The sequence below is a fragment of the Benincasa hispida genome, chromosome 10 (assembly GCF_027475165.1).
Source record: "Benincasa hispida cultivar pf3 chromosome 10, pf3_genome.v1.1, whole genome shotgun sequence".
In the NCBI taxonomy this organism is placed as follows: domain Eukaryota; kingdom Viridiplantae; phylum Streptophyta; class Magnoliopsida; order Cucurbitales; family Cucurbitaceae; genus Benincasa; species Benincasa hispida.
In genome coordinates, this window is record NC_143487.1 from 37,864,420 (window position 1) to 37,936,508 (window position 72,089).

The 72,089-nt window shown below is 34.0% G+C and overlaps 2 protein-coding genes, 2 long non-coding RNA genes and 1 pseudogene across 4 annotated transcripts; 4 read left to right on the top strand and 1 right to left on the bottom strand.

Annotated features, from left to right (window-relative positions):
- The first annotated feature begins 22,170 nt into the window (after positions 1-22,170).
- On the top strand, positions 22,171-27,777 carry LOC120088825 (uncharacterized). Its single transcript, XR_005485044.2, has 2 exons — positions 22,171-22,352; positions 27,375-27,777. It is a non-coding gene; the product is annotated as an uncharacterized LOC120088825 (long non-coding RNA).
- Positions 27,778-32,299: 4,522 nt separating this feature from the next.
- On the bottom strand, positions 32,300-33,927 carry LOC120089052 (benzyl alcohol O-benzoyltransferase-like). Its single transcript, XM_039046482.2, has 2 exons — positions 33,458-33,927; positions 32,300-33,242 (listed from the first exon to the last, which is right to left on the bottom strand). Exons 1-2 carry the CDS (start codon positions 33,908-33,910, stop codon positions 32,304-32,306), a joined length of 1,392 nt encoding a protein of 463 aa, XP_038902410.2. The 5' UTR covers positions 33,911-33,927; the 3' UTR covers positions 32,300-32,303.
- Positions 33,928-57,432: 23,505 nt separating this feature from the next.
- Positions 57,433-59,420, top strand: LOC150033329 (uncharacterized). Its single transcript, XR_016523981.1, has 6 exons — positions 57,433-57,652; positions 57,741-58,052; positions 58,754-58,921; positions 58,999-59,098; positions 59,174-59,243; positions 59,329-59,420. It is a non-coding gene; the product is annotated as an uncharacterized LOC150033329 (long non-coding RNA).
- Positions 59,421-65,875: 6,455 nt separating this feature from the next.
- Positions 65,876-67,457, top strand: LOC120089279 (benzyl alcohol O-benzoyltransferase-like). Its single transcript, XM_039046701.2, has 2 exons — positions 65,876-66,328; positions 66,513-67,457. Exons 1-2 carry the CDS (start codon positions 65,876-65,878, stop codon positions 67,455-67,457), a joined length of 1,398 nt encoding a protein of 465 aa, XP_038902629.1.
- A 4,466-nt stretch (positions 67,458-71,923) lies between these two features.
- LOC120089053 (benzyl alcohol O-benzoyltransferase-like) overlaps positions 71,924-72,089 on the top strand; it is a 4,419-nt pseudogene continuing 4,253 nt past the window's right edge.

A 72,089-nucleotide genomic window follows, 5' to 3' on the forward strand; every position in this document is an offset into this window, starting at 1 on the left:
AATAAATCGCTTACCTACGATTCTGAACGATGCGATGATGTTCTATACGATGGAGCTATGCGATCGTTTAGCTACGGTGGATACTAAACAATTTCATGAAGTGCTAGACGATGGTGATAAGCAATCGTTTGGTTCTATACGATAGAACTAAGCGATGCGATGAAGAGCTTTATGATAGCCTTGAGCGATCGCTTACTACGATCGTTTATCTTTGATCCGGAGCTAAACGATGCATGGAGTTGCTATGCGATAGCACTACATGATCGTTTACCTCTATGCGGCGGCTAAGCGATGCGTCGAGTTGCTATGCGATAGCACTATGCGATCGTTTACCTCTGTGTGGTGGCTGGGTAATGTGTTGAATGCTATGCGATGGCATTAAATGATCGTTTGCCTTCTGTGCTTGCTAAACGATCAGCTTCATGCATTAGATGATGGAGCTAAGCGATTATGTAGTAAACTGTCTATGCTAAACAATGGACCTACGTGATAGCGTGAGACATTAAGCGATTGTGTAGCTTCCTTCAGCATTAGACGATGACACTATGCGATAGAAGGAAAATACTACACGATCGTGTAGCTTTGCTAAACGATCAAGCATTTACTAAACAGTTAGGCAAAATGCAAGATGATGGTCGTCATTGTTAAACGATGAGACTTAGCGAGATGTTGAACATGTGCAAGGTCTACCGGTTCGACCAGTTCTCTTGTGGTCTGGTCTGGTTCAGCTTCGAATGGTTCTTGACTGGTTCGGTTCAGACTTGGTTGGTTTGGTTCAGACGGTTCGGGTTCGGTTCAAGCTACTTGAGTTCGTTTTGGAGCGGTTCGAGCGATTCGAGAGTAATTGGGAAGTTGTTTAGTAAAAGTTAGGCTTCTGTTTGCTTGTTTTTGCCAAAACTAAAACCATATCAGTCTGTGTTTACTTATTTATACATTTGATGTATGTTATAATTAAATAAATCTTGTTTGTGCATATAGTATGCCATTTAGATTTAAAATCCCACCATAGAAAGCATGTAACATGCATTGAAAGTATGTTATAATTGTTATAATATATAGTATGCATGTTAGGGTTTCTCGTATTTAATATAAATGTTATATTAAATGTTGAATGCCTCATGTTATGGATGTTTAGCATGTATAAAGTTTTATAAGTTGTTATAAAATTGGGTTAGACATTTAAACTCCATAAACAACCACTGCATGCTGACGTAGGTTGACCACCTGTTTTAATTGTTAAAACTTATAAAACCTAGGTTACAAACTCAACCGGTATATCATCCTGTCTAAGGCTAGGGGTACTTAAGTTGATGGGTTACAGAACCTCCTACTTGGGGATTATGATCGAATAATTGACCATTGGTATCCAGCTTTATGAGCATACGTGAGTGATGTGAGGTAATAAAATGGTTTATCACCTAGACATCGTAGGTTAAAATCCAATTATAAGAGTTATACTTGGATAAAACACATAGACTTAGTGTTGTTTTATTAGCCGAAAAAACCTAAGTATAAATATACCCAAATAGAACACTTCAGTGGCAGTTTAATAACTTCTATATGATAGAGTTATTAGAAAACTTCAGTGGGAGATTTATAACATATACGATACGTTATTTTTAGCTCTCATGTCTCTAAGAGTTCACAATCCAGATTTAAACGCTACTTCGTGTCACCTTCAGAGTAACCTCCCTTCGGATTTTTTTTTTTTTTTTTTAGCTTAAATCTAAATTTCGGTGAATAAGAGGAAGTTGTTCAATTATAAGTCTATTATACGATAAATAGATTTCAACTACCACGTCTCCATATAGTTTACACCGTAAGATTCATATGACGCTTCGTGTCACCCTGGTGACCTCCCTTTGAATAGTGTTTTGTATGAGTCAATATCAAGGTAAGCGGAGGAAGTAATTCATAGTAAGTGGGTGAAGGATATGTGTCAATATATCCTACGGTCTCCTTCATTAGTCTGAACCGTGAGATTCCTATATTGCGCCTACTGGTTTACTTTAGGCGGCCCTTTGCTAGACGTTTAGCGACGGCTATCCCCTCGGAGGGTTGTAACATAGGATTCTGAACAACACAGGCTTCAGTAAAATGAATAGGGTCTTATAGTTCCGTCTTGGATATTGTCTTCTATTTCGGAGGCAAATTCATACCGTTCTATAGGATCTGAAAATGGCGGGTTACACTTACAAGAATTACTAAGTTGTTAGTAAAGATCTTGGCCGAAAACGATAACCAAACGATTATAGGAATAAGAGTTATTTCGAAGACAATAAGAATAAGAGTTATTCTGGAGATAGTATTTAGTCAAAATTGTTTGTTTTAGTAAAGGAGTATCTGATTGCCCCTCGGTTGCACATATTTTGACTCACTAAAATATCTTTGCAAATAAATAATAGTTTTGGGTACATTATTACTTTTTGCTAAAACTTGACTTTGGATTTAGTTACATTTTTCTAATTAGAATTTGTTTGAATTTTATCAGCATGTCGAATTCTAGTATACTCACTTCCAATGTACATAACAGTAAAATCAAATCGCCAAACAAATTACTAGCAGTTGATTATACCGATAGAGTTTTAACAAAGGATTGTCCCCTATCTCCCAACTCATTTGAAATTATGAATTATGTAGATGAGAATGTTGAATTCGAACAACAAGATAAATATGATTTACTTATTATCGAAGCAGTTTAGTGGAAAACAATAAAATCTGGATAATTGATTCAGGTGCCGTTAATCATGTATGTACTATCTCACAGTAAACAAGTTCCTAGAGACAGTTGACAGAAGGTGAAACAATCTTTAAAGTAAGGAACGGGGATATTGTTTCAGCTAAAGCAGTGAGAGATATGAAGTATTAATAGGAGAAAAAAATATTTATTTGAAAAATGTATATTATATTCTTTCTATGAAAAGGAATCTAATATCTGTCTCCTGTTTGCTAGAACAAATCTATAAAGTTTATTTTGAAAATGGTGAACTGTTCATCAAAATGGGAAATAAAAAGATTTGCTCTGAAAATTAGAAAATAACTTGTACATGTTAAAACCAACTGAGGTCAAAACTGTTTTGAACATGGAGATTTTTAAAACTACTGGGACTCATAAGAAAAAGAAGATTTCTCCAAATGCCTATCTTGGCACTTGAGACTGGGTCACATAAATCTCAACAGGATTGAGAGATTGGTTAAGAACGGTCATCTAAATAAGTTGGAAGACAGTTCATTACCAACATGTGAGTCATGTCTTGAGGGTAAAATAACAAAGAGATCTTTTTAGGAAAAGGTCTTAGAGCCAAAGAACCCCTAGAGTTGATTCACTCAGAACTTTGTGGGCCTCTAAATGTTAGAGCAAGAGAGGGTATGAATATTTCATCAGTTTTATATATGATTATTCATGGTATGGGCATGTTTACCTAATGCACCTAAAGTCTGAAACTTTTGAAAAGTTCAAAGAGTATAAGGCTGAGGTTGAATTCCAATTAGGTAAAAAAATTAAAATGCTTCGATCGGATCGAGGTGATGAGTATATGGACATAGAATTTCAGAAATATTTGATAGAAAATGGAATTCAGTCTCAACTCACAGCCCCTGCCATACCTCAGCAGAACGGTGTGGCAGAGAGGAGAAACAGAACCTTGTTGGACATGGTTTGTTCCATGATGAGTTACGCTCAGTTAACAAATTCTTTTTGGGACACGTAGTTGGGGCAGCGGTGTATATTTTAAACATGGTTCCCTCGAAAAGTGTTTTTGAAACACCTTAAGAGCACTAGAGAGGACGTAAAGAAAATTTATATCACTTCAGAATTTGGGGCTGTCCAACACATGTGTTGGTGCAAAATCCTAAAAGGCTGGAACACCGTTCAAAAGTGTGCCTATTTGTAGGCTACCCAAAAGAAACAAAAGGTGGTCTCTTTTATGATCCTTAAGAAGATAATGTGTTTGTATCGACAAATGCAACCTTTCTAGAGGAAGATTATATAAAGAACCATCAACCTCGCAGTAAGCTACTAATAGAAGAAATGTCCAGAGAAACGACAAACGTATCTACAAGAGTTGTTAATCGAGCAGGTCCTTCAATAAGAGTTGTTAATAGAGCAGGTATATCAACAAGAGTTGTTGATGAAACTGATACTTCACATCCTTCTGAAGAGTTGAGAATGTCTCGTCGTAGTGGGAGGGTTGTGCAACAACTAGACCGGAACATGAGTTTAACTGAAACTCAAGTCATCATATCAGATGATAGTTTAGAGAATCCATTGTCTTTTAATCAAGCAATGAACGATGTGGACAAAGACCAATGGATTAAAGCCATGAACCTTGAAATGGAATCTATGTATTTCAATTATGTCTGGAATCTTGTAGATCAATCGGAAGGGGTAAAATCTATCGGTTGTAAATGGATCTACAAGAGAAAACGAGAGCAAGCTAGTAAGGTACAGACCTACAAAGCTAGACTTGTGGCAAAAGGGTTTACCCAAAGAGAGGGGTTAGATTTTGAAGAAACCTTCTCTCTAGTTGCCATGATAAAGTCTATTAGAATACTCTTATCCATAGCCACATTTTATGATTATGAAATATGGCAAATGGATGTCAAGACAGCTTTTCTAAATGGCTATCTTGAAGAGAATATCTACATGTCTCAACCAGAAGGGTTTATACAGCAGGGTTAAGAGCAAAAAGTTTGCAAGCTTAATCGATCCATTTATGGATTAAAACAAGCTTCTAGATCCTGGAATATGAGATTTGACGCTGCGATTAAATCTATGGCCTTGAACAAAATGTTGATAACCCTATGTATACAAGAATTTTGTCAACAAAACTGTCGCTTTTTTGGTATTGTATGTTAATGATATTCTACTCATTGGGAATGAGGTAGAATATCTAGCTGATGTTAAGAGATGGCTGGCTTCACAATTCCAAATGAAAGATTTTGGAGAAGCACAGTATGTTCGGAATCGCAAGAATAGAACATTAGCATTATCTCAAGCATCTTACATAGACAAGATGTTGTCTAGGTATAAAATGCAAAATTCCAAGAAAGGATCTTTACCTTTCAGGCATGGAATTCACTTGTCTAAGGAACAAAGTCCTAAGACACCTCAAGAAGTTGAGGAGATGAATTGAATTCCATATGCATTGTTAGCAAATTTCAGTCCAATCCTGGTGATGACCATTGGACTACTGTTAAAAAAATTCTCAAGTATCTTTCGAGAATGGGAGATTATATACTCGTGTATGGTCCTAAGGATTTGATCCTTACTGGATACATTGATTCTGACTTTCAGACTGATATTGATTCGAGATAATCAACTTCAGGGTCAGTATTCACTGTGAATAGAGGAGCATCAAGCAGAGTTGTATTGCAATGGAAGCTGAGTATGTAGCTGCAAGCGAATGAACAAAAGAAACATAACTGATCCATTTACAAAGGTCCTCTCGGCTAAAGTATTCGAGGGTCACCTAGTAGGACTAGGTCTACGAGTTTTGTATCACCAGGGCAAGTGGGAGAATTGATGGGTATTGTGATGCCCTAGTTTATTGTATTTCTACATTTTATTCTTTTCATGTAAACGCAACATTATATATATTGGTATATATTGATCCATTGGAGTTTTAGTCGAAGTGGGAGTATTGTTGGGTTTTATGTCCTAAAAACTCGCAGTTTGTAAAATAATAAACATTTTTTATTATCAATATACTTGTTATTGATCTCATAAATTGTATGAAAGTCTAAATCCAATAAACTAAGTCCCATGACTATTGAATGAGTACTTGAACTTTATGTGGAGACATAAAAGTGGATTGGGTTTGTGTGAATAGTCAAAATGATCTATGGTACATGAATAAGGTTGGGTTCTTTATTCTCGTAACACCATTAAATGCAGCCTACTCTGTAGTTGTTACAAAGAGTTGTAAAGTGCTACATACGATGTGATCCTAATTCGTACATGTTATGACATGAGGATTGGGGGCGTTCTATGCAATGAGTTTGCATAAGATCAGGACCAAGAAATAAGTCACTCTTACTTTATAATGTTGTTTACTATTTAAGACTGACTATTTAACCTACATGGCCTAGGTAACTCGATCTTAAAGCCTGATTCTGGGGCTTGAACATAGTGGCCACATCTTGAAGAGAGGGCTCAGTCATAGTAGGACTATGAATTATGTTTAGAGAGATCAGTGGTACTTAAAGAGTTAGATGTAACTACATAGGCATAACGGTTATTGGACGAGCTGTACTTAGAGCGATTGTGAAGGGTTGTCGCACTTCTGATTGGTTAAGATGGACACATAATATATATATGGTAAGGAGTTTTCAGCTATCTGTCTTTAGTGGAGTGCTTGGAAGTTAACATATGGTGGATCCCGTGACTAAGGTCCCCTTGGTAGCTCAATGGATTCAAGTTAAGGATCAGTTCTTGGTGTTGATTTGAAATGTTCAAATTGACAAGACATAATTCGATTATATATGATATAATCGGTGTGGTGTATGGGATACATCTAATGGGGGATTAATGTAAATGAGATTTATTAATTCCCCTGGAATAAAAAAAGAGCTATAGTTTATATGTTTCATGAGATGAAATATTAAAACTATAGGTTATAAATATATTATGGTAAGTTAGTTATCATTTATATTTATAATAATAATAATTATTAGATAATTATCTCTTTTTCTTTAATAATCAATTGAGTGGGAGGTTATTTGGTGGTTTCATGGTAACTATGAGATAAAACGAAATTTTTTTTCCTAATTTTAGTAAGATTTGCGAAGATGTTGATTTGAGATTTCCAATCTCGGAAAATACTCACGGATAGTTGTCATGTAAATTAGATTTACCAAGCGATAGCTTGGAGTTAGCTAAACGACCGCATAGCTTTTGCTAGACAATCACTTAACTTTTCCTAAACGATTGGGCATCGACCTATACGATGGTTGTTCTATCTTCTACTTGCTTAATCGTTTACACGATTATGATTCCTCTTATTTTCTACCTCAAACCAAGTCCACACAGAGCCCAGCCTCTGGATTCTCACACCGAGAATACCAAAGTAACCTTCTTGGTGGTGTCATACTCAACTAAAAAATGTCGAGGTTCGATGGAGGCCGTCTGCAGTGTTTGGGGTGTTCGTGATTTTGTCGATCGCTTAGTTCGAGTGCGCGGTGTTCATGCAGTGTAACGATCATGTTGGACGAACGTTCGTGTGGTTCTGTATTGCTGTGATCGAGCGTTCGTGATCAAGAAACTCGAAGATGAGTCTACAAAGGTTTGTTGATTCATCCTTTCATCTATAAAAAACCATTCTGTAATTTCTATTTTAGCATAATCGTATGTTTCCATTTGTGATTGTAATTGTAAAGTTCATATACCATTGTAATTTGAAAAGATCTTTCCATTGCTCATGGAAATCTTCGTGTTCGATTTCCTTCAACTATCTACTATGTTAACCAAACAGAAAAGAAATATATAAAGAAAACCACATACCCTTGAAGGCCAATTCTTTGTGTTCCTCTCCAATTCGCGTCATCTTCTCCCAATCTCACGAACATCACAACCGAACACCACAATAGGTTCTTCCCCGTTATTCTTAGGGACGAGAATCATGTAGAGGTGTGGGCTTGCACTTAAAATTGGCATAAAGGAAGAAGAAGAGAATTCAGAGAAATTTTCTTCTCTGTAAAAACTCATCTGCATAACGCAGAGAGCTAGAGAACCCAGAGAGAGAACGAGAGAGAATCGTTCTCTCCCTATCATCCTGTTTTTTACATGAGATCTTGAGAGAAAAAAAATGGGTGAGGGAGTTACAACTCCCTCTCCTTTAATTTTATTAAATTCAAATAAAAAAAAAATTGATTTTAATATATATATATATATAAACCATTTAATATATATACAAACTATAGGGTTGTTTGGCGGTCCAATATAAGATTATATGACAAGGGTTGATATATCATCTTAGTGATTGGGGGCCCAATATCCCATCTCACCGACTTCAGTTGTTTGGGGGGCTATTTTCCTTCACGCATTTCGTATCTATCTATTTCATTTTTCTCATGTGTTTCATAGTCATCGTTTCATCTTCCTTCTTTGTTCACGCATATCGTATATCACCATTTCATTTTCCTTCGACTTTATGTGTATCGTACAGTCCTCTCTTTCACGTCTCTCTCAACCGTCCTTCTGGAACCCTAGCTTCTTCCTCTTAGGTTCGACAACCCGCTTCTCTCTCAATGAATCTCATAATCGATTTTCATTTACGTTCTTCAAATCTGTTGTTTACTTCACAAATCTATTGTTTTCTTCACAGATCTGTTGTTTTCTCACAGATTTGGTGTTTTTCCTTTCCCCCTTGCCGCTTCAATCTTGTCTTCGACCATGTCATTGCCGCTTTGATGGTCCTCTGTGCACCTATAACCCGCTGTACAGTTTTTTTTTTTGTCTTTGGTGTTGCTTCAGTCGTCGATCATTGAATGCATGGCAGGGACTGGTTCAAGAAATTGCAGCATGGTGGGGGAGAATATTGTCCACTTAAGGTTCATTTTCTAAACCCTAGTTCAGCCAATGATGAATCTTTTTCTTGAAATATTCAATTTCATGTTTTGATTTTTCCATGCCATGATTAATTTTTCTAAACATGCAACTTATTGATTCTTTGTTCTATGTCTTGTTTTGATTTTCACTTTGTGTTTTAGTTTTATGTTTTTCTCTTAAAAATTTCAATGTCATTCCTTATTTTGATTTTTCATACCGTAATTAATATGTCTAAACATGCAACCTATTGATTCTTTGTTCTACGTCTTGTTTTCATTTTCAATCTGTGTTCTATGTCTTTCTCTTGAAATTTTCAATTCCATGCCTTGTTTTGATTTTCCATACCATGATTAAATTTTCTAATCAACTGATTCATTATTCCATGTCTTGTTTTGATTTTCAATCCGTATCTAGTTCTGTGTCTTTCTCTTGAAATTTTAAATTTAATGCCTTGTCTTGATTTTCCATGCCATGTTTAATTTTTCTAAACATACAACCTATTGATTCATTGTTTTGTGTCTTGTTTTTGTTGGGGTTGATGCCCTAAAGTCTCGTGTGCTGTAGTTTGTAAACAATATATACGAACACTTATGATTGTTAATATATGATATTTACTTTACATCTTGTTGTTTTGCTCGGTTATTTTTTTTATCTACTTTACCACAAACCAATAAACATAAAATCTCTGGTTATCTGTATGTGACTCAAGCATGTATATGGTGACATACAAGTGGATCATGTCTTGAGTGATAACCAAAATGGTCTGTAGTAAATGGATAAAGGAGGGAAACCTTATCCTGGTAACGCTACGAATGCGGCCCGTTTTTTGGAATGGTCACAAGTGTTGTGACTTACCACAGAAAGTCTGATCCTGATCATTCATGTTAGGGACATGCGAGCAGGGGCATCCTATACAAAGAGTTTGTATAAGACTTGACCACGAAGTGTTAATGTCTCGTTATATAACACCGTTCATGATAGAGATTTCACTTCACTAGGATGACCATAGGTAACATGACCTCAGTCCTGAGTGAGTTGGGAACTCCTCCCATTGAAGGTGGTCTTTTGATTTGTATGGGTGTGAGTGGCCAGGTCGCCGATTTAAACCTACCATTTTGGGGATTCGTTTGATTTGGGAGCTGAGAACTCAGCTACACAAGAAGGAATTCACTCCTTCCCCGAGGGAGGGGTAAGTAGATAGATGGCTCCCTTAAGGACTGATTCTGGGGCTTGAACAATGTGGCGCTACACACCTTCTCTTGGCTCGAGTGGTGTTCACACATAGTTGGACTATGTTGTATTGTTCATTAGAGGAATCAGTGGTTCTTAAGCAGTGAGATATAACTACAGGGGCAAAACGGTAAATTGGCCCAACTGTATTTACGAGCATATATGAAGGGTCATCGTACTCATGTTTGGTTATATCCGATGGACACAGAAATATAACTGTGGTAAGAAGAGTTCAGCTGTTTATCTTTAGTAGAATCACCGACAGTTAACGGATGGTGGATCTCGTGGCTAAAGAGTTTAGTCAGCTATTCACGTACCGTTAGAGCTTCGAGCGACAGGTCCATTAGGTCACCTGGGTAGCTTTGATAAAGTCGAGAACTAGTGTTTGGGTTAATTTGAAATGTCCAAATTGACAAGAGGAAGTTCAATTATATATGATATAATTGGCTAAATGTATGAGATACATTGTTTTGGAGGAAATTAGATATAAATATGATTTATATCATGTAGACGAGAAAATACTATAGTAGATATGTGATATCAAACTATAGAGTATAAATATAATATGATTATATTTATTAATTAATTAATTGATTAATTATATGATAATTAATCCTAATATCACGTTTGGATGTGGGTTAGTGGGCAGCGTTGGTTATGGTAACCGATGGGTTAAAATGAAAAATGTTTTCATTTTTTAGTAGTAGTTCAATCGCCCAAAAGAATTTTTGCACCGCACGTGGTGTTTCAAAACAATCGCTCGAGAGACTATACGATAGATCTTCTCCGCCTAAACGATCGTCCATCTCGCACTAAATGATTGCACACTTTCGGTTACACGATCAGGTAGCTTTTCTAAATGATCGTATAGTGTGCCGATTTAGCTAAACGATCGTATACCTATTCCTAAACGATCGTTCAGCTTTTCATACACGATTATGTAACTCCTCTAGACGTTAAGCACTTCTGTTATACGATAGCACTTTTTTATCTCCCACTTGCTTATCGCCTACATGACTTGTTTGTCCTCTGTCCTCTACCAAACTCACTAAACAACACTCTTTGGGTTTTTGACGCCGAGGATACTTGGGTGTCTATTGTGGTGGTGTCGTCCTTGCTGCATTGTTCGCGTACATTCGGATCATGCTGTTGTAGTTGACATACTCGCCGGGTGCTGGTAGATTGGTAGGAGGTTTTCCGCTTCTGAGGGTTCAGACATACGTAGACAGTCTTCATTTGGTATGAAACTTTTTCCTTGTGTTTTATTGTATACTGAGCATGCTGATAATGAGTTTTATATGCATAACTGTATGTGTTGAATGTATGTCGTTTATATTTCGGTCACTATGAAATCGGAGCGATCTAAACCCACTCATGGAACTCTCGGTATGAGATCCTTCAATTGGTATCATAGCCAGGTTTCTAATACTCCGATTTCATTTGTTGCAATGAAATAGCGTATACATTCATGGTGGGTGCATTTCTACGTTGTTTTAAATGTTAATTTTGTTGTGGATGTGCTGGATTAATGGATGTTTTCGGGATGAATTGCCTCAGCTTGTTTAATTCCTTTTACATTTGCGGTTGTTTGTAAAGCCCCCTGCGTTTTTTGGGCATAAATAATCGTGATCGAGTCTATTTTCAAAATGTTTGAAGTCTTAAGCCGTTCGTCGAAGTTCTCGACAAAGGTTGCGGCTGTTCGAGGTAGGAAATGATCTAGGGTTGATCGCATCGTGTAGAAGATGTTCTATGCGATCGCTGTCCATCGCATCATGAAGATGAAGGACTATGCGATCGCGGTTGAACTCATCGGTTGAACGATGGGGTATGCAATCAAGAGTTGGTCGTATCGGGTTGACGATTGAGCACACGATTGGTGATATCATTTAATGCGCGCTTGAGCTAGACGATTATTTAGGTTAGCAAGCTTCATCGCTTAGTAACTGACTAAATGATCGCTTAGCATCGCAAGGTAAATCGTTTACCTAGTTGCACGCATCGTGTAGACGATGAGACGCTCACGTATCGTTTAAAGCACACACGCTAGACGATCGTTTAGGTCAACAAGCTTCATCGTTTAGTAATTGATTAAACGATTGCTTAGCATCGCAAGATAAATCGTTTACTTGTCGTCGTCTACGCGATCGTTTGCTAGTTTCTATCATCTAGTGTATGCTGAACAATCGTCTACCTACTGGAGTTTGCTACACGATGAAGACCTCCTGGTGGTTCAAGACCCGATTCACTTGTGAACCGGTATACTCAATGAAAAATGTAATAGATAGGGATTTTCATTTCATTTTTTGGTTTAAAGGCTCATCCCGATTCATTAATCTCTTTGTTTAATACATGCGATGTATGTTTTATATGTCATTTGGTATGCACATATAGTAAATCCCATCTTAGATTATGCAATGATCATGCATCATATCTTTATTTTAATTGTTATAATTTAGAGAAGTATGATTTTTAATTATCTAAGTGCATGCTCATGCATGATATAATCTAAGAGTTATATTTATGCATGCATAAAAAACATTGACATGCATCATCTTTATATTATAATTGTTATAGTATAAGGGTGAATGATAACATGTTTGCTTGGTTATTATGCGTAATATAAAAGTTATATAGTAATAACCGGACATTGCATGAAGCATGACACATAGGTTACTTTATAAATGTTATAAACGCCTAGTTGTGCGCAATAGTTTTAGTTGTTTATTTTTAAAAGTTAAAGAGAACTTAGAACTAAAAGAAATAAGAAATACATGCATGCTCACTTAGGTTTAATTCATGGTTTTAAAATGTTTAAAACTTGGATCAGATAGACCTAAGATCACGGTTCTAATATGATTAGCAACCCTAAGACTTTAATCTTTTAATCAGTTTAATAGGATTAAATTGGCTAATAAAAGGTTAAAGTGTAGCAAATCTATCTATAAGGGACCTTTTGTCTAAGGCGGGTTCTATCTAGGCTGGGGTATTTAAGTTCACGGAAACATAACACCCCTACTTGGGAACTTGTCTGGAAAGGTGAATTAGATAGATTTGATGCATGCATGCAAGTTAAGGACAATCCATTAAAGTGTTTAAATGTGACTACTTGAACTTATTCATATTTCATAAACAAACGTTGTTTATGAGTAGAGTTTAAAAATACCACTTAGACTAAAATCAGTAGCCGGATTGTCTAGGTTAATGAATCCCTAGGTAGAACATTCAGTGGGAGGTACTTGGGGCATAAGATGCTTCACTTAATTCTTTCACTTTTCTCCTAAATAGTCCACACCGTGAGATCTATCCTCGGCCTCACGGCACCTTTGGCGTGTCCCCCTAACGGATGGTGTTTAGGTAGATCAATATCAAGGTGGATGGAGAGAATGTTCATAGTAAATGGGAGCAGAAAGTGCAACAGCATATCCCTCGGTCTCCCTCGTTAGGTTGAATAAAGTTACTGTGCATCGCCTCGAGGCACCCTGGGAGTGTCCCCCTAAGGGATGGCAGTTTTGCGCATTTCTTTATTTGATCTCCTGTAAAAGGATAAGGTAACTTAGTCTCTTGTCCTAATCTATCATTTCCCTACAGTAAGCGCATTAGGGCGGGACTCTAGCACCGAAAATAAGGGGTTACACTTACACGAAATAGTTAAAGGTTAATGATTCTGGACCGAAAAATAGTGGCTGTTAGGTTTAGTTCCAAGAGTTGGTTCTGCCTAATGGTTGAGAATGTCTTATCCCAGTGAAGGGGCAACTGATCACCCCACCGATGGCGTTTGTCTTGACTCACTAGGGCATCATTACAAAATAGAAGTCTATAACTTAAGGTACTTGAAATTGTTTTGCAAAACTAATTGGTTTAAAAGTGGTTTAGTAAAATCTAATCAAGATTTGTTTGTATTTTCAGCAACATTTTCAAATGGCTACAGCCACCTTATCGTTGTTAAGCGCCGAAAAATTAACTGGCAACAATTTTTCAACATGGAAACACATGATCACGACGATCCTAATCATCGAGGATCTCATGTTCGCTCTCACAGAGGCTTGTCCTCCTATTTCAACTCCAAATGTCGCTTGAAATGTTCGGGAGGCATACGAGCGATGAACAAGGGCGAATGAAAAGGCCCGAGCCAATAACTTGGTAAGTCTTTCTGAAGTCTTGGCCAAGAAGTATGAGCCTATGGTCTTAGCCCGTGAGATCATGGAGTCCTTGCGAGGGATGTTTGGAAAACCGTCTGAATAGCTTATGTATGAGGCTCTTAAATACATATTCAACTCCAAAATGCAAGAACGCACCTCTGTTCGTGAACAGGTACTAAACATGATGTCCACTTCAATGTGGCGGAGTTGAATGGGTCTACCATCGATGAGGGCAGCCAGGTTAGCATAATCCTGCATTTTTTGCCAGATACCTTCTTGCACTTTGTTAGCAATGTGATTCTGAACAAAGTGAAGTATAACTTTACAACTCTCCTCAACGAGTTGCAGACATACCAATCTTTAATGAAAAGTAAAGAGAGGCAGAAGGGTGAGGAAAATGTTGCTTCATCCTCAAGGACGTTCCATAGAGGTTCGACCTCAAAAACGAAGTTTGCACCTTCTACTTCTAATTCTCCAAAGGGGAAGAAGAAGAAGGGTGGTAAGGGAAAAGGGAAGGCACCTGTTAACCCACCACCTGTCGCCCCGAGGAGATGTCCACTAGTTGTTAAGGGAAAGTGTTTCCATTGCAATCAAGATGGACATTGGAAGAGGAACTGTCCACGGTATCTAAAGGAGAAGAAAGCAGCCAAGGCTAAGGCCAAAGCGGATAAAGGTAAATATGATTTACTAGTGCTTGAAACTTGTTTAGTGGAGAATGATGATTCTTCCTGGATAATTGATTCAGGCACCACTAACTATGTTTGTTCTTTTTTTCAGGGGATTAGATCTTGGCGACAGCTGGAGGCTGGTGAGATGACGATGCGAGTAGGCACCGGGCACGTCGTCTCAGCCGTGGCAGTGGGAGGACTACAGTTAACTTTACAGAATAGGTTTCTAATTTTAAATGATGTATATATTGTTCCTAAACTAAAAAGGTACCTTATTTCTGTAAAGTGTTTATTGTAATGTAAATACACAGTTTCTTTCAATTTGAGTTAAGCGTTTATTCATAAAGATTGTATCTTTATTTGCACAACAAATCCGGAATCAAGTTTATATGTGTTAAGGCCGTTAGCCATTAATTACCTCCATAATACTGAAATGTTCAGAACTTCCGTAACTCAATCAAAACGTCAACAAATTTCTCCAAAAGAAAATGCCAAACTTTGGCATCTACGTTTAGGGCACGTCAATCTTAATAGGATTGAGAGATTGGTGAAGAATGGACTTCTAAGTGAGTTAGAAGAAAATTCTTTGCCAGTGTGCGAATCTTGCCTTGAGGGTAAGATAACTAAACGACCTTTTACTGGAAAATGTTCTAGAGCCAAAGAACCTCTTGAGTTAATACATTCTGACCTTTGTGGTCCTATGAATGTGCGAGCCCGAGGTGGCTATGAGTATTTTATCAGTTTTACTGATGATTACTCCAGGTATGGGTATGTTTATCTTCTGCAACAGAAGTCTGAATCCTTTGAAAAGTTCAAAGAGTTCAAGGCCGAAGTTGAAAATGCATTAGATAGACGGATTAAAATACTTTGAACGGATCGAGGTGGAGAGTTTTTGTGGAGAGTTTTTGGACTCCGTATTCCAGGACTATTTGATAGAACATGGAATCGTTTATCAACTCTCAACGCCGGGTACACCTCAGTAGAATGGTGTAGCAGAGAGGAGAAATAGAACCTTGTTAGACATGGTTCGCTTGATCATGAGTTTTGCTTCCTTACCGGACTCTTTTGGGGTTTCGCAGTGGAGACTGCGGTGCATATACCCAACTGTGTTCCCTCCAAGAGTGTTGCAAGAACACCTCTGGAGTTGTGGAATGGGCGTAAAGCTAGTTTACGTCATTTCCACATTTGAGGTTGTCCTACACATGTGCTTGAGGCTAATCCCAAGAAGTTGGAACCACGGTCGAGGTTATGCCTCTTTGTAGGCTACCCCAAAGGTACACGAGGGGGTTATTTTTATGATCCAACGGAAAATAGGGTGTTATTTCAACAAACGCTACTTTCCTAGAAGGATCATGTAAGGGAGCACAGTCCATGAAGCAAAGTCGTGATACGTGAGCTTTCCAATGAAATTACTGAAACTTGAACAAGAGTTTTTGAAGAGCCTACTACATCAACAAGAGTTTTTGATGGGAGTTAATCCAGTAGGTTGGTTCTACCTCAAGAGTTGAGGGAACCTCGACGTAGTGGGAGGGTTGCGAACCCACCCGTTCACTATCTGGGTTTCACCGAAATCCTAGATCTGGTAGCAGATGGCGACGTTGAGGATCCATTGTCTTATAAAAAGGCAATGGAGGATGTTGACCGGGATGAATGGGTTAAGGCCATGGATCTCGAGATGGAGTCGATGTACTTCAACTCAGTATGGGATCTTTTAGATCAGCCTGATGGGGTTTGCCCTATAGATTGTAAATGGATTTACAAGCACAAACTGGGTATTGATGGGAAGGTACAAACCTTCAAGGCTCGACTTGTGGCAAAGGGTTATACCCAGGTAGAGGAAGTCGACTATGAGGAGACTTTCTCGTCTGTTGCCATGTTAAAGTTGATCCGCATCCTCTTGTCCATTGCAGCTTATTATAATTATGAGAAGTGGCAAATGGACGTCAAGACGGCCTTTCTAAATGGCAATCTTGAGGAGACCATTTATATGATGCAGCCCGAGGGATTCATAGCCCAAGGTCAAGAGCAAAAGGTTTGCAAACTGAATCAGTCCATTTATGGACTGAAACAGGTGTCTCGATCTTGGAACATACGATTTGATGCTGCGATCAAGTCATATGGCTTTGACCAAAATGTTGATGAACCTTGTGTCTACAAGAAGATCATTAACGCTTCAGTAGTCTTCTTCATGTTGTATGTAGACGATATCCTACTCATGAGAATGATGTAGGTCTACTGACTGCAGTTAAGAACTGGCTAGCGACCCAATTCCAAATGAAAGATTTGGGAGAGTCTCAGTTTGTTCTAGGTATACAGATCTTTCAGGATCGCAAGAACAAAGTGTTAGCACTGTCTTAGGTATCATACATTGAAAAGATATTGCTCAAGTACTCGATGCAGGACTCCAAGAGGGGCCTACTTTCGTTCAAGTATGGAGTCACTTTGTCTAAGGAAATGTGTCCTAAGACGCCACAAGAGGTTGAGGAGATGAGACGGTCCCATATGCGTCTGCCGTTGGCAGTTTTATATACACGATACTCTGTACTCATCCAGACATCTGCTACGCTATGGGCATAGTCAGTAGGTATTAGTCTAACCCAGGCCAGGGTCACTGGACCGCAGTGAAGAACATCCTCAAGTATCTTCAGAGATCGAGGGACTATATGCTCATGTATGGTTCAAGTGATTTGATCCTTACAGGATACACGGATTCTGACTTTCAGACTGATAAAGACTCTCACAAGTCCACATCAGGGTCAGTCTTTACTCTTAACGGAGGAGCTGTAGTGTGGCGAAGCACTAAGAAGGGGTGCATCGCCGACTCCACTATGGAGGCAGAGTACGTAGTGGCTTGTGAAGCTGCTAAGGAGGCAGTCTGGCTCAAGAAGTTCTAGACAAACCTGGAAGTTGTTCGAGATATGTCTAGGCCCATTACCTTCTATTGTGATAATAGTGAGGCAGTGGCGAACTCACAGGAGCCAAGGATTCACTGGCGCAGAAAACACATAGAGCGGAAGTATCATCTGATCCGCGAGATAGTGCATCGAGGGGATGTGATCGTCATGCAGATCGCTTCGGAGCACAATGTTACTGACCCGTTTACGAAGGCTCTCAAGGCTACAGTGTTTGAGGGTCACCTACGGAGCATGGGTCTACAGGATTGCCCGTGGCTGAACTATGGCAAGTGGGAGATTTTATTGTACTGGGCTTTTATGCCCTAGTTTATTGTTTTGTACTTAGTTTTTTTTGTACATCCCACTTTGCTTTAGGATAAGTGGAAGATTGTTGGGGTTGATGCCCTAAAGTCTTGTGTCCTGTAGTTTGTAAACAGTATATAAGAACACCTATGATTGTTAATATATGATATTTACTTCACATCTTGTTGTTTTGCTCGATTATTTGTTTTATTTGCTTTGCCACAAATCAATAAACATAAAATCCCTGGTATGTGTGGCACAAGCATGTATGTGGTGAAATACAAGCAGATCATGTCTTGAGTGATAACCAAAATGGTCTGTAGTAAATGGATAAAGGAGGGAAATCTTATCCTGGTAACGCTACAGACGTGGCCCGCTTTGTGGAATGGTCACAAGTGTTGTGACTTGTCACAGATGATCTGATCCTGATCATTCGTGTTAGGGACATGCGAGCGGGGGCGTCCTATACAAAGAGTTTGTATAAGACCTGACCACGAAGTGTTAATGTCTCCTTATATAACACCGTTCATGATAGAGACTTCACTTCACTAGGATGACCATAGGTAACATGACCTCATGAGTTGGGAACTCCTGCCATTGAGGACGGTCCTTTGATTTGTATGGGTGCGAGTGGCCAGGTCGTCGATTCAAAGCTATCATTTTGGGGATTCGTCTGATTTGGGAGCTGGGAACTCATCTACACAAGAAGGAATTCACTCCTTCCCCGAGGCAGGGGGAAGTAGATAGATGGCTCCCTTAAGGACTAATTCTGGGGCTTGAACAATGTGGCGCTACACACCTTCTCTTTGCTCGAGTGGTGTTCACACAAAGTTGGACTATGTTGTATTGTTCATTAAAGGAATCAGTGGTTCTTAAGCAGTGAGATATAACTACAGGGGCAAAACGGTAAATTGGCCTAGTTGTATTTACGAGAATATATGAAGGGTCATCGTACTCATGTTTGGTTATATCCGATGAACACAGAAATATATCTGTGGTAAGAAAAGTTTAGCTGTTTGTCTTTAGTAGAATCACCGACAGTTAACGGATGGTGGATCTCGTGGCTAAAGAGTTTAGTCAGCTATTCACGTACCGTTGGAGCTTCGAACCACAGGTCCATTAGGTCACCTGGGTAGCTTTGATAAAGTCGAGAACTAGTGTTTGGGTTAATTTGAAATGTCCAAATTGACAAGAGGAAGTTCAATTATATATGATATAATTATACTGGTTAATTATATATGATATAATTGGCTAAATGTATGAGATACATTGTTTTGGAGGAAATTAGATATAAATATGATTTATATCAAGTAGAGGAGAAAATACTATAGTAGATATGTGATATCAAACTATAGGATATAAATATAATATGATTATATTTATTAATTAATAAATTGATTAATTATATGATAATTAATCCTAATATCACATTCGAATGTAGGTTAGTGGGCAGTGTTGGTTATGGTAACCGATGGGTTAAAATGAAAAATGTTTTCATTTTTTAGTAGTAGTTCCATCGCCCAAAAGAATTTGTGAAGCGTGCGTTGGTGTTTCAAAACGATCGCTCGAGAGACTATATGATAGATCTTTTCCGCCTAAATGATCGTCCATCTCGCACTAAACGATCGCACACTTTCGCTTACACGATCGTATAATGTGTCGATTTAGCTAAACAAACGTATACCTTTTCCTAAACGATCATTCAGCTTTTCATACATGATCGTATAGCTCCTCTAGACGATAAGCACTTCTTCTATATGATAACACTCTTTTATCTCCCACTTGCTTATCGCTTACACGACTCGTTTGTCCTCTGTTCTCTACTAAACTCACCAAAGCCCACTCTTTGGGTTTTTTACGCCGAGGATACCCGAGTTTCTCTTGTGGTGATGCGTCCCCGTTGCATTGTTCATGTATATTCAGATCGTGCTGTTGCAGTCGACATACTCGCCGGGTGCTGGTAGATCGGTGGGAGGTTTTCCACTGCTGAGGGTTCAGACATACGAAGACAGTCTTCATTTGGTATGAACATTTTTCCTTGTGTTTTATTGTATGTTGAGCATGCCAATAATGTGTTTTATATGCATAACTGTATGTGTTGAATGTATGTCGTTTATGTTTCGGTCACTGTGAAATCGGAGCGATCTAAACCCACTCATTGAACTCTCGGTATGAGATCCTTCAGTTTTGATTTTCAATCTTTCTCATGAAATTTTTATTTTCATGCCTTGTTTTGATTTTTAATCTTGTCCTCAACCTATTGTTTTGTGTTGGTCTAATTCTAATGCCCTGGTGAATTTTCAATTGTGTTAGTCCTATTAAATATTTTTTTGCACGTTTTCAATATTTTGCATTATTGATTATTTCGTTTATTAAATTACCCACAAACTTTATTAATGACTATTTTGATTGTTTGTTGATTTTATTTGGCTTGCATATTTCCACTTCCTATTCAACCACTTCATTAATGACTCAACTAATTTATTAATTGGATTTAAGTTCATTATTCCATGATGTAAATTTAATATTCTGAGGCCGGTTACACTCCGTTTTACGTATTTTGATTTATCTGGGGCTGTTATTAATGTTCAACCACCACCACTCTCTCTTCATTTTTCCTATATAAAAACATTGGTCCACTATCCATTTGCTGAGAGTCCCCATTGTCCAATAATTATTTTGTCAATCTGGTGATTGGTTTAACTTTGGTTTCTCCTTCTCTCCTTTCCAACTTTTGGTTATGTTATTTTCATATTATGAAGTTTCTAACTTTTGGTTATTAGGTGGATAGTAGGGTGCCTCATTGTGTTTTGATATGGTAACCCGTAGATTCTCCATCCATATCGTACTTCATAGAGGTAACATAGGTGCTTCTCATTCGAACAAGTTCTCTTCCTACATTTTAATTATTTCTAGATTTTTTCTAACTTCTTTTTATTTTTTTGTTATGGTGCCCAAACTAATATGAAATATTCAATTAGTTTGAGGTTGGTGTGTTACTTTTTTTTTTTTTTTTTTTTTGTATTTTCCTATATTCCATTTCAGTTGTATTTTTTTGGTGTTTCCTCATTCTACAATGGATATATTGTACAATTGAAATGTATAATATATCCATTGTAGAAGGAGGAAACACCAAAAAAATACAACTGAAATGGAATATAGGGAAATACAAAAAAAAGTAACACATCAACTCAAACTAATTAAATATTCCGTATTAGTTTGGGCTACATAATACAACAATAAAAAAAAAGTTAGAAATAATCTAGAAATAATTAAAATGTAGGAAGAGAACTTGTTCGAATAGAGAAGTACCTATTTACTTCTATGAAGTACGATATGGATGCAGAGTCCACGGGTTGCCGGATCAAAACACAATGAGGCACCTTATCACCCACCAAACAACCAAAAGTTAGAAGCTCCAGAATATGAAAATAACATAACCAAAATTTAGAAAGGAAAGAAGGAGAAACCAAAGTTAAACCACTCACAGGATTGACAAAATAATTCTTGGACAATGGGGACTTTCAACAAATAGATAGTGGACCAATGTTGTTATATAGGAAAAATGAAGGAGAGGGGTAATTGTTGAACATTAATAACAACCCCAAATAAATTAGAACATATAAAACGGAGTGTGACCGGCCTCCAAAAATTAAATTTACATCATGGTTAAGTGAACTCAAATCCAATTAATAAATTGTTTGAGTCATTAATGAATTAGTTGAATAGGAACTGGAAACACACAAGTGGAATAAAATCAGCAAACAATCACAACAGTCATTAATAAAGTTGGTGGGTAGTTTAATAAATGAAATAATTAATAACGCAAAATATTGAAAACATGCAAAACAAATTATTTAATAGGACTAACCCAATTGAAATTCACTGGGGCATTAGAATTGGAACAACACAGAACAACAGTTTAAGGACAAGATCGAAAATCAAAACAAGGCATGAAAATGAAAATTTCATGAGAAAGATTGAAAATAAAAACAAGACATAGAACAAAGAATCAATAGGTTGGATGTTTATAACATGGCATGGAAAACCAAAACATGGCATGAAATTGAAAATTTCAAGAGAAAGACACAGAACAAGACACAAATTGGAAATCAAAACAAGACACAAAAACAGAGAATCAATTATTTAGAAAAATTAATCATGGCATGGAAAATCAAAACAAGACATGAACACTACAAGAATTTTGGCTTTAATATCTGTTGGAAAAAGTGAAACTGGATGTATAATGTCAGTTTTATTTTTTAAAAAAAAAACGGATCTTTAATGTTGGTTTTAAACCGACATTGTAGGTATACCTTTAATGTCTCGGTTTAAAACCGACATTAAAGATCCGCTTTTTTTAAAAAAAAAAAAGACAAAACCTATTTTCTCCTCCCTCCACCCCCCCTCCCAATTTTCTTTTTCCTTTCATTCACTCACAACCCACGCGAAACCCTTCCAAAATGCAAACCATCCGATTTGTCTTCTTCTTCTTCTTCGTCTCTCTGTTTTTTCAATTCGAGAAAAAGGAAATTGGGTGGATCCACTTTTCTCTTTCCTCTTCCTAAAGGTGAATTTATGCAACTCATTTTCTAGGTTCCCTTTTCCCTTCCCATTTCTGCAGTTTATTCTTCCATTCAATGCCTCTATTACAGTTTTACCCTCATTTTCTTTCTCTTCTTTCATTTTCAGTTGGGGGTCTTTGTTGTTTTCAATCTTTGTTCCTTGGAGGTTTCTGGGGAATTAACTGAAATGGGTTCTGTTTGGATCTTTGTTGGGTGTCTTTGATTGGTTTTTGTGGCCTATTTGGAGTGCAAATATTGAGTTGGATTGTGCCTTTTCGTTGTGTGTAGCAAGAAATTTGATGTTGTGTTATTGTATGCTTGTATGGACTATGGAATATAGTTTCAATTTTCCTTTTCTTGCTCTGTATTTGGTGAAATGAGTCTTAACTTAGCGGAGAAATTAATACCCTTAACTAAGTTGAGACCTCTTTTTCTTTTTCTTTTTTTTTTTTTTTTTGAAGAATTTTGCTAATTATATGGTGATTGTTGTGGCTGGAGTAGAAAGTTTTTGTGACTGTTGGAGTGTTTTTTAGTTTTGTGGGATTTGGACATTTATGTGTTTAACTTTTCTGGTGTTCTATTAGATGAATTTGGTATGATTCATGAATTATTTTTTAATATAGTTTTTAGAAGGTATAAGTTGTAGCACTTTTTCGGCATTGCAATTTGTCAACCCGAGTATAGTTCAAATGAAAGTTCGAATCTCCAACTTTTGATGATGTATGCATGGCTCAGGCTTAAAGGTTGTTTATTTGCTTCGTACTCTTTATGTTTTCCTTTTTTATTGATTTCACAAATAGGTTTTTAACACGTAACGACGTCAAACAGGTTATCACAATTTAAAGTTTGAGGTTGAAGAAGGCTCTATTATTCTAATCTTGCTTATGTTGCTCGTTTCATGTTATAAATATTATTTTGAGTCATGTTTCTGGGCCTAATCGAGCAAACCTCGTAACATTTTTTTTTGTTTCAATTCTTTACTAGTGTTTTTTTTCGAGATTACAATTACAATCATCTCTTGGAAGTTCTCTTTCCATAAAATTTTTATATGGGATACTTTTTTCTTTTAATGGGAGGAATTAATGTATCTCCATAGAAACCATAAATACAAACACCATTCATTTTTTTAAAACCATTTCTTAGGCTTCCATATTTTCAGTAGTTCCCCCCGTGTTCGGATTGATGCTTTATCACTCTCTTTACATTTTAAAGTATTATTAATATTGTGCGCAGTTTCCTATTAAATGAAAAGAAGATGTTGAGATCATAATTGATTTGTTTGTTGGTGATTCTATCTTGTGTTTGAATGCTGAACAAAAATAAATTTATTTTGTACAAAGAAGGAAGAGAAAGGTTGAGGGCTCTCAATGCTTAGCAATACTGGTGATTTTTTTTAAGATCAAAAGACTTATAATGCAGGTTTACACATGCAACACTATAAGAAATCTGACTTCTCCCGACGTCACATTTCATCGAAAAAGTGTGGAAAATTCGTCAAGAGAGCCTCTCCCGACGAATAAACGGTTGTCGAGAGTTTGGTCGGGAGAAATCCGTAGGGAGAGGATCTCCCGACGCATTTTAAAATGGCGTCAGGAGTTATGGGGGAACTCCCGACGCACATATAGGGTGTCGGGAGTTCCAAGAACTCCCGACTCTAATATACGGCGTCGACAGTTCTCAAAACTCCCGATGCCCTACATGTGTATCGGGAGTTCCCCTATAACTCCCGACGCCGTTTTAAAGTGCGTCGGGAGATCCTATATGCGTGGGGAGTATGAAAATTTAATATATAGTTTGTAATTTTTTTAAAATTTGATCTGAAAACCTGTAAAACATATTAAATCAAATAAAGATTCATATAATTAAAAAAACAAAAATGAAGTCCATATTATAACAAGTAAATAAAAAATTACAATATCCAAACAAAGTCGATACTAGAATTTCATAAACATTAATATCAAAAATACATAAAAGAAATAAAATCAAAACAACATCTAAAACATGTCTCGAACACAATATCTTCAATAATTGTCCCAGCTCATCTCCGAATAGCATTCTACAATAAAACAAAAACATTGAAATGTTATATCGATAAACATCCACAACACGTTCAAACTTCAATACGGGTGGTGATGAAACTCTACCCACCCCCTACGACAAACATGTAACATCTCGAACATCAAAAACACAAAAAACGCCTCAAGAATGACCAACACACATAAAACTCAAATTTGTCCCCAAAATGGTTTATCTCAACCCTCCCCCCCTCCCAGAACCACAACACATTAAACTTCGTAAACATTCATAAATACACAAAATAGCCAAGTTCAAGGACAAGACGGGTGTAATGAAACTCTACCCATGCCCCACGATAAACATGGAACCTCACGAATATAAAAAACACACAAAACAAGTAAACAATGACCAACAAACATAAAACTCAAATTCGTCCCCAAAATGGTTTATCTCCACCACAAAAAAGAGAAAACAATATTAAATTAACATTAAATACGTGTAAGCCAGAGAAAAAGAAAATTGAGTAGATACATCATTACTCATCATCGTAATCTAATTCAAATTATTCATCAGCACTTGAACTATTATTGGGAGATAATTGTTCTTCATCATCATCGTTTATGAAGTCATGATCGCCATGTACAATAATTGGTCTTTCCACAACTATAGGATCAACGTCAACTCTGCATAAATTAACCTCCTTAATGGTTTCATCCACTCGGACGCCACCAACAATTTCTAGTAAATCTAGTTGTGCGTTTTCAACATCATCCACTTCCGATACATCCCATATTCATTTATTTTGGACTACTTGAACAACTTTTCAATTGCTACCATGTTTGATGTCATCAATGTAAAAGACTTGTTGTGCTTGGATAGTAAAGATGAAAGGCTCATTGACATACCAAAAGTGTGATGTATTGATCGATTTGTATCCTTAATCAATTTGTGTCCTATTACTTTTGTTGTTATCTGTGTCAAACCATCTACACTTCAACAAGAAAACGCGTCTTCTATTCGCATATTGGAAATCCAATACTTCGTCTACAATACCGTAGAAATTGTTACCCACACTTGTGTTCTCACAATCTCCCCGGCCACTAGGACTCCACTATTTTGTGTAGCTCGACGATCATCACGCTCTACAGTGTGAAATCGTACCCCATTAACAATGCATCCATTGTAAGAGCGCACCTCAGACGAAGGTCCCATTGCAAGTGAAAAGAAATCATCGGAGATATCTTCTCTCTTGCGCGGTTGTAGAATCTGATAATTAATTATACATTAAAAATGACTACGAAAAATGAATCATCCCTCAACTATTGCCTACAAAATGACTATGTATACCTGATATTTGAACCAATCAGGAAATTTGCGTTGATGTTTTATATATAAATCAGAGGCGCTTTGAGCTTCACGACGAATTAACCTCAAATGTTGCCTACAAAATTGATCATTTAAATGTTATATCAAAGGAGATACCCTAGAATTTAGAAAAGGAAAAAGTTTGAAACGTACTTGTGATAGTCTTTCTTTACAATTGTTGAGAATGTACCAATGAGCAATACGCTTTTCCTCCGCTGATAGCGTCCGTAAAGTTGACGCCCCTAATGGTCGTACCCATTGCCTAAATAATTCAAATTCACCAAATATCTCGTGATCGGGAATGTTATCATCATTTCGTTCATCTCTATTGAATCTCATTTCAATCCCATTTAGATATCACGAGCAGAAATTCCATGATTCATTCATTGCATATGCTTCCGCTATAGACCCCTCGGGACATGCTTTGTTCCGTACAAATTGTTTGAATGTTCGTAAACTTCTTTCAATAGGATACATCCAACTATAACTAACTGGGTCCACTACTTTGGTTTCATATAGTAGATGAACTGCAAGGTGTACCATTACATCGAAAAAGGCAGGTGGGAATATTCTTTCCACTTTACAAAGTATGACTATGATGTCTACTTGTAGTCTGCTCAAATCACTTACACATATTGTCTTTGCACATAAGTCGCGAAAGAATGTACACAACTCAACAATAGCAGTGGATACGTTCTTCGGTAGGTATGCTCAAATACCAATAGGGAGTAGTCTGTGAAGCAATACATGACAATCGTGTGTTTTCAGCCCCGATATTTTTCCATCTTTGTCATTCACACATCGTGATATATTAGATACGAATCCATTAGGAAATTTCACTGATTTCAAATACTTACAAAACGAAATCCGTTCACCATTTGTTAATGTGTATGCTGCGTATGGTTTTACAAATCTGTTATCGTTGGATTAGATTCAGTGTTGGAATGATATGACTATCCTGCAGTTATGGTAGTCATAGCTTAGTTGTTTATGACTTCCATTGAGTGGTTTATGGTAGTGGAACTTATTAGGCATCCTTTGGTAGTTTATATTTATGCATTATTTGTCTAAATGAATCCGGTTGCACTATGGTAGTTTGTGGGTTATTCATGAATTGTGGGTTAGGTTAATTCTTCATTATCATCGTCGAATCTATTGTTATCTCTTGTTTAACCATTTATTGTGCTTCTTCGTCAATTTGAATCTAATTTGTCTTGGAATCTTGTTTGGATAATCTAGGATTGACCCTCGATAACATCTTTTAGTTGGAGATCTTTTTTGTGGTTTCATTTGATTGAAGTATTGTATTGTATCCGTTTGGTGTTGCTTTGGGGGCTTTTTACTTTTTAGTTATATGGATAATGTAAAACTTTTTAGTTGGAGATACTAATTTCCTCCTTTCGCCTTTCGTATGCTTATGCTTAGGTTTTGGCATATTTTGAATTTTTATTATGTGATTCAAGCTTCTGTGTGGTTGTTTATAATAGAACATGATATCTTGGCCTTCTTTACAAATTTCCATGAAGACTCGAAATCATAAATTCCCTTGTTATTTTCCCATAGCTCCGTAGCTTGAATATCATAAATTCTTTGTGTGGGGTAATTGAATTCTTATTATATGTTTGCCTATTTTTCTCTGCTTGCAGGAAGTCATGCCTTTGATTTTGATCAAATCTGTGGTGGATGGTGGAGAGAACATAACGAAGGAGCAATTGAAAGACAATTTGAAAAATACTATATAATGGCAACAAGTGTGTGTGCACTTTTCTTTTGTTTTGTTTTGTTTTTTTTTTGGGGGGGGGGGGGGGGGGGGGGGGAATTTGCAAGTTTTGGTTTGTATTTTATAGTTTAAAAGTAAGTTCTCACTCTTTTTTGATATACCAATAAAAGTTGTTTGGGTCTAACAAAATTTTAATTTTGCTATGTAACCCTTATGAGTTTTGGTAATTTGTTGATTACCTTGGTTTTAGAGTTAAATTATCATCCAATTCCTCTTTTGTGACTTATTATTATGGATTTGTGAAAGCAATTAAGAATTTATTTTGTGCATGGACAGGTTGATTACCTTGGTTTTAGGGACATATCGTTTTTAACTTTTTGACCGACATTAAAAATGGATTGGACAATAATTATATTGAATACACAGACAATAATTAAAAAAAAGTGGACATAGTATTTACAAAAAACAAATAATAATTGAAAAAAAAGTTGGACAATAATTATGGGTTTTAAACCCGACATTAAAGAGCTTTAATGTCGGTTGACAAACGACATTAAAGATAGTGTTATTAAAGCCCTTTAATGTTGGTTATCTTTAAAGTCGGTTAAATTCTCAAAGACTATTTATCTCAAAGAGGTCTACGTAAAATTCTTGGAAAATGCCAACGATCACTATCTTTAATGTCGGTTATCAATCGACATTAAAGCCTAGAATTCTTGTAGTGGAAATTGAAAATTTCAAAAGAAAGACATAGAACACAGATTGAAAATCAAAACAAGACAAAGAACAAAGAATCAATAGGTTGCATGTTTAGAAAAGTTAATAATGACATGAAAAATCAAAACAAAGCATGAAATTGAAAATTTCAAGACAAAGACACAAAACACAGAGTGAAAATCAAAACAAGACATAGAACAAAGAATTAATAGGTTGCATGTTTAAAAAAAGTAAATATGGCATGGAAAATCAAAACAAGGCATGAAATTTAAAATTTCAAGAGAAAGACACAAAATAAGTCACAGAGTGAAGATCAAAACAAGACACAGAATAGATAATCAATAGGTTGCATGTTTAGAAAAATTAATCATGGCATGAAAAATCAAAACATGAAATTGAAAATTTCAAGAGAAAGACTCATCATTGGCCGATCTATTGTTTACAAAATGAACCCTAAATCATTGGATAATAGTTTTAGATTTCGCTACTCATATCTGTATTTTCTCTCAGGAAACAAGTTCATGGAGACAACTTACAGAAGATGAAGAAACCTTTAAGGTAGTGACCAGAGAGGTCTTTTCAGCTAAAGCAGTGGGAGATATGAAGTTATTTATAGGAGATAGATACATTTTACTTGAGAATGTTTATAGTTGTTATCGCTGATTGCTGCAATTGGTGATACTGCTATCAATGGTAACTTTCAATTTCAAAAGTGTGCTATAAGTTGCAATGACTAATAGTTGCTATCAGTGATGTTGTTATATGTGAATATAACTGATAGTTGCTAGTAGTAATAAAAAATGATAACTACAATTAGTGATAGCTTTTAATTCGAGAAATGTGCTATCAGTTGCTATCATTGAAAACTGTTATTAGTGATTTTTTTGCTATTAATTGTAGCTTTCAATTTGAGAAATGGGCTATCAGTTGCTATCACTAATATGTTTCTATCAATGATTGCCAAATAATGGCTATTGTTGATATATTTCTATCAATGGTAATGTTTTGATGCTTTTTGTTATTTCAATTTGAAATCATGTTATACTTGTTTGTAAATAATCGGAGTCCTTTTATTAATTTGTTGATACATGTAGTGTGTTTGTATGCATATAGGTATAGAATGGTATCCTTCTATATTGATAATCATAAAGGATATAATTGATAGCTACTATCATTGACATTTTCTATTGCTATCAATGTAAATGATATCATTTATAGTATTTATATATTACATAATGTTTGGAGAGATGCAGAGATTGAGGAGATGGAAGCAGAAACTGGAGAAAGGAAAGAAAATTAAATTTTTTTAAAAAATCGAAGAAAGGAAATAAAATTAAAAAAGAAAAGAGAAAAGGAAAGAATATATATATATATATAAAAAAAGGAAGAAAGGAAAGAAAAAAACTGGAGAAAAAGAAAAAAGATAAAAAATAAAATTAAACAAAAAATATTAATATTTAAATTTTAAAAATTATTTAACTTTTTATAAACTAAGGATGTGTTTTGATTAACTTTTGAAGTATTTAATTTTGAAAATATGTCATTTTGAAAAAAGCAATTGATGTATTTGACAACCACTCAAAATAGCTTTTAAAAATCATTCAAAGTTCATTTTGAACTCTTTTTATCAAAAGAGTTCAAATAGAAATAATTTTTTTGGAAATGACTTTTTCCTCTAGTTAATTCGAAGGGGCTCTAAGATTTGTTTGTAAAATATTCCATATAAAATATACTCATCACTTATTCTATTACAGAGTAAATTTGATATTTGTAATTTAGTTTATGATTTCAACTCCAATTATATTGGTTGTTTAACCTTCAAGATGGCATCAAGTTCAATCACAAATCTTTCCATGGGTAGAATAGGCAAGCAAATAGGCACCAATATTCCTTTCTCTCCTACTCTATTATTGAATGGTATGAAGAAGCTTATTAAATAGGGGACCATTCCAACTCCTCCAATTGCAGGTCCACCATAAATGGCCTTCCCCCATCCGAAGTTCATCTCTCCAAACCCAGTTTTTTTTTTCCAAGTCTGACACAAGAAACGACCCATTGCAGTCCAATGGGGTCGTCCTTTGATCGCCATAAGTTCTGCTACAGACAAAATATTCCTCTACAAATTCTATAGCATAATCTAGGGGATTCTGGCAAAGTTTTCCAGCTGTGGTAAGTGCTGCAGGAAAGGCAAATGCATTGCCATAATATCCAGATGGCAAAGGGTTGAGCTTCAAACGTAGATTCACGAGACAAAGAAAACGCACTTCCTGATTTGGGCTAAGTTGGCTATCAAAATGATATTGGGTATCCGACATTACGACAGTCTGTAGTAAAACAAGGATATTGGCTATTAAAATACTTCCGATCCTCAGCATCGGCAGGATGTCGAAGTATTCCTTCAACGTCAAACCTTTTCTCCTTTTGTCACCTCATATCCCCAGCAGTATGTTTTGAAAGAAATAATCTTTGCAACCTTGTCTTTAGTGAAAAATATCTTAACACTTTATGTAGAATTTTTTTCCCCTTTCTATCATTCAATCTATATATTGACTCTTCACGATGTGGACAATTATCAAGCTATGCATACTCTTTCCAAAATAAAGCACAATCAAACTTGCACACGTGGATTGATTTGTATCTCATCGGGGTTATGTAGTCTTTTCTTAGCCTCATAGTATGTGGTAGGTAGCTTTACACCATCTAGAAAGGCTTCATTTAATAATTCAAGTAACATATCAAATGATTTATCGCTCCAACGATTAAGGACCTTAATGTGCATAAGTTTCACTAAGAAATTAAATGAAGTAAACTTTAGACACAGTAGATATTACTCCTACTTCATGAAAAAATTCCACTTGTTCCATCTTCCGCATTCGATTCTCTTCTAGTTTCTTCAAAATTTGGACCATACAAATCATGAATCATTTCTAGCATCTCATCTTCTACATTATCTCTATGATCTCTATTGTTTGCTCTAAGAGGAGGACAGAATGTTAGGGGGGTTGGGGGGAGGTTTGGGGTTTGGGGTTTGGGGCTGACGGGGAGTGTGATTAAGAGGAAGGACTGACCGGAATGTTGGGGGGAATATAGAGATGAGAGAAAACTCACCTAATAATTTGGAGGTGACGTTGACAGAGATGCCAGAGGTTCGATTTCGGGAGAGGAAATGAAGAAGGGAAGGAGATTGGGGAAATAAAAAATGGGGTTTAGGGAAATCAAAGAAAGAAAAAAAAAAGAGAGAAAGGGGGAGGGAAAAAATGTGGATGAAAGTTTGGAAAGGACAGAGAAGGGAGGGAAAAATGAAAAGAATTGATTTTTTTTTCAATTATATTTTTTGAATAACCCTTTAATGACAATGTATTATATTGCTAAAGAATTTTAATGTTTAGTTCTGTTGGTTTGTGCGTCACAAATTGTTTCAATGGCACTGATATAAATTTTGTCGCTAAAAATAATATTCAACATGTTTTCTATTATGTCACTGTAAATTACCATTTAGCAACAATTTTTTCTTGCGTCACTAAAAATTTATCATTGAAAATGAATTTTCTTGTAGTGATAGTGTCCCTAAGTTAAGGTACCCAACCTTATTATTATACTTATAGACCGTTTTGGCAATATACTCAAACCTGATCCACTTTTATGTCTTTACATAAAATCAAGTATTCATGCTATAGCAAAGGGTTCGTTAGTTTATTGAATTTAGGTTGTTACAAGTATAATTTACATGTTCAATAACAACTTTTCTTGGATAAACCTCAATAACAACTATATTGCAAATAGAATATATTTGAAGATTACAAATTGCGAGTTTAATGATATACAACCCAATACTTTTGATACTCAATACTTAAAGTACTCTGCATTTTATTTACTTGGTAGACAGTATGGTAGTTGCACTTGGGTGTGAAGATTTTATATTTATAAACAAAACTTTAAAGCTTACATGTGAAAATTTGAACATATAGTAAAAATTTATAGAAGAAACACAAAAGAAAGTTAATACAATATATATCACAATATCTTATTTATAAGTTATTTCAAATATTATCATTTATGTTTCAAACATAAATACTTTTTATAAACCAAGACTTGCTTGTAAAATATTCAATACAAAATATACTCATCTTTTGTTCTATTAAAGTGCAGATTTGATATTTTTAAGTAGTTTATGATTTTCAAATCCAATTGGTTGTTTAACCTTCGAGATGGTATTAAGTTCTATCACAAATCTTTCCATGGCTAGAGTTGGTAAGCAAATAGGCACCAATATTCCGTTCTCTCCTACTCTATTATTGAATGGTACAAAGAAGCTTATCAAACCAGGGACCATTCCAACTCCTTCCATTGCAGGTCCACCATAAATGGCCTTTCCCCATCCAAAGTCCACCTCTCCAAACCCAATTTTTTTCAAGTCTGACACAAGAAACGACCCAATAGCAGTGCAATGGGGTCGTCCTTTGATAACCATAAGATCTGCCACAGACTTAATGTACTCCTCTGTCATTTCTGCCTTAGCTTTCTTAACCAATTCTATAGCATAACCTAGGGGATTCTGGCAAAGTTTTCCAGCTGTGGTAAATGCTGCAGGGAAAGCAAACGCATTGCCATAGTATCCAGATGGCAAAGAGTTGAACTTGAAGCGTAGATTCACAAGACAAAGAAAACGCACTTCCTCATTTGGGCTAAATTGAAGGGATATGGTACGGAGGCGCCAAATGTAGGCTGAGAGGAGCTCAAAGGAGGAACAATGGCGAAGGTGAATAGGTAAGGTTTCTCGAATGGTGGATATTTCAGTTGGGCCAAAGAAGAAGGAGCGCTGAACAATGTCATTGACGGAAATTTTGGTAGCATTTGTGTCTCCAACTTGATCATATTCATGGGGTAGGTAAGTGATTATTGGAATATCCCTCGAATTTAAGAGAGTCCTTTCCCATACCGGAAGAACAGATGGAGTGTGAGCCCCATGAGCCATTTCGGCTACGGCTGTCATGAATTGGACAATACCATAGCCATCACACATTGTATGATTAAAACGCATCGCAAAGATAAAACCACCGCATTTGAGTCGGGTCACCTACACATTCCATAATTATTGAAATCGATCATAATTTAGTTAATTTAACTACGTACTAAACTATCATAATTTAGTTAATTTAACTACGTACTAAACTAATTCTATACTTCAACGATAATTGACATATATACTACTTTATTTAGGTCGAGCATGAATCCCCTCTACCCCCATTTCTTATACTAAATTAATTTATGGAATAAAGGGATGAAGCATACCTGGATGAGCAATAAAGGGGAATCAAGAATCCCATCAGAATTTGGAACATGATAAAGAAGTTGATCCATGCATGGAAATGGAGGTTGAAGAGAAGAAGAATCTTGAAACTGGTCTAGACTCACATCTGCATTTGCCTCAATGAACAAGATTCCTTCACCTGTGCACTCTACATACAGCTTCCTACCCAACCCTTCTCGAACTCTGCCTGCAAAAGGATAGTAAAAAACTAATGACTTTGAAACTGCCTCTTTTATCACCTTCACTGGGTCTCTCCCTTCCATGCTTTGATTATATTCATAGAATTGTATTATTGGTTGTTGAAATCTTAAGCTTTCTTGATCATCAATATCAGAAAGTTGTTTATACTCATGGGGTGTTGGTTTAGCCGGGAAAACGAATTGTGGTTCACATCTTTCTACTTTGAACACAAGACATGTTCTGCTCGACCACATTTCTCTATTACACAAAAAAAATTCCTTAAATGCATAGATATAATGTACAGATATTGAAGGAAGAGTGTGTTATTTATATAAGAATGGAAATTAATTATCTTCCAACATTTGGTTTTGTTTCTTTTTTGCATTTTTCTAACATTCTAGTCCCTTTATGTCACAAATTTGAATGGGTATCTTTTAATTATTTAAGAGACCTAATATTTCTTTTTTTTAGTCGATATTTCCACATGTCCAGGGTTTCAACATTGAAATAATAATTGAGAGTAAAACCTAGATAGGAAGTAACAAAATGTCATTATATAAATACAATATAAATAAAATTATTTAAATTTATTTAAATGATGTAAAATGTTTATTAATTTGAACTTTCTTGTCTAATTTTTTTCTATAAATATTTATAGACGTCAATATTTTATAGATATTTCTATCAACATTTTCACTAAATTGATATCTCAACATTTTGAATCTAGCACATTTAAAAGAATAATAATCAATTGCAATAACTAGCTCTCTATATCTATGTGTAATTATTAAAAATTTGTCTCTTCCTTTAAATATTCTATTATTGAGAACATAATAGGAATTATTTTTCATTAACACTTTTTTTGCTTTTAATTAATATTCTGTCCATTAATTAACTCAAGCAATAAATTAATGGGAATATTTGGTTAACGATTTGGATTTTGTTTTATGTTATCAGATTTATTAAATTCAACAAATATGTATTTGATAGACAATCTAAATTCTATATTTGATAACTATTTTTTAGATTTTATGATCCAAATACTGTAAACTCGAAAATTAACATTTTATGTTTTCAATGTAATAAATTTAAAATTTAAAATTTTTAAATGCATAATTAGATTAAATAAATAGTAAAACGGTTAAAATATAGTATGTCTTGTTTTTTAACTCAGTTGTTTATTTCTAATAAAAATATGAATTATGTGATGTATTATCAAACATATAATATTAAAAAAAAAAATCTACAAATTTTTTAACATAAAAATGTTCATAAATTAATTAACATAACATTTAGTTGAGAACTAAAACTAGTTTTATGCTTTATAAATATAATAACAAACATATTTAAAATAATTGTTTAAATGAGAATTCTAATCGGTGTCGAAAGGGCGTGGTAAACACCTTTTGGCCCAAATCAAATAAAATTTCAAGTCTTGCTCTCTAATAAGTAGTAAAATGAAGTACGAAGTCAAACCATAGAGAGCCACGAAGTTTTTTTAATCGAAAAGCTTATAGTATAGCAACCGAAGGGCGGGTTTGTTGTTTGAAATCCTTGCAATGGAAAAAAAATTTGGATGAAAATAAATTTAGAATAAGAGAAAGAGATTTGTAAATCTAAAGTTTTAAGTCATGGTTGATTAAAGCAATACCCATTGATGGTCGACTCATGTTAATCTTACTCTTTGCTTCTAATTGATTTATTACCTTAATCAATGATAAATCTAAAGCACAGAAAAGCAACATTCAAGCATTGATTGTCAACTATTCATAACAGTACAATCAGATTAAAACCCATAAACAAGAGAATATGAACAATAATGTTGGATGAAGAACAAGTCTCACAATTAAATTAACAATGGGAAAACAATCAAATCCAAGCTAGAAGAGTTACGTTTTCTCTAATCATCCTCAAAATACTAGAAATTAAGATTCAAGATGATAAGAATGGAAAAGAATAAATTGTTCATGGCGGAAGGAGAAGAATATAGGGCTGGAAAAGGAAAAACGGCGTGATCCCCCGTTAAATCCGGCTAACTTTGCTTTTATAAACTCGAGCAAGTGTCGTGACACTAGGGTGCAGCGCCACAACGTTGAGGGGTTGGGAAACCCCTTGTCAAAGAACAATGTTGTGCAACTTCGATGTGGACACACGCGCACCAACAGAGTTCGAAGGGTCGTGGCACCATAGGACAATATCGCCACCCTTCCTCAATTTCACAATTTTGAAGCTCTCGGGAAAACGCATCGAGCATGGTGCCGCTACACTATGACACTCCTCAAGGACATTTTCATAATTTTCATGCTTTCTTCCTCCCTTGATGCAATTGAGAATTTGGTTCGTTTTAGCACTGCTTTGCTCCTAACACTTCATTCTACCTTTTAGATACCCGATATTTATAAAATCATCAATTAAGAATATTTGATAAAGCAACGACCCCAAATTAAGAATAGAGCAATAATACATTTTAGACGCTACCAAATTACCTACAACTTGATTCTATCATCCTCAAGTAACGTAAAACATACAATCACATAAAGATTAACTTGCTAAGTTTCCAAATTCTCTACTCCAGCCTTAACAGTCAACTAAAATCATGCTCACAATCAATCAAGCCATTGAAAAGCATTTAATCAATTCTAAGATAAAATTGGAATTTCATTTAACATCTTCTAATGCATGAATAAGTTCAAAGTCATCTATTTTAAGCACAAGTATCATGGAATAGATTTATAAAGTCTCAGATCGTTTTTCCCTACTCTTGCTTGAGCACAAACCATCAAACATTAAAATACACCAAGCAGTATTATATCAATTACAGTGCGGAAAAACACATACAAGAGTCCTAAACTTGCATTTCTTTTACATAGGGACACTAGTTTTCACACTTCCACTGTAGGGAACTGTACCCACTCTTTTCTCCTAGGTGTTCTAACTGGTCACAACAAAAACAGAAGGCAACTCCTTTTACTTCTAGTCATGCATACATATTACAAGTTTATTTTCTTATCTTATTTCTTTTGATATTCTTTTTAGCACGTATAGTTTTTTTTTTTTCTTGTCAATTGACTCTTTCTCTTCTTTTCTTTTTAGCAGGAATATATCTCGCATATTTCACTCTTAGTATCACATTATCATCTTTTATGCAAGACATTCTCTAACTAGTGGACCCTTTCAGAGTGACAACAAACCTATAGCCTCGTAATGTAATTCTAAGCAAGCAAGAGGTAATTTAGATGGATAAAGAACTAAAGATGCATGAGAGAAGGGATTCAAAATTTTCAAAATTAGCCTAAAAATCATATATGCTTTCTTTCAAACTAAGATACCTTTTATCATTCCAAGAGGTCCAACTAAGTAACAATCTGCCAACTGAACTAAAATACCAGTATGATACAGGAAATGTGATCAAAGTTCAGAGTACATAGATGCAGGCATGATATTAATAGTCGATCCTAAGTCTAGCATTACATGCTCAAATTTTATCTACTTATTAGATAGGGCAAAGAAAATGTATCGGGATCATAAAATTTAGGTGGTAAGTTACCTGAGCAGATACTTTCTTCACTTTTGGGCTTGTCTTCAACCTTAACCCACGACCTCTTGCACTTTCCGATAGGCCTTTTGTTGCTCTCAGAAGACTTGGCCACTTACACCTTATCCTTATTTGAAACTCCTTTAACAATAGCTAACCTACCAAGGAAGGGTACAACAGGAACATAAGTGTTAAGATTCAATGAATGATCAAAATGTACCTCTCATGTAGCAGTCTAATTGGCAATTATTTTTTCGTTTTTTTCTTCATGCTCAAGCTCTTCTGGCTCATCCATTAGTTCAAAGGCAAAAGCATAGGAGACTTTACTATAGCACACTGTCATAATTATGCTGACATTGCACACATTGGGCTCAAGTTCGGAAGAAAGCCTCCCTGTATGCCTGTGTAATCTACTTACCAATGTAGCAAACTAAGAAATCTAATTAGTCATGCTCTACATATGCATGGCGATCGTCTGCTTAAATAGCTTGAAGCTACGCTTAAGCTGCATAGTTGATTCTGCCAAGCTCTTCATCATGTCTTTTAATGGTGCTCTTTAGCTGCTCTATTGAGGTGGTCCTTGATTTCCCCATCTATTGTAATTGTAATGTTGTCTCTTTGGTTGGTTACCAGCACAGTTTACCTCCCCTAACGTCTATTGCTTGACGTGTGGACAAACATGGAATGTATGGAAAGTCATTGAGCACACTTGGCATACCAAGGTGGATTTGTTCCTATCCAGGGCCATATGTTTTACAACAACAAACAAATAAAATATTTCATTCTTAAGATCACCTACCTCAAATGAAAATTTCACACTGACTAATGAATGGGTTCCAAATTGTTGGGAGTTAGTCGTCGTGGTCGTTATGAGTTTCTTTGCTTCTATTGGAGTTTTATTGACTAGAGCTCCCTCTACGACAATATTGACTTATTCTTATCATTTTGAAATAGTCCCTCATAAAAGTATTGGATCATTAACTGATCCAAAATTAGATGATGTGGAAATTTGGCGCATATCCACTTGAAGCGCTCTTAGTACTTATGAACTGTCTCTGCGACATATTACAAGATGCTATAAATTTATTTCTAGTGTCTCTTAGTATGTGAGGTGGGAAAGAACTTCTCCATAAACTTTTATTGCATCTTTTACCATTAGATGATACTCCTAGACAGTAGAATATATAGCCAATCTTTGGCATCTCTCTTCAAAGAAAAGAGAAATTTCCTCACGTTTATCTGCTCTTGGGTCGCTCCATTTGGCCTCATACTTCAATACACGAGATGAAACTCTTTAAGGTCTTTATGCGAGTCTTTACCTACAAATCCAGAAATAAAGGAAGTATGTAAACTAAACTAGATTCTAGTTCAAATGTACCTGTCGTCTAGAGGTACTTCATGCATACCGGTTGTCGTGTGGTGTTAGGGGCGACGATATTTCTAAGGGTCTTCTCTTGCTCGGCCATTGGTTGCACTTCTTCTTAAGACTTTTCTTCTTTAGATTCTTCTTCTGATGTGTCTTTGATGCATTATTTTATGCGATGAAATAATGGAAGGATTACGTTGGTGGAAAATGTGTTATGCAAATAAGTTTTCTCCGCAGGACCCAAGTATAAATCCTACTGAGTTTCCTGGTAAGCCCATGGGTTGAACTCAGGGACTAAGGAAAATAATATGCGATGATAATTTCGAGCTCACTTTGCGGTAACCAACAAATCAAAGAGTTTGTTGGTTTCGTGTTTACAGTATAAAATGTATGCGGCAGAATTGAGAAAATAGTTAATAATATGGAAGATGCAATGAATATGCAGGGGAAGGGGTTGAGAACGGGTTTAGCTAACACTTCCTAGGATTGCGTTCATGTTATGCGATCATGCTACACACATACAATAGCAAATCATCTCTCAATACAAATGCTACACCTTCTAGTTCTATAATGCATGAGATATATGCGATGATGTCTATAGGACCTACACATAAGCCTCTATTCTTGTCTATGTGATGACAATTGACACACACACATACAAGGCGACCACATAATACCATAACCTATCTCTAGGGTACATGCGATACATGTTGGCAAATAGAGCTTATCTCCAAGTCTCTATCTCTTGCTTATACAGATATAATCTTGCTCTCTTGAGTCTAAATTCTAACCTAGCTCTCTCAATACTTAGGTTCTTTCTTTAGACTCTCTCTCGAGTAGCTCTAAAGGGTGTTGGACACAACATAAGACAAGATGATCGCATGCAATGAAGATTCTAGGTCATATTAGCTATGTTCTTCTCAACTCATTCGATAGATTTAACTACTCATGCATCCTTTATAGAAAGTGAACAAATGTAGATAAGCAAGTTCCATTTTATAGATATATAATCGAAATACAAAATAACAATGCAGAATAAGAATAAAGAGCATGGTAGCAATTTCTTGCTTCCCACGGCTTTTACATTGTTCTTCTCTACTCTACTCGAAAGATAATCTTACTCTCGCAAGAGTCGGCCATCTCTCTATTTTTCCACGCCTCTTGGGTTCTCTCTCGAGCTTACCAGGGCGATCTTCCGGTGTCTCTTCCCTTATCTCGCTCCATCTTCTAAGTATAAGAAAACTATGAATAAGGCTACTTCTATCTATGGAGAGAATTATCGAACTGACCGAATTGATTGAACTCCTTCACTGAATATAGTCTTTGGTACTTATAGAGCTTTGGGGTGAAAGACTTCTTCTCTCTTATGATTGCACTGATGGGATGACATTACTTCTCTATCTGATGCACCGAATATTTGTCATCGAAAAGTTGAGTGTACTTGCTACAATAGGTTGTTAACGGCTAGTCAACTTAATTCAGAATCGATCGTCATCAGCTTTCTGTCCCATTGTGATTTATTACGCTTTTCACCCAGATGCGCCCACCATGATGCGCCAGCTCTATGCGGCAACCTTTTTGAGTAGATATTCGCGAGCGCAAATGATCGTAAAATCTTGCGTCAACACAATCTCTTAATGCATTCGATCATTGATTTCTTTGAATCGCATTTTCCACCTTGCATCAATGCATATTCTGCACAAAAATACATAAGTTAACTGTTTTAATGCAATGGACGCATGTGATTGCAATATTGTGAACTTAATGCTTTTTGACGCAATATTATATATTTTTATCATCGCAATCTTGCATTGTTTTATAACTTAGCACTGTAATAACGTGCATTTCTGCCCGTTATCAGTCTTCAATACGGATGTGCTCATTTTGCGTTGTTTGCTGAAGGGATTGGAATTCCCCACAACAGAAGCAATTGAACGCATCAATCTTTATATTTTGTTTTACAGAATAGAAAAATATAGAGAGACGGAAATGATAAACAATATTAAATTAAGCATGCTATCTACTGTATTAATCAAACAGAGAAGAAAGATTTAAATGGAACCACATACCTTTGAAGACCAATTCTTTGTATTCCTTTCCAATTCATGTCATCTTCTCCCGATCTCACGAACACCACAACTGAGCACCACCATGGGGTCTTTCCCATTATTCTCAGGGACGAGAATCATGTAGAGTTGTGAGCTTGCACTTAAAATTGGCATGAGGGAAGGAAAAGAGAATTGAGAGAAATTTTCTTCTCTGTAAAAACTTATTTACATAACACATAGAACCAGAGAACCCAGAGAGAGAACGAGAGAGAACCATTCTCTCCCTTCATCCAGTTTGTTACATGAGATTTTGAGAGAGAGAAAAAATGGGTGATAGAGTTACAACTCCCTCTCCTTAATTTTATTAAATTCAAATTCAAATATTTGAGTTTAATATATATATATATATATATTATCCACTTAATATATATACAAACTATATGTTATATCACATATAACATAAACCATAGTTTATTATTCTCTCAAATAACCTAAGGTACTAATATGAATCACATTCGTATTAATTTTAACCTACAGTTTTATGAATCACATTCATATAATTAATATTTGAATCATATTCAATTATTTATTTCTCTCATGAAAATGTATCAACATACATTATATTACATAATGTATCAATATACATTATTTAACTATATCTTTTACAATTAATTCCCTTAAATTAATTTGAACAATTCAAATCAAACCAAATTTTTTTGATTCAAATCCGTCCTCATTGAGCTAACGAAGAGACCTTATGACCTATAGACTGAAGCTTCAATGATACTGTTCAGAGTTAATTAGATATCGTTAGTTCTACCTAACTCGAAACAAACCATATTTATAAAACTTGAACAACAACCTAAACTACTCGTAGTTAAAATGGAAGTAAGAGGTCAATCCACATGGAAATATTATTTAATCTTTTCCTTAACCAAGCTTAACTATGAAAGCTATAAAACAAGATTTTTTATTAAGACAAGAAATATGCTAAAAATCAAAAGATAAAGGATAATTGTAAACAAATTTACAACAATCTTGCTTCTAATCCAAGTTAGACATTCAATGCAATTCTTATCATTGAATTTTACAAATTTAATTCACAATCGGATTAAGCTCGCAACTACTTAATTATGTTAAACTAGTCTCTAAAAAGGCGGACAACTAGCATTTACCTAGTCAAGAAAGCGTCTGAATCAACAATTAAGGTAGGATAGCCCTAACCCTAATCAATCTATATGCTTCTACCTCTATTGGGTTCGATAGCGGCCATATAGAAGAGAAAACATGCACAATAAGTTCTAAGATTCAATTGTGCCGATTAATTGTTAAGATATCTTACTCAATTAACCGAATTTTCTTCAAATTTAGTACTTAGTACATCCTAGGATAGCCATTAAACAGACAATTACTAATGCCTCTCTTAGATCTTTGTTAGACATTCTATGAACACGTTAAAAGCAACACATTCAATCATGAGTGTGACAAAACCAAGCATCTAAATTAAACATGTTCATGATATAGATCATTCAACATGCTTCAAGAATTAAAAATGGATTCAAGAGTGTTCAAATTAGATTGCTAATGATAAAGACAAGTAGAAAACTCAGAAGAATTGCAAGAACTCTTGAAATAGAAACAAGATTCAATACTTCACAAATTCATAGACAAATTCATGAAGAATTACAAATTATTGATTATAATCCAAAAAGAACTCAAAATCTAAACTAAGTAGGAAATAAAATTACCATAGAGATTAATTGATATAGAGAGAAATTCCAACTTCGATCAAAATCGTTCTCCCTCCTTTTTCAACTATTGGAATAGATTCGAACAATCGCTTGATATCAACTACACTATCTATCATTTAGTTCACAAGAGCCTATACGACAGCTTTAAGTGTTTTTCTAAACGATCGTGTACACGCGCTATTGACTAAACAATCGTATAGTTTTATTACATGAAAGATCGTATCAAATAGTAACTATACGAACAATGGACTAGATCAAAATTCGTGGAGTTGTTGGGGTGCAGAGTTGGTTATTATAGTTTGTACACTATAACACTATGAATTATAATAGTGTTGTGGGTAGCGTCATGATACTGGGGTCAACATTGCAATCCCAAATCACAAAAAAGCAAAGAACTTTGCGCTTGAGACGTGACACTGATCCTTGACTCTACGTTGCGTGAGGCGTGCACGCGGGATGAATCACGTCAAATTTCGGAGCACTACAACGTTGTGAGGAGCATTTCAACGTTGCCCTGTTTTGCAGCAAAAGCGAGCTTTCTGTCTTCAAGCATTGCTTGACGACTTAAAATAACTGACGGGGGTTGTTGTTTGGAATTGATGCAATGGAAAATAAATTCACATGAAAATAAAATGAGAATAAGAGAGGGAGATTTTTTAATTTCAATAATGAAAAGATCTAGCTTGGACTTTGATATTATGTTTCCAAGTTAGTTAAATTGATCATTGATCTCTAAATCAAATCTCATGCTTAAGCTAGCCAAATTGATTAGAATCCTAATCAATCTTTCTAATTTCGTTGTTAGCCCAATTACATTAGATGAATCCATATTAACCTAAGTGGTTTAATCGCATTATGCTTTAGGGATTAAGCTAGATGAACAAATTAATTTCTATCATCTAATTAATTCATTTGATACGATTTTAAGTCAAGGTTGATTAAAGTTGAAGGGATCAAATCCCACAGTGAAAGCGTTTGTGTGAGAACGCGTTGCATCCCGCAATTCGACTTTTACATAAATAAATTCATTGTATCAAAACATATTATAAACATGTAAATCAGCGTGCTTTTTGAAAAGATTAGAATTATTCTTACCTTTGTAGATTCTCAAGCTTTACGAACAATCCTCTCGATGTTCCAACGAACAACTCCTCCAACGATCTTGATGATTTCTTGAACAATCTCGAATACTACTACAAGACTAACCTCATTATTTCCTAGGATTCCAATAGAGGGATAGGTGATATCCAACTGTTGAGAGAGGGAGAGGAGAAAAGGGTTTTGAAGAGTAGAGAGGATTCTCTTTATGGCTTAGGAAAAATTTTGCACAATAATACATGTATGTTATGTATTGTCAGTCTCTGTATTAGTGTCTCCCAAAGGGGCCATAGGGAGGTCATTACATAGAGAAGGACCAAGCCCTTTTAATAGCCCTTTTCCTAATTTTCTTTTCCACGATTAATTAATTAAATAATACTTATTTAATTTTATTTGCATATTAGTTAAATAACTATTTATACATTAAATTAAATTCAATGTATATATTTAATTATCATAAATAATGTATGTATATGTGCAATACATCTCTATTAATTAATACTTGTGAATCCAATTCTTTTGAATTAATTAATTGAATCTTATTCAAATATTACTTTCCAATTTAATTTGAATTATAGAACATATCCATAATCAAATATATATTAATCACATTAATATATGATTTTCTCAAATTAATTTTAACAATTCAAATCATCTCTCTTAAATATCCTCTAGTGAGCTTGCAAGGTGAACTAATGGATCTGTAGATCACTCCACTAAAGACCTACACAATGTGTACACTCCAGTAAAGATTTACAGTTGCATTTTTCTCACTACATTTATATTTCTGTGTCCATGGATATAAACCAACAACAACAAGTTAGTCCTTCACGAGTCTACATAACTCTAACTGTGTCAAATTACTGTTTTACCCTTAGATTACCTCTGACTCCTTAAGTATCAATGCTTCTCTAATGAATAACCTATTTATGGTCCAACCAATAAACAGAAACCCCTCTCGGGCCAATGAGAGGGTAGGGCCTTTGTTTAAGTTCCAAAGACACCACTTAAGGGAACATTCATCTACTTATCTTTTAGATAAGAAGGAATGAATTTCATCTTGTATTATTATGTTCTCAGCTCGCCACTCGGTCTTGTCCCCAAAATGGTAGGCAAGGTCGGTGAACTGACCATCCTATTGAAACTAAGTTGGCTAGGTCATCCTATTGAAATAGGAACTTAACTAGTTAACGGTGTTACATTAGTGGTTACTATTTCGGGGTCTAGTCTTATGCAAACTAATAGCATAAAATACCTCCACCTGCATGTCAACTACACAAACGTGCTGGATCATTGCGTTTGTATCATAAACAAATTAGGTCATATCCATAGTGTTACCGGGATAAGGTTTCCCTATACTACAGACCCTTCAGGCTGTATCTTGAACATTGATCTCTATATGTCTCACATATAGTTCAAGACCGATAAGTAGCCTTGGATGTTAGTTTATTGGATTTAGGGATATTAAGACAAAAATAGACTAACAACACAAACAATAACATTTATTGAGTTAACATCTATAACTTTTTATTGATGACAAGCAATTAATAAGGTTTACTATCTATAAGTTTTAGGATATAAAACCTAACAAGAGCAATATTCGTTGATAGTCGACTCACAATTAGCAAGCTAATCTAACCCTTTGCTTCTAGTTGATTTATTACATTAATCAAGAATAAATCTAAAGTAGGAAAAGCAACATTCAAGCATTGGTTGTCGATCAATAATAAGAAATAGTCATTCATAATAGTATAATCAGATTAAAACCCATAAACAAGAGAATTTGAACAGTGTTGGGTGAAGAACTAGTCTCACAACGAAACTTAAAAGGGGAAAAGAAAATAGGGTTGGAAGAAGAAATAACAACGTGATCCCTCGTCAAATCGAGCTAACTTTTTTTTTTATAATCTTAAGCAACCGTCGCGACATAAGGGTGCAGCGTCGCGATGCAATGTGGATGGAAACTCCCCTTGTCAAAGCATAGCAACGCCTCAACACGGATGCGTGCACAGCGATAGGTTCAGAGTGTCGTGGTGTTTCCCAAATTTAACAACTTTGAAGCTCTCGAGAAAATGCGTCAGACATGGTGCCGCTATGCTGTTGTCCGATGCTCCTCAAGGGCGTTTGCATAATTTTTCAACTTTATTCCTCCTTTGATGCAATTGAGCTCCAATTTGGTCCATTTTTGCTCATATATCTATTATTCTCTCAACTATAATTTTTAGCCTCTTTAAAGGTATTCCACAAATCAAACTATTTATGGCAAAACATACACTTTAAAGAAAAAAACACCCTTTCCTCAAAAGGAACATAATTACCATTTAGAGGTGATATTACCAAACACAAATTTAAAAACATGAAATACAATTTCGTTTTCACTAAATCACTCATTTTCAAAGTTTTGTTTCTAAATCGTCTATCAAACAAACCTTTTTAACATCCAAACACTAGAACCTTATGACTCAGATATCCCTATACATATCAATAATCTTTAATCTTCAATTTATAATTTGTATAATAGGCTAGGTTTGGAGAATTTTTTTGTCCCTATTTATTGCCCTTTATTTTTTAAAATATCTCTATTATTCTCTTAACTTTAATTATTACTTCTCTTTAAAGGTATTCCACAAATCAAACTATTTATGGCAAAACATACGCTTTTCAAGAAAAATACCCTTTCTTCAAAAGGAACATAATTACCATTTAGAGAGGATATTATCAAAAAACACACACACACATATATATATATATAAACATGAAATACAACTTAATTTTCATTAAATTACTTATTTTCTAACAAACCCTTTAACATCCAAACATCGGAACCTTATGGCTCAGATATCCCTATACATAGCTATACTCTTTAATCTTCAATTTATAATCTGTATAATAGTCTAGGATTGGAGAATTTTTTCCACTCTCTTTATTGCCCTTTATTTCTTAAAATATGTCTATTATTATCTCAACTTTAATTATTAGTTCTCTTTAAAGGTATTCCACAAATCAAACTATTTATGATAAAAACATACCCTTTTCAAGAAAAACACCCTTTCTTCAAAAGGAACATAATTATCGTTTAGCGGGTGTTTGGCTAAATAACGTTAGTGGAATTGAGTTGGTTTTTTTTTACCAATTCACGCCAACTCACCCTAACTCTCCCTCCAACTCACCCTAATTCTCCATTCTACTAATATTTTCAATGGCTCCACCCATCGGCCAACGTCTGGATCATGTTTAAGTAATGCACTAAAAGTGGATAAGGTTGAGTGTCTTGACTTGGTGATACTACGGATACGGCCTACTTTGTAAACGTTACAAGAGTTGTAAGTGTTACAAGCGATTTGATCCAAATCGTTCATATGAAGACATGTGAGTTGAGATATCATATACAATGAGTTCGTATAAGATCGGACTGCGAAATAATTAATTTCTTAGTAACGCCGTTAACTGAAAAGATTAATATTTCATACTATGACCATAGGTAACTTGGTCTCAATCCTAAGTGAGTTATGGACTCCTGTCTATGAGAAAAATCATTTGATTTATACAGGTGAGAGTGGCCCGTGTCGTGGACTCAATATGCCTATATGTCATTCCTTCCCGCCTTTAAGGTAGCTATAATTTTTAGGAAGTTGGGAACATAGTTACACAAGAGGAAGCCCACTCCTTCCCGCCTTTAAGGTAAGTAGATAAATTGCTCCCTTTAATGTTGATTCCAGGTCATGAATAAGGGGCCTCTACCTCTCATTAGCATGAGAGGGATTTGTTTGTGGCAGGTCTATAAACAGGTTGTTCATTAGAGGATCAATGAGACTTAAAGAGAAAGAAGTAACTGTAGGGGTAAAATGGTAATTTTGACCCAACTATAATCACAAGCAATTTTTTTGAATGATTGAATTATTGATGACTAGTTATATCCATTGAAACAAAAATATATCTATTGTGTGAAGAGTGCAACTATAGATCATTGGTGGAGTGACCCACAACTAATAATTATTGATTAAATTAATTAAAGGGTTCAATTAATTTGACCTCGAATTGTTGGAGCTTTTAAACTATAGTTTCATTAGGTCCCCTACTAGCTCACTGAAGGTAAAACAAAGATCAGCTAATTTTTGGAATAGTTTAAATTATTCATTATTAAAACTATTTAATGAGCGAATAATATTTGAATAAGATTATAATATTAATTTATTATGAATTGGATTCATATTAAAACTATAAAATAAAATTAATATGAATGAGATTTATATTAAAACTAGGAAAATCATATTGGGTAGCAAAAATAATTTGCATATTTCCCATTTTGTCTTCACTTTTTTACCTTTGCAAATATGGCAAAACTGTATATAAATTATATTTATTCTTGTTTTGACATTTTAGTTTTTTCCTTTTTCTACCGAATCTCTCTCCCATTCAATCTGAAAAAATAATAAAATAAACATAAAGCTTCCATTTCCAATTTTCTTTCCAACTGTGTCTCCACCTATCTCTTCTCACATGCAACTATTTTTAGTTTTTCGTCTTCTTCCTTCTTTAATGTTCTTCTCTAGACCTAATTTTAGGTTTACTTATTTATTTATTTTCATTATGGTTCCTTTGTGCTGTTTTATTAGATTTTATTCTCTTTCTAATATTTTATTTTGATTGATTTTTTCAATTGGGATAGATCTTTGTATTTAATTTTAATTTGATTCTATTTATTGTTTGATTTATAGGGTTTTTTTTAACTTTGATTTAGGTTAATCTATAAACTGATATACAAAAATTGGACTAGATCAGTTGTATAAATGCATACACTATGACTAATAATCAAATGAATATACCAACCATTACTTTTACTGAAAAGAGAAATCTCATACCTATCTCTTACCTATGTCGAACTACTAAATATTTACTAATATATTAGTAAAATTTGTCACCAATAGATTAAGAGTGTATAAAAAACGTGTAAGTTTTGGTATGCTAATCCTACCAATATATTTAAAACCTATCGATTTTTTCAGTATATCAACAATATATCAAAATTTTAGAATACTCCAGTCCTCTATCGAATGTCAATCAACAAATGTATTAAATTTTCGAGTACAATCATTACTTTATGAGATGTCAATCAACAAACATATTAAATCTCTAGTACTCGACATACCATTATACGATATCGATGAGCAAGAATACTAAATATTATAAATATATCAGCATTATATCAGATATCAGACAAGATTATATTCGTCATAAATCAGTAAACACTTGAAGTAAAACATGAGTGTATCAACAATATATCTAGCACCAATCAACAATAGAAATGTTTCAGTAGTATATCTAACATCATTAAATCAATAACTTATTTTGAAGTAAAACATGTTTGTTTATTTTATAAGCATGATATTTCAGATATAGTAGCAATATATCAAATATAAGATATAAGTGTATCAAACATGAATTAGTAAATTCTTGAAGTAAGACATAAGTATATCAACAGTATGTTTAACACCAATCAACATTTCAGTAATTGGGTTAGGTTGATTTCTTTGCTATTTTTGCAAACATTAAAAAGCTAAGACACGGGCCTAATTTTTACAACACTTTTTGCTAATAATGTAAGAACCCTTTAAAACTTTAGGTTAAGAGAGAGATATGCATTTTTATATGATTTAAGTGCATAATTAATAACTGTGATATTTAAATATTAATAATTAATTGTTAATTAATTAATTATGTATTTATTTTTATTTAACTATTTATGTTTTTTTTTAAAAAAAAAACTAATATTATACATCCGATTTTATTTTTTTCAACTGACATTAAAGCTCGAAATTCTTATAATGTAAAATTTAAATAGATAATAATAATAATAATAATAATAATAATTTAAACTAAAAAATGGGATGAAATACATATAACTTCGGTAATGAAAAGTTACGGAAGAGTTGGTAGGGAGTTAAGCTAAGTTCCCACCCTTTGAGTTTTATTTGTATGAGGGTTGAGCAATTGAACACAGAAAAAAATATACGGATTTTTTTAACTCTGTGGAACCCTCTCTCTCTCAATTGAACGCCATATGGGAAAACAAATAAATAGTTTTGTCTGCGTCTTTTTGTCCTTTTTCGGATCCCATAATTCCATTGATCCCCTCAGAATAGTTGTATAGCCAATTGTTGGTGTCCATTCGTGATTTTGAGATTTTTCACATAGAGGGAGACTTAAGAAATTTGTGAAGATTCGTTCTTCAAATTTTTTTTTTCTCAATTTCTCTAATTGTATGCTTAACCTTTATTTTCATGTAAATCAATTCTCTATTTTCGCATCCCAATTCAAAGATAAAGAGTGTTAAAATATTTCTGCATTGGGATTCAATCCTTTCACTAAAATATAATCTTGAATTGGTAAACCAGCGATATCGACATCGATATTTTCTTCCTTGATTATTGATCCGTCAATAAAATTCAATTATAATTACACTAATTTTCATTACAAATTAGTAAACATGGTCTTAAATCTTCAACGTTTCGAAATAAAATAAAATATAATCTTAGATATTTATTCGCGTATTTGAAAGATAAAAATAATATTATCATAAGATAATCTTAACATATAAAAGGTAATGTTAATAGGAGAAAATCTTATTTTCATTTAAAAGAGAAATTGGGGAAGCATCACAATATTGCCCTGTGGCACCACGACGCTCTGAACTCTGTTGGCACACGTGCTTCGACAAGGGTTTTCCTAGCTCGTCAATGTTGTGGCACTGCACACTAGCGTCATGATACTTGCTCGAGTTTATAAAAGCAAAGTTAGCCCGAGTTAATGGGGGATCACACCGTTTTTCCTCTTCCAGCCCTATTTTCTTCCCATTCCAGTGTGAACACTTATTCTTTTCCATTTTTATCATCTCAAATCTTAATTTCTTGCATTATGAGGATGATTAGAGGAAAAAGGTAACTCTTCAAGCTTGGATTTTGATTGTTTTCCCATTTTTAATTTAGTTGTGAGACTTGTTCTTCATCCAACATTGTTCATATTCTATTGTTTATAAGTTTTAATTTGATTGTACTGTTATGAGTGGTTTCTTGTTATTGATTGACAACCAATGTTTGAATGTTATTTTTCCATGCTTTAGATTTATCCTTGATTAAGGTAATAAATCAATTAGAAGTAAAGGGTTAGATTAACTTACTCATTGTAATTCAACCATCAATGGGTATTGCTTTATTCAACCATGACATAAACCGTATTAAATGAATTAATTAGACTATTGACATTAATTTGTTCATCTAGCTTAATCCCTAAAGCTAATGCGATTAGAGAACTTAGGTTAATATGAATTCATCTAATTTAATTGGGCTTATTAGGAAATTAGGACAATTGCTTAGGATCTTGATCAATTTGTCTAGCTTAAGCATGAGATTTGATTTAGAGTTCAATGATCGATTAAGTTAATTGGGAAACATAATATCAAAACTCGAGGTAGATCCTTTCACTATTGAATGTTTACAAATTTCTCTCTTTTATTCTAATTTTACTTTCATGCAAATTTATTTTCCATTGCCACGATTCCAAACAACAACCCCCCGGTTTCTATACTATTATCTTTTCGATTAACAAATCTTCATGGTTCTATGTGGCTGGACTCCCACTAGAAGAAATTCGGGTTTCAATATCGGTTGAAAATAGTATTATTGGATGTATTATATCGGTTGAAAAAAATGGATTTTCAATGTCGGTTTAAAACCGACATTGAAGATGGCCTACAATGTCGGTTTAAAACCGACATTGAAGACCTCCCATTATTTTTCTTTTCTTTTATTAAAATTTCCATTTCCCTCTCACACGCAACAATTTCATTTCTCTCAGCTCTCTCACTTTACCAAAACTAAAATTTAAACCCTAGATCGGCTGGTCTCACCTATCCAAACAAACTCTCTCCTCTCTCAATAGCTGCTGGTCGGCCGTCTGCCTTTAGGTGGGGTTGTCTTCATTGTTGCCTTTAGGTTTCAAGTGAGCTTGGCATTGTCCAATTTTAGGTGGGCTATCGTTGGTTGTCCGAAGCTGGTCGCATGGGGTGTGTGTCCGATTTCAGGTGAGCTTGGCGTTATCCGATTTCAGGTGAGCTAACGTTGGTTGTCCGGAGATCTATTTCAATCATCGATCTCTGGGTTAGATCCGTTCAAAGGTGAAATTTTCTTTGTTCCCACTCCATATTTCAATCTTCGATCTTCAAGATACATTTTATTACCCTATTTCAATCTTCGATCTTTGGGTTAGCAAGTTGATTGTTTGTTTATAATTATGCAAGTTGTACTGAACATTTGTACCCTTTGTTTATAATTATGAAGTATAGAAAAAAAAAACACACACACACCCTTTGTACTCATAGATTTCACGTTGGATTAAGTACAAATAATATAAGGAAGAAAGAGAAGGGGAAAAAAACTGTAGTTCCCTTCCAACTCACTCCACTGATTGTTTTAACAAAAACTATGGAGTCCATTTATCAGTTCTATCGTCACACTCACAAACAGATAATATGTTTCTTTTCAACACCTTATGCACAACTTCGAAGGAACCAATTAAACCTATCCCATTTGCAATCAACACAGTACCTATTAGAAGGACTATTAACTGTATAAATAGTATGCTGACATATCATTTGTTACATTTCGTCTCTGTATTTGTAGTGTAGCCTAGGAACAAATGAAAACCACCACAGTAAAAAATGAGGTGTCTATGAATTGGTTAGACAAATTGTAAAATTTGTTGTGCTAAACTCATGGTTTAACTCATGGTTTTCATGATTTTGTTGATTTTGTTGGGCTAAACTCATGGTTTAACCACCACAGTAAATGATTTTGTTGGGCTAAACTCATGGTTTTCATGTCACCGTAAATTTCACCGTCCGTCCAGTGGTTTCAATCTCAGGTGGATTTTGTTGGATTTTGTTGGGGTTTCTGTTTCTTTGCCTAATGATTCTCATGTCACGTGGATTTTGTTGGGGATGTTTATCTCATTACACATATTGTCTTGACTGATGTTTTGTATATTCCCACTTTTGCTTTCAATTTCAGCTTCATTAGTGCATTAACACAACTATTACTATTACTATTAAACTTGATGGTAACAATTGTGTTCTTTAGGACAAGTCGTCTTTGACCATAATTGGCAAGGCTAGCTTATCTCATGGATGGTATGTTTTGGACAATGTTTCATATTTGCCAACTACTTATGATGTATGCCCACTGGCTAGACCAAAAGCATTTGTCTTTTGCATCAAATAAACATGTTGTTGCTTATGTTTTTGAACTAACACATTGTGATGTTTGGGGATTACATCATGTTGCTTCTCATGCTAGTTATCGTTGTTTTGTATTCATCTGGAAGTATTTATAAAAAGAGTCTAACTGTAAGGACACGGTTTATTGTGATATTTGTTTGGATTCAATACTTGATTTTGAGTGAAGTTTTTCATTTGTTAGGTTCAAGTTTGACGTGTAAGGCTAAATTTTGATTTTTGGGGATTTGGAAAGAAGATAGGAAGATTGCATTGGACGTGTTTTAAGAAGGTTGATAAGTGGAGAAGGTGCACCCAACACAAAAAAGATTTCATAACAACATTAATAACACGGACAAGGTAATATTTATAAGATGCTTATCTTAAAAGTCTAGTTGTTCTAAATTTGTTGAAGTTGCATATTTTACAATCATGATTTTATGCTTTTAAATTTTCCCTTGTTATTGTTTTTTTTTTTTTTTTTTTTGTAGATTAAGTTGCATATTTTACAATCATGGATAAGTCATGGATGAAAATGAATAGAATATCAGTTGAGTATGGTTTAGGGGTCGAGATGTTTATTAAAAATGGTCTACAACATTCAAATATACCGTATGTCATGAGTTGTCCATGTTTGAAGTGTGTTAATGCAAAGACTCTAGATGTGAACAAAATAAGAGAACACTTATTTTTTAATGGTATAGATCAAAGTTATCAGATATGGATTTTTCATGGTGAATCATTACCGATTAAGAGGAACAATGAAAATGTGTCTACTAGTGAAAGAGACGAAGTTGATGAGGATGATGTTGATGTTGATGACACAATTGGAATGTTTGAGGCTGCATACAATAACTATTTTAGTAGAAAATCCAATAATTTTGAAGAATTATTAGATGATGCGAAGAAACCATTGTACCCAAATTGTAAAACTTTTTCCAAAATATCTACATCGGTAAAGTTATATAATTTAAAAGCTAAATTTGGATGGAGGATAAGAGTTTTACTGAGTTGTTGGAATTAATTCATGACATATTACCTAGTCTTAATGAAATTCCAACTTCTACTTATGAAGCAAAAAAGATGGGTATTCTTGGAATGAAGTATGAGAAGATTCATGCATTTAGAAATGATTGTTGCTTGTTTAAAAAAGAACTCTCTAATACAAATGTATGCCCCATTTATGGTACATCAAGATGGAAGCTTCTTAAACGAAAAGGCTAAGAATATCCCAGCAAAAGTCATGTGGTATTTCCCCCCAATTCCAAGATTTGAAAGAATGTTTCGAAGTAAAGAGACAGTAAGTTTATTGACGTGGCATGCTAAAAAAAAAAAACAGATGATTTATTAAAACATCCCAAAGATGTCCTATCGTGGAAAAAAATAGACAATTTGTGGCCAGAGTTTGGGTCAGAACCTAGAAATCTTCGTCTTGCTATTTCAACAGATGGGGTAAATCCACATGGAGATCTGAGTAGTAGATATAGTTGTTGGCCATTGATGTTAGTGACGTATAATCTACCTCCATGGTTGTGCATGAAGCGAAAATTTTTTATGTTGACTGCACTAATATTTGGTCCTAAACAACCAGGAAATGACATAGATGTTTATTTAGCTCCGTTAGTAGATGACTTGAAAAACTTTGGAAAGATGGGGTAGAATGTTACGATGCATATGAAGAACAAGGTTTCATGCTTAAAGCCATTTTATTATGGACCATTAATGATTTTTCTACGTATGGTAACTTGTGTGGTTGTACAGTTAAAGGATATCATGCATGTCCAATTTGTGGAGAGAATACTTCATCCATTTATTTACCAAAAGGGAAGAGGATGGCATATCTCGGGCATCGCAAGTTTCTACCCTGCCATCATCCATATAGGAAACAAAAGAAAGCTTTTAATGGCACACAAGAATTAGAATTTGGTCCAGAACCATTGAGTGGGGAAGAAATTCTTGCATAGACAAGTAAGTATTAATATTCATTTGATAAGAAAAGTATCAAAGAAAAGAACAGTGGAGATAAGACTTCAACTTATTGGAAGAAAAAATCTATTCTTTTCGATTTAGAATATTGGAAGTATCTTGACGTGCGACATTGTTTAGACGTGATGCACATTGAAAAGAATGTATGTGCAAATTTTATTGGCACATTGCTTGATATTCCTGGTAAAAAAAAAGATGGAATAAAGACTCGATTAGATTTGGTGGAATTGAACATTATATCAGAGTTAGCCCCTTAAGTAGGAGAGAAAAAAGTCTTTTTACCTCCCGCATGTTATACATTAACACGAGCTGAGAAATTGAGCTTTGTAAGGTACTATCAGAAATTAAAGTACCTGAAGGCTATTAATCGAACATTCAAAGTTTAGTGTCGCTCATAGATTTGAAACTTTACGGACTTAAGTCGCATAACCATCACGTTCTTATGCAATAATTATTACTGGTAGCCATTCGTGATATTTTACCCAAACATATAAGACTTGTAATTACTCACCTATGCTTCTTCTTTAATGCTATATGTTGCAAGGCGATCAATTCATCTCAGTTAAAGGGTATGCAAGAGGATATTGTTGTCACTCTATGCCTCTTAGAGAAGTATTTTCCTCCATCATTCTTCACAATAATGGTACACTTTGTAGTGCATCTCGTAAAAGAAATTGAGTTTTGTGGACCAGTTTATTTGAGGTGGATGTATCCTTTTAAACGACACATGAAAGTGTTGAAAACTTATGTACGAAATAGAAATCGACCAGAAGGATGTGTTGGAGAAAATTATATTGTTGAAGAGACTATAGAGTTTTGTTCTGAATTCGTATCTGGTGTTAATTCTATTGGGCTAAACTCATAAACAAAGAAAGCGAATTCAAATATTGATAGAGCATTGTCATCTGCTTCTTTTATCAGATCGAGTAAGGATGAGTTGGATCAAGTTCATCTTTATGTCCTTCAAAATATAAATGATGTGCTTCCTTACGTCGAGTATGTAGATCTTCATCTTATTCTTGTTTTAGGTTACTTGATTATTCAATAATCTACAAACTTTGTCATTTATAATCGGCAACATATGGATATTTTGTCTAAGCTCAATTCTAGTAAAAGTAAAAGTAGAAAGTGGGTTCAAGAAGAGCATAATCGTACATTCAGTCGGTGGTTGTCCACACGGGTAATCTCTAGAGACCTACTATTTGATGTATAATTAAATGTTAACTACTAAAATATTATGAAATATATCGTAGGTTGCACTAGCTCTCGAAGTACCCAAAAATTCCATATCGCCTTCTTTGACATGGATAACTAATAGACCTTGTCAAACTGTGGCAAAATATTCTGGTTATGTGGTCAATGGTTACTATATCACACAAAGAATCGCGATGATGTTAGGAAGGTTCAAAATAGTGGAGTTAATATAATGGTTACCACAATACAAGTCTCTAATGCTAAGGATAAAACGTTCATCATGTCAGATATGACCTTTTATGGTGTAATACAAGAAATATGGAGCTTGACTATCATGGATTATCATTTATTTTATTCAAATGTAATTGGGTTGAGAATAGAACTGGAGTCAAAATAGATGAGTTTGGGTTTACTATTGTGGACCTCAATCGTATTGGACATAAATCAGACCCATTTATTTTAGCCTTTCAAGCAAAACAAGTATTCTATGTAAAAGACCCCGCAAATTCGGGTTGGTCAATTGTTTTAACATCTCCACAACAAACAATTGAGGTTGATTTTTATGAAGATGAAATAGGAGATATGCTACAAGAATGTGGTTATGGAGATATGTAAAGAATGCCCAATGTTGATACATTTACTGAGATTGATGATACGATATCCACATACATTAGACATGACTATGAAGGTCGATGGGTTGATAAATAATGTATTAAATATGGTATGTCATTTACTATGGTTATTTGTATTTAAATATTAAGACTATATTTTTTTGTGTGAGTAATGTTTTTTTTTTCTTGCAGATTGACATGGAAAATTCAACAAGTAGCAGTGATGATGATAGAAATATGATCCCACAAAATATAGTAGAATAAGTATACCACGTGGCCCAACTATAATGTCTAAGTTAGCACAAATAAGGACATCTGGGCAACGGTTGACCATCGATTATAACGAACATGGACAACCGGTTGGATCTGGAGCAAAGAAGATGCAGAGTTATATAGGAGTTTGTGTTCGACAACAAATTCCTATAATGTATGATTCTTGGAAAAAGTTCCAAATCATTTAAAAGACAAACTTTTTTATTATGTAGCGGTATGTTTTCTAAACTTTTAATTCATGTACATAGTAGTTTATTAGTTTATTATTTAACTACTTTTTTCATTGTGCATATGTCGTTCAATGTGGACTCTAAGTCCAAACATTGTATACTAATGTCTGCATCTAGGAAGTTTCGGACTTTCAAGACAACATTGACTCAAAAGTTCATACTTCCATTTAAGAATGAACCTTCGGTCTTGCAATTTCCACCACAACAATATTCTCATATAGAGCAAGATCATTGGACATCGTTCGTCAACGAACGATTAACTGAAGAATGGGAGGTAAGTCATTCACAATAAATTACACAATAAATTACATGTCAACATTATCATTGTTTTGATAGGTAACTTCAACTAGATTTGTTGTATAGAAAATCAATCGTGTTAAAAAAGAAAGACATGTGAAATGTGTATATAATCACCACATTTCTCGGAAGGGCTATGCGAATCTTGCCCAAGAATTAGTGAGTTATTCGACTTAAATTAAATATTTTATTCTAATATGTTTATGCCAATTAAATATGTATGTTCATGTAGAACCTATCGAGTGACCCTTCTTTCAGGCGACTTTATGGAAAGAAGCAAAAAAAGGAAAGAATAATGAATACTTTGATGAAGTTATTCGAGAATGTGCCAATCGAATTGTAAGTATATATTATGCAAAATTTAAGATGACATATATAAGTTTAAGATGATATAGATATTGTGTGAAAATTGTAATATGTTTTACAGGATAAATTGGCTAAAGTTCATGAAGGTGAAGATGTTCTCACCGAAGCATTGGGTACGGAAGAACATTGGGGACATGTTAGAGGAATGGGTGATTTTGTTTCCCATTGTCAATATTTCAAATTAGTAAAACCAAAGTCCTCTATGAGCCAAGAAACTGAAGGAGGCTCTAGTCAAAAAATTGTTCGACATGGTAAAATGTCAAGAGAAAGAACTCACAGCAAACAATCTCATCAGTCCAAATCATCTGTTGGAAGTGTTGCACTAAGTGCATCTAAAGAAGATACTGAGAAGATGTCTAAAGAAGATTTGGAGGTAATTTATTTATCATGACTTTTAAATTTTAATCATATTTTACGTGCTTAACCATATGACATATTTAAATTTGTTAAGGAGATACCATGCCACTTGGCTATAGAAATTGTAGATAATATTGTTGCAGTAGTCACAACATTTGATGATGATGTATCATACTTAACTGTTAAAGTTCTGATTGACATTACCATTAGAGAAGATTTGTCTATACCAATTCCTGTGAAGGATAAAATAGAGTTCTTAAAGCGAGCAATGGGCAACTTCGTAAAATGGCCTTGCAAACTTGTAGTTATGGGTCATGAGAAAAAAATTATGTTTCCTTTTCAGTTTATGAGTTTGGTTATTTATTATTTTTCCTACTTTGAATTTTTGTAACTTTAGTTATTGTAGGATCATTCACCAATTAAGAGCTTCAGCCAGTCATCCAAATATGCTAACGCTAATGGTACTATCAAATTATTGAATGGACATGTCATGCATAACATAAACGATGTAGACATGATCCGTATCTCTTTCGACGAGCATATATTTGGAAGAGACAAATTTATTTATTTAGGCCATGATGTTCTGCTCCAATATTGCAATATGGTTGAAATAGGCTACATGTGTATTTTGACATACATTGCATAAGTATTACTCATCTAAATTCATCATGTATACTTTGTATCATGTTGATAAATAATAACTTTTACTTTGTTTAGGTATCTTTGGGATGAATGTGGTCGTGATATTACGAAGAGGTTTTTTATAATTGATCAAGCAAGAATATCGCCACACATGAAGTTTCAAGATATCTGATCCAGAAATTTAGCCAATCAACTAGAATTAGCTAATTTAGACCAAATAGTCCTCATTCCATATAACATAGGGTACGTAAATTGTGTTTATGTTGTGGCTAATTTGCATTATACACGTACTAATATTTCAAAATTGTTTCTTCTTATAGTTATCATTGTATATTGATTGTAATCAATCTACAAGAAAATTGTGTTTATGTTTTGGATTCGAAGCAAGGTTCAAGAGAATTTTCATGGAGTTATAAATATGTAAGTGTAATTGAACTTTCTTAGCTCTTAATTGAAGTATTTATGTTTAACTAATGTTTTTAAACTATTTAGTAGATTAAAAACATGGCAAGCCAAGCACTATCTCCAACACTATCGGTCTTCTCAAAAATGAAAACCTGTAAAGGTAAATTTGTATTCATTTTTTAGCAATTTATGTTCATTTGACTTCTTTATAACAATTTAACAATTATTTTCAACTTTATATGCAGTGCCTTCGTCAATTAGATTTTGTAGGATGCAGGTACTATGTGCAAAAGTATATACACAAAATAGTGCATAATCCTACTACTCATATTACTAGCCTCGTACGTAAATTATTTATTTTTTATATAGTCTAGCTTTAATTTAATAAATGGACGTAAACTTATGTTGAGTTTATCTTTTTTTTTTTTTTTTTCCTTTTTATAGTTCAATACAAAAGATGCATATACGCAAGGAGAGATCGACGTAATTCGGACCCAATAGACATGTTTTGTTGACCGATTTGTGTAAGGATGTAATTCTTGTTTTTTGTCTCAATAGAATGTAAATGCTATCTTAGAATAAATTTGTGGATAAATGATCTGTTTATTATTGGAAGCTGTATTCTAGTTTTGTGATTCTTGTTTATTCATGGAATTAGTACTACTTGATAATTGTGAATGAGAGAAATGATGGCTTTGATGTAAGTATTCTATGAAAGTCTGGTTTTGGTATTGTGATTGTTGTTTATGGATAAATTCATAGGTGGAAGACATGATCTGTTTATTATTAGAAGTTGTATTTATGGTATTGTGATTCTTGTTTATTCATGGAATTAGTACTAGATATTTATGAATGAGAGAAATGATGGCTTGGTGTAAGTATTCTATGAAAGTTTAGTTCTGGTATTGTGATTCTTGTTTGTTGATAAATTCATAAGTGGAAGACATGATCTGTTTACCATTGAAAGTTGTATTTATGGTATTGTGATTCTGGTTTATTCATGGAACTAGTAGATATTTGTAAATGAGAGAAATGATGGCTTGGTGTAAGTATTCTATGAAAGTTTGGTTCTGGTTGGCTTGGTGTAAGTATTCAATGAAAATCTGGTTCTGGTATTGTGATTCTTGTTTGTCGATAAATTCATAGGTGGAGACATGATCTGTTTATCATTGAAAGTTGTATTTATGGTATTGTGATTCTGATTTATTCATGGAACTAGTACTAGATATTTGTGAATGTGAGAAATGATGGCTTGGTGTAAGTATTCTATGAAAGTCTAGTTTTGGTTGGCTTGGTGTAAGTATTCTATGAAAGTCTAGATCTAGTATCGTGATTCTTGTTTGTGGATAAATTCATAGGTGGAAGACATAATATGTTTATCATTGGAAGATGTATTCATGATTTTGTGATTCTGGTATTGTGATTCTTGTTTATTCATGGAATTAGTACTACTTGATATTTGTAAATGAGAGAAATGATGACTTTGGTGTAAGTATTCTATGAAAGTCTGGTTTTGGTATTGTGATTCATGTTTGTGGATAAATTCATAGGTGGAAGACAAATATTGATGGGCTCGCCATGCCATTTTTTTTATACTATTTAATATAAAACAATGATGGACATTTCATGACCCAACACGAGACATATAATGTCGTTTTTAACTTATTTGACCAAAACGATTGATTCGGCAATGGAATTTAGAAAAACGGATAGATTCGTACTTCAATGTCGGTTAAGAATTTTAAAAAAACAGGCTTTAATGTGGTTGCAACCGACATTAAAGACCTTTAATCACTAAAGTCCTTTAATGTTAGTTGCAAAACTTTCAACATTGAGACTTTCAATATCGGTTGCAACCGACATTGAAGGTCTTTAATGTCGGTTGCAACCGATATTAAAGGCCGCAATATTTGTGTTACTAAAGGCCTTTAATGTCGGTTTAAAACCCACATTAAAGGCAACTGACATTAAAGGCCTTTAATAACACTACCTTTAATGTCGGTTTAAAACCGACATTAAATGCCGAATTTCTTCTAATGTCCGTACTTCATTTTACTATTTTTAGAGAGTAAGGCACAAAATTTTATTTGATTTGGGTCGGAAGGTGTTTACGACGCCCTTTCGTCACATATCAAAAATCTAATTTAAACTAGTTTTAGTTCTCACTTAAATATTAAGTTGACTATAAACCATCATTAATTAATTCATTAATAATTTTAAGTTAAAAAATCTATAGAATTATATTATATGTCTGTTAATTTGTTACATAATACATATTTTAATTAGAAATAAATAATTGAGTTCAAAACAAGATATACTATATTTTTAAACGCTTTAATCTTTATATAACTCTGCATTTTAAAATTTAAAATTCAAAATTTGTTGCAATGGAAACATAAAAATGTTCCGAGTTTGTACTATTTGGATCACAAAATCTAAAAAACAATTATCAAATACATAATCTAGATTATTTGTCAAACACATATTTTTTATACACCCTACAATTTGGAGATCTCAACTTTGTGAAAAATGTTGATAGAAATACTGATAAAATATCGATGTCAATAAATATTTATAGAGAAAATTTACACAAGAAAATTCAAATTAATATATAAACATTTTACATAATTTAAATGTTTAAATAATTTTGTTTATATTATATTTATAATAATAACATTTTGTTGCTTCCTGTTTATGTTTCACTCTCAGTTCTTATTTCAATGTTGAAACCCTGAACATGTGGAAATATTTGTTTAGCATAAATTCTTAATATCTATAGTGAATAGATAAACCTTAGGATTATTCATGCCAAATTGTCAAGAAAAACATAATGGATTCCATTGCAAATTTGATGATAGCTTCAAGATGAAGATGGATGGCTATGGTTTCCTCAACTACTCTTAGTGGGATCTCTCTCTAGATGGGATTCAAGAAAAACTGAGTGCTTATTGTTTTGGTATATTGGGGACCATAGCCCTAAGATCTATCTCTAGATGGGATTCACATATAATTACTAATTCACTTAATTCTAACCAAAACATTTCAAATTAACTTATCATGCTACTCTAAGGCTAATCCATTTACGAGCTAGTAAGGGGACCTTATGAACCTACAAATCATGGGCTTCAACGATCCGAGATTAATTGGCTAAACTCTTTGTACGGAATTAACCGCCATTTGTTAACTAATGGGTCACTCCACTAAAGCCCATAGTTGCACTCCCCTCACTGTAGATATATTATGTCCACTCGATATAACTATGATTAGTAAGTTAACCCTTCACAAGTTGTTCGTAATAACGGTTGGATCAAATGTCTGTTTTACCCCCAAGATTACCTCTTGTTCCTTAAGTCCCACTAATCCTCTAAGGAACAATTAGTTCATAATCCGATCAACAAACCGAGTCCCTCTCGGGCCAATGAGAGGGTGGGGCCCCTTGTTCAAGACCCATAGTCAGCACTTAAGGGAACAACCTCTCTACTATCCCTAAAAGCGGGTAGGAGTGAATTTCATCTTATACCATATGTCTCAGCTATCTACCTAGTCTTACCCTGAAATGGAGGTTTATTGAGCCAATGCTGTTAAGACAACCCTCACCTATGCAAATCTAAGGATAATCCTGAATAAACAGGAGTTCATAGTTAGCTCAAGATTAGAGTCAAGTTACCTAGGTCATTGTTTTGAAATAGTCAGTCTTAAAATATAAACAGTGTTATAAAGTAAGAGTGATTGATTTCGTGGTCCGATCTTGTACAAACTTATTGCACAAGACACTCCCACTACTCATGTCATAATATGTACGAATTAGGATCACATTGTCTATAGCACTTCAACTCTTTGTAACAACTAAAGAGTGGGCTGCATCTGATAGTATTACCAGAATAAGACACCCAACCTCATTCATATAATATAGACCATTTTTACTATTTACTCGAACTTGATCTATTTTATGTCTTCACATAAAGTTCAAGTAATTATATAATAGTCATGGATCTTTTAGTTTATTGGATTTATTCCTAAAAGGAAATAAGCAATTCACATATTCAATAACAACTTATTGAATTTTTAAAATAAGTTTTATCTTTTACAAATACCGAGTTTTAGGACATAAAACCCAATAGGTATCAAGTCCACTAATTAGCCAAGCAAACTCAATTGATGTTCACTAGGTAAAGTTCAAAGTATTTACTACTTATCTGTTCTTCGTTGGGATGTACCTTCTATCTTAGTTTGTCAACTTACCATTTATGGGGGGATGATTAGAATAAATGGTATGTAACTTTTCATGTAGGGTTAAATCTTTTCAATTCCATAAGTTGTATTCTTTGATAAATGGTTTCCTCCTTTTCATAAATTACCAAATTGAAGAAATGACATAACTATTTGAATGACCACGAATTAGTCTATAAATATGTCATTTCTTCAATTTTTTTTCTTAACTTTTTTATAAGCATTTTTTCTCTCATAAACTTTCCTCCCTTTTTATAAATTTGTGCAAGTTCGGTATATCAACAAAATTTAGTTCGTTGATCTTGTGGACGGGGTGCTACATCCATAAGAAGGGTGATCTATTCTATCCTGTGAGGCAATTACACTCTCAGCCACCAGGGTGAGTAAATTTGTCTTAAGGAAACAATGTGAATTCGTTGGACTCAGATCTTTAATGTATATGTTCGATTTTAGTTTAATGTACTTTTGCCTTCATAACAAATCCTTCAAATCTTCAACCAAAATAAGGGATACATTTAAAGAAAGCTAAACAAAAACGAACCATAATCAATAAGCTGATCCTTCTTAAGTCATCGTAATTACAGGTGGATCAAAATTACCATTTCACCCCTGTAAATACATCTTGTTTCTTAAGTTCCCACTAACCCTCTAATGAACCATTTGATTCATAATACTACTCATGAATCATGTCCTTCTTTATCATGAGAAGGGGGGCCCGATTGTTTAAGACCTAGGATCAACACTTAAGAGAACAACCTATTTACTAACCCTAAAATGGATAGAAGTGGATGTCATCTTCTAGGGCTATACCCGCAGCTAACCATCCGGTCTTATCCCCAAAATGAAAGGCTTATTGAGCAGTGATGTTGGACTACTCTCACCCATTAAGATCAAAGGATAATCCCGATTAAACAGGAGTTCAGAGATAGATCAAGATTAAGATCGAGTTATCCTAGGTTACTTAAGTATGAAATAGTCAATTTTTACTATAAACGGTCATTATAAAGAAAAGTGAATATTTCGTGGTCTAGTAGGCAAACTTATTACATAGGATACCCCCACTCACATGTCTCTATATGAATAATCTATGGATCACATAATTTGTATTACATATACAAAATGGGCCGCGTCCAATATTGTTACCAGGATGAGATACCCCTTTTCATCTATATACTTATAGACCATTTAGACTATATACTATTAACTTGATCATTTTTATGTCACCAAGTTAAAGTATTCGTACTCTAGCCATTGATATGTTTATTGGGTTTTCATAATAGAATGCAAAATCAACAACTCAATAATATTTTATTGATAAATAGAATGTTTAACACAAAATTTACGAACTGCGAGTTCTTGGACACCAATCAAAATTCTAATTTAATTTGGGTCAGAAGGTGTTTACGACGCCCTTTCGACACCGATCAGAATTTTAATTTAAACAATTATTCTAAATGTATTTGTTATTATATTTATAAGGCATAAAACTAGTTTTAGTTCTCAACTAAATATTAAGTTGACTATTTAAAGCATCATTAATTAATTCATGAACATTTTTAAGTTAAAAAAATTTGTAGAATTATTATTTTTTTAATATTATATGTTTGATAATACATCAAATAATTCATATTTTAATTAGAAACAAACAATTGAGTTAAAAACCAAGACATAACTATATTTTTAAACGCTTTAATATTTATTTAATATAATTATACATTTTAAAATTCAAAATTCAAAATTTATTGCATTGAAAACATAAAATGTTAATTTCCGAATTTGCACTATTTGGATCATAAAATCTAAAAAATAGTTATTAAATATAGAATCTCGATTGTATGTCAAACACATATTTGTTGAACTGATGAATCAGATAACATAAAACAAAATTCAAATCGTTAACCAAACATTCCCATTAATTTATTGCTCGAGTTAATGGACACAATATTTATTAAAAGTCAAAAAAGTGTTAATGAAAAATAATTCCTATTATTTTCCCAATAATAAAATATTTAAAGGAAGAGAAGTTTTTAATAATTACCCATAGATGTGGAGGGCTAGTCATTGCAATTTATTATTAATTTTTTAAATGTGATTGATTTAAAATGTCGAGATCTGAATTTTGTGAAAATATTTATAGAAATACTGATAAAATATCGACGTCAATAAATGTTTAGAGAAAAATTTACCCGAGAAAGTTTAAATTAATAAACATTTTACATCATTTAGATAAGTTTAAATAATTTTATTTATATTGTAGTTATAATAATGACATTTTGTTGCTTCCTATTTATGTTCACTCTCAGTTCTTATTTCAATGTTGAAACTAGACATATGGAAATATCGATCAAATATAAGAAATTGTAGGTCTCTTAACTAATTAGAAGATACACACTCAAATTTGAGACATAAATGGACTAGAATTTAAAAAAAGAATGCAAAAAAGAAACAATGCCATATGTTGGAAGATAATTAATTTCCATTCTTATATAAATAACGCACTCTTCCTTCAATATCTGTGCATTATATCTGTACACTTAAGAACCAAAATTTTGTAATAGAGAAATGTGGTCGAGCAGTACAAGTCTTGTGTTCAAAGTAGAAAGATGTGAACCAGAATTCGTTGTTCCGGCAAAACCAACACCCCATGAGTATAAACAACTTTCTGATATTGATGACCAAGAAAGCTTACGATTTCAACAACCAATAATACAATTCTATGAATATAATCCAAGCATGGAAGGGAGAGACCCAGTGAAGGTGATAAGAGAGGCAGTTTCAAAGACATTGGTTTTTTACTATCCTTTTGCAGGCAGAATTAGAGAAGGGTTTGGTAGGAAGCTCGTTGTAGAGTGCACAGGTAAAGGAATCTTGTTCATTGAGGGAAATGCAGATGTAAGTCTACACCAGTTTCAAGATTCTTCTTCTCTTCAACCTCCATTTCCATGCATAGATCAACTTCTTTATCATGTTCCAAATTCTGATGGGATTCTTGATTCCCCACTATTGCTCATCCAGGTATGCTTCATTCCTTTATTCCATACACTTATTTTATTTAAAATATATATATATATATATAGGGATTCATGTTCTGATCTAAATGAAGTATTACGTGTCAAATTACAATTGAACGTAACTATACGATTAGTTTTTTTCTAATTAACCAAATTATGATTGATTTGAGTAGTTATGGAATGTGCAGGTAACCCGACTCAAATACGGTGGTTTTATTTTTATTTTTGCGATGCGTTTTAATCATACAATGTGTGATGGCTATGGTATTGCCCAATTCATGACAGCCATAGCCGAAATGGCTCGTGGGGCCCACGCTCCATCTGTTCTTCCAGTATGGCAAAGGGCTCTCTTAAATTCGAGGGATCCTCCCGTAATCACATACCTACACCATGAATATGATCAAGTTGGAGACAGCAATGGAACCAAAATTTCGTTCACTGACATTGTTCAGCGATCCTTCTTCTTTGGCTCAACTGAAATATCCACCATTCTGAAAACCTTACCTATTCACCTTCGCCATTGCTCCTCCTTCGAGCTCCTCTCAGCCTACATTTGGCGCCTCCGTACCATATCCCTTCAACTTAACCCAAACGAGGAAGTGCGCTTTCTTTGTCTTGTGAATCTACGCTTCAAGTTCAACTCTTTGCCATCTGGATATTATGGCAATGCGCTTGCCTCTCCTGCAGCACTTACCACAGCTGGAAAACTTTGCCAGAATCCCCTAAGTTATGCTGTAGAATTGGTTAAGAAAGCTAAGGCAGAAATGACAGAGGAATATATTAAGTCTGTAGCAGATCTTATGGCAATCAGAGAACGAGTCCATTGGACAGCAATTGGGTCGTTTCTTGTGTCAGATTTGAGAAAAATTGGGTTGGGAGAGGTGGACTTTGGATGGGGAAAGGCAATTTATGGTGGACCTGCAATGGGCGGAGTTGGAATAGTCCCTGATTTCATAAGTTTCTTTATTCCATTCAAGAATAGAGAAGGAGAGGAAGGAATATTGGTGCCTATGTGCTTGCCTACTCATGCCATGGAAAGATTTGTGAGAAAACTTGATGCCATCTTTAAGGTTAAACAACCAATTGGAGTCGAAAATCGTAAACTAATTACAAATATCAAATCTGCACTGTAATAGAACAAATGACGACTATGTTCTGTATTAAATACTTTGCAAACATGTCTTAGTTTATAAAATATAAAATAATGTTAAAAAATAATGAGATTTCAAATAAATTATAAATAAAATGTAGTGATATATATTGTATTAACTTTCAATGTTTCTTTTATCGATTTCTATTATAAATTCAAATTTATACCTTTAAGCTTTATCGTTTTGTTTATAAATAAATAATCTTCGCACCCTAATGCAAGTGTCGCACTAACTACCAAGTAAATAAATTGGAGATTTAACAAATATCGAATCTCAAAACTTGTCCAATCTTGCATCCGAGGTTACCATAACAGAAGCAGGTTTTGTCAATGTTAGAATGATAACTCTATAATAGAGAAGAAGTTTGATGTTTAATTTACCTCATATAGAACTATATTGATGTATTTATAGGAGAACTGATCTAAGGTTTATCTTCAGCCTCTTAGATTTACGATATGAGTTTTTCCTAATCCCGAACAAGTTTGGATTATGATCAATGATTAGATGGCACCTAGGCATATTTAAAACCAACTCCACTTTATCCTGTTCTTGTCTTTGTCGTCACCTACCTGAGACGACCGACGTCCTCCAAAATAATATAATTTTAAAAGAAAAAAAAAAGTCTCCACGAATCCTTTTTACGGTGTGATTATATTGAGCAAAGAAATAAAGTTAACAATATTTTATTAGAAAACAATACAAATGGTCAGTGAAAAATAAAGTTGAATTTCCGAGGCATTTGTATGTGAGAAAGGTGTGTTATCACCTGAAAACACCCGTTTAGAAAACGATGGCCAACTTTAAATTCTTTAATTGAAAATATTATTTAAAAAATATTTTAAATATTGTCTTATTTTATCCCTCATTTCTCCCTTATTTGGAAACAAGATCCCAAAAAATAAGTGTAAGAAAATTCTACAATTAGGCCATATGAGAATTTTAAAAAAAAAGAAAAAAAATTATCTCGAGAATGTGAGAAAAATATTACCATTTTCTAATGTCATAGGATAGCCTTTTAATAAAAGATTTTTCTAAAAGATAGTATTTCAGTTAAATTCATTTTATATTTTGGTTCAAATCTTGAACTCCCAAAAATTATCAACCCTCACCTCAAGAATATGAAAATCAAACATTCAAATATTTCTATATTCCCTCGTAGAAAATTTTAAAGAACACATTCTTTGGGAAGACAAATTTATAATAAAGAAAGATAAAATCTTTTAAAAAAAATCACTGACCATCAACTTCACTGCATTAGTCTCATCGACTACAAAACTAGAAACTTTTGTTGACAAATAAATCCAGATGATTGCATATTGCTTCTTCATTCAGGTTCTCTCAATCTTCATCTAAAAACCCTTTCAGTCTTTCCTTCAATGCATTATGCAATTTCTGGTAAGTTAAGAAATCTTTAGCTTGTATCTTCCAAGAACCAAAATCTTTTCCATCAAATTTCATAATTCCCTCGAAACTTCTTGGCTCTCATAATCCCAGAACTACTGAACCAAAATGTCTGATACCACTTGTTAGAAATTTATACTTAGATATAAATAAAAGGGAAAAAGTAAGTTATATCTAACATATTCACTTCCACATGTTAGATCTAAAAAAAATTAGAAATCATAAAATAGCAAATAATTAAGAGATGGAAAAAAAGAGAACGACACTGAAAATATACTGGTTCGTCCCAAACTCGGGACTACGTTGACTCTTCTACAACTGGTTCGACTATGATGAACATTATAAACGATTTTAAAACTCGTGCTATAAACCTCACTTACATAGGCCAACACGAATTATGGAATTAATAAGAAAAAAGAGAGACACCACAAGAAAATTATCCTCTATATTTTTGTTCTCATTACTGCACTAACTGAATAAAACAAAGAATATCTTCAAATGAAGAATTTCTTTCTGCCGAAAAGCTCATGTCTGCCGTCACACTATTTTTAGAAAAAAATTGCAGCCACCGGTTTCTTTCTTTTTTTTGATCTGCAGCACCACTCCCATCACACAGATGCACACGCACACGCACACACTTTTGCTGGAAGACCATCAAAATTATATATATCTATGTCAAATCTTTCGAATCTTCAACCAAAATAAGGGATACATTGACAGAAATCTAAACAAAAACGTGGAATTCAAGGTTAAGAAACCAAAATTCAAGCAACCACACTACACATTAAGTGACCGAACGACCGTAACACTCACAGAAACTTCACCCAAATGTCCATAAACCCACTGCACATCAGTCTTAAACCCCTCGAAAACACAAACATAACATCCAATAGTCATGGGTAAGTCACACCACAACTCTATGAATATAAAGCAAGCATTGGTTTTCTACTATCCTTTCGCAGGCAGAGTTAAGGGTTTGGTATGAAGCTGTTTGTAGAATGCATAGGTGAAGGAATCTAGTTCATTGAGGCAAGTGCAGATGTAAGTCTACACCACTCTGGTTCTAGTCGTGGGGTTTGAAAGAATTTGATGAGGGTGTGAGGTATATGTCGACCTACCTGAGATGTTCAAGTGCAAATTTTAAAAAATGTATCCTTTATTTTGGTTCACGATTTGAAGGATTGACCTGATAATGAGTTATTCCCATTGTTTTTTTGGCAACCATGAGCAAAGGTATCTTACACTTACAAAAGCATAGGTCTTCTTTTTCTCTCTTATTTTTGTTGATATTCATATTTATTTTGCATATATTTATTTATGGGAAATTATCAGTGTATCAGTATCAATACTTATAAAATTTTGCTATATTTTTTAAAATTTTTATTTATTTTTCTATATTTAAAAACAATTCTTTATTTATTCTATTAAAATTAAGTATATTAGTAAAATCGATATTTACAACCTACCAGATTAGTTAAACATTATTTTATTATTATTATTTTCGAGGAAGATTATATAGAATTTATTAGTATTGAATTAACTTAATTATTTATTCAATTCCGATAAATTAATCCTAACTAATTGATTGATGAAAAAATGTACCCAATGAATTTTAATTTACGGAAAGACAATAAAAAAAATAGTCAATTTTGACAAAAACGAACATAACTTATATGGTGTATGAGTGATAGTGGCTATGAGATCTATGATTCGAATCCTCATATTTTCGACTATATAATAACAAGTTTTTGGGTACGGATTCATTTCCTACCTTCGATTGTGGTTATAGAAACGTCTAATGAATTAGTAATATTTATCTGATTGAAAAATTTTAATATTTGAACTTTTGTAATTATTTGTTCCATTAAAATTATACATCCATTATGACTAACTATTTTAGATTTATTTGTTGAAGAGTTCATTATAACGTCCATGATAGTGATATAAAATTTATAAAATTTGTATCATAAATACCAAAATATCATTTATTATTATAAAAAATAGCATTTTGGATTTACAACAAAACACAACAATTTATAAAAGATCGTCAGAAATAGCAAGTTTAAATTTCTTACCGAACTAGTACACCTTTTACAAACTCGTCAGAATAGTTTTTTCTCGATTAATCTCGGACGAGATCGGCCATGGAAATTTAGTAAAAAATCAAAATTTTCTAACTTATCGATTATTTTGGGTCTTCTTAGTACATCTCACCTTATACACTACGAGATTTACTAAATTTTTACGTAATCTTTCCAAATTCCAAATCTTATATATTTCCAAATTTTCTTTACTAAATAGTATATCAAATTATTACTTAACTTTTCAAATCATTATATGACTTATATTTTCACAATTATACCAATCTACAGAATTCCAAATGAGTTTTCCAATTATCAAAATAGGTTTTGCAAATTGATTCAACATTTTTAAATGGTGGGAAATATCAAATTATGCGAAAATTAGGTAAGATTTTGGATGTATATAGAAAAACTCGGTGTTATTATTATTCGAGATTCGATAGAGAAGGCTCAAATATATCAAATTTTGCTGTTAATTATGCTCGAGATATTAGAGAGAAAGCCAGTATATAAAATCTCAGTGTTATTTTGTCATGCAATCTCTCTAAATCTTATACCAACTCTTATTTCTTCTTGAATTCCTCAGGCAATATTTATAAAATTTGCAAATCTTACTTCCAAATTGTGTAATATTTGGTACTGTGATTTTTTAATTTCGGAAAGATTTGGAATGATTACAAAACATTTCAAAAATTTTTTTTACCCAAATTTAAATGTGTAATCTTTCTTGCCAAGTAAGGCCCAAAACAATCCATAAGTTAGAAACAAAATTTTTAAATATATCTTGGTGCCGATCTCGCCCGAGATAGACCGAGAAATGAAGAACTTTCAAAAAACGTTCTAGTTTTGTAAGGTAAAAACTTAGAAGTGTTATTTTTGACAATTTTTTCAATTTATGGTTTCTAACAATCCATCCATCTTTCGTCTAGCCACTCAGATGTCAAAACACCAAACACACTTTGTTACATGGCAAATGTTTTCTTTAAATATTATTATTATTATTATTTTGAGTAATTTAGAGTGTGGATACATAAAGATAAATATGCATGTATTTTATTATTCCATTTTTAAAGCCATTAATTTACACCGGCTATTATCATCCTAACATAATATGACACAGTTTCGTATGTTA

Excerpts from the sequence above, each read along its gene's own strand:
- LOC120089279 (XM_039046701.2), top strand. The coding sequence starts at position 65,876 with ATGTGGTCGAGCAGTACAAGTCTTGTGTTCAAAGTAGAAAGATGTGAA. Across the intron at positions 66,329-66,512 it reads CCCCACTATTGCTCATCCAG|GTAACCCGACTCAAATACGG; the intron begins GTATGCTTCATT and ends TGGAATGTGCAG.
- LOC120089052 (XM_039046482.2), bottom strand. The coding sequence starts at position 33,910 with ATGTGGTCGAGCAGAACATGTCTTGTGTTCAAAGTAGAAAGATGTGAA. Across the intron at positions 33,243-33,457 it reads CCCCTTTATTGCTCATCCAG|GTGACCCGACTCAAATGCGG; the intron begins GTATGCTTCATC and ends TGGAATGTGTAG.